This window comes from Suncus etruscus, chromosome 15, assembly GCF_024139225.1.
Source record: "Suncus etruscus isolate mSunEtr1 chromosome 15, mSunEtr1.pri.cur, whole genome shotgun sequence".
NCBI lineage: Eukaryota > Metazoa > Chordata > Mammalia > Eulipotyphla > Soricidae > Suncus > Suncus etruscus.
In genome coordinates, this window is record NC_064862.1 from 72,446,875 (window position 1) to 72,516,826 (window position 69,952).

Consider the following 69,952-nt stretch of genomic DNA (forward strand, 5'->3'; position numbering starts at 1 on the left):
TCCTGGGTAAATGTAGCCTAGATGCAGTCAGAGCTCAACTGGGACTGACTCTGTGCTGCCTCTGTAAGCAGGAGGCTGAGGTTTACCCTTTACCACATTGCCCTGAGCATCATCCCCAACACTGACTCGGATGTTGCCCCCGAGCATCGCCAGGTGTCACCCCCAAGACAAAAATGATGTAGAAAAAAATCAATGAGGGCCAGAGAGATGGGGCTGGAGAGATGAGGTAGTACAGGGATTAAGGCATTTGCCTTGCATTTTAATAGTTTGATTGGGGGGGGGGGCACACCTGTTTGCGCTCAGAATCAAACCTGGTGGTGCTTGGGGGACAAAATGGGATGTCGAGGATCGAACCCAGGTTAGCCGTAAACAAGACAAATATCCCACCCACTGTGCTACCACTATAGCCTCTGGTTTTATTTTTATTTTTGAGTCACACACCTCGAAATGCTCAGGGGTTTTTCCTGGGGACTGGAAAGATAGAACCATTTGTTTTGTTTTGTTTGAGGGCCATACCAGGCAGTGCTCAGGGATTACTCCTGGCTCTGTGCTAAGAAATCACTCTTGACAGGCTCAGGGGACAATAAGGGATGCTGGGACTGAAATATAGGCTGTATGCAGGACAAATGCCCTACCTGGTGAATATATCTCTGGCCTCTGCATACATTTCATTGTTCTAGCAAACCCATCTCTGTTCCTCTGACTAGGTGGGGAGCAGAGACGTCCCATCAGCCCAAGGTAACTCACTCTTTCCCCTGCTGCCAGGCAGGGTAGCTGAGTGCCAGGTCCATACTGGGATAGACTCGGGGTCCTGACCTGAAAGGTTGTCAGGGGGCCTGACCTTTGAATTGGATTTGTCCTTGCTGTGTCACCTGGAAATAGCCCTGGATGTTTCTGGACCTCCAACTTTTGAGTCTAGAAATGGAAGAGAGATTACATTTTGCAGGGCTGTGGTGCTTAGCAACACAAAGGTTTTACCTCATAGCTGAGGCAGGGTAAGAGTTTAGGGACCCTGTCAGCTGAAAAAGTGCAGCTAGGGGAGGGGTCAGAGCTATAGCACAGTGGGGAGGATGTCAACCCAGGTTTGATCCTGGGTATCTCATATGGTCTCTCAAGCTCAGGAGTAACCTGAATGCCTCCAGGTGTGCCCCCCAAATTAAAAAGCACAGCCAGGGGGACACTTGCAGCCCTGGCAGGAGCACCAGTACCAGACCCAGCAGTGCTGTGGTGTTATGGGGTGCTGGGGATCACAGGGGTGTCGGGCCTGCCAAAATGATTTATATCCCTGTCCCTACTCCTCAGGACCCATAGGCAGACTTCTTCTTGCAGCCCAGAAGAGCTCTCAGGACAATTGAGGGGGTGGCTGGAGAGACAGCACAGCAGTAGGGAGCTTGCCTTGCTTGCCACTGATCCTCAGCACCCCATAAGGTCCTCTGAGTCCTACCAGAGTGGTCCCTCAGTGCAGAGGAAAACCCGAACACAACTGGGTCTGACCCCAACAACAACAACAACAACAACAACAACAACAAAATAAAACCAAAAACGTCTGTAAACAGCTAGTGTTGGCAAGGTTGCGATGAGAAAGGAACCCTCATCCATGGCTGGCAAATGTCACGTCAGCCTCTAGGGAAAGCAACGTGGAGATTTCTCAAAAACAGGAACAGAGGCCAGAAAGATAGCACGGAAGATAGGGCCTTTGCCTTACATGTTGCTGACTCAGTCCAATCTGTGGCACCGCATATTGTCTCTCAAGCACTCCAGGAGGGGTTTCTGAGCACAGAACCAGAAATAAGCCCTGAGCACTGCTGGTGACAGCCTCAAAACAAACAACAACAGCAGCAACAACAACAACAATAATAATAAAACAAAAATAAAAACAAAGGAAGAGAACTCCAAAATAAACCAGAGTTAGCATTTCTGGACATCTGCTCCTAAACACAAAAACATGAATTAGAAAGGTGAGAAACTCCTATGCTCATCACTGCATCTAGGACAATAGTCACGATATGGAAAAAGCCCAATGCCCGTGGTCTAGATGCATAGTGGAAAACTGATGCAACCTGCCATGATATGGTTGGAACTAAAGAAGATGATGTTGGGGCCAGAGTGATAGCACAGTAGCAGGGTGGTTTGCCTTGCATGCGGCCAACCTGGAGGGACTTGGTTTTTTTTTTCTTTTCTTTTCTTTTTTTTTTTTTTTTTGGCCAGACCCGGCGGTGCTCAGGGGTTACTCCTGGCTGTCTGCTCAGAAATAGCTCCTGGCAGGCACGGGGGACCATATGGGACACCGGGATTCGAACCAACCACCTTTGGTCCTGGATCGGCTGCTTGCAAGGCAAACGCCGCTGTGCTATCTCTCCGGGCCCAGGGACTTGGGTTTGATCACTGGCATCCTATATGGTCCCCCGAGGCTGCCCGGAGAGATTTCTGAAGGTAGAGCCAGAAGTAACTCCTGAGCACCGCAGGATGTGACACTAAAACAAAACAAACAAAAAAACATTAAAAAAAAAAGTGATGCTGAGTGTAGTCAGAGGAAAGGGACAGACACAGGATGACTGCAAGTTGATTTCAGTCCTACGTGGGACTCAGAGACACATTGATGAACCTAAATGATGCCAAAGGCCTCATAATAGAAGAAGTGAAACACACAACTGAGTTGGTGGGGGGAGAGATAGCATGGAGGTAAGGAATTTGCCTTGCATGCAGAAGGACGGTGGTTCAAATCCCAGCATCCTATATGGTCCCCCAAGCCTGTAGGAGCGATTTTTGAGCTCTGCCAGGAGTAACCCCTGAGCACTACTGGGTGTGACCCCCCAAAAAAACTCCCCAACCCCCCCCCAAAAACAACAACAACAACAACAACAAAACAACTGAATTGGTGGAATGTTGAAAAGAGCATTTGGGGGGCTTTGAGAAGAGATTGATAGCTGGGTGGTGGGTGTGGTGTTGGATTTATGTTCACATGAAGTACTGTCCATCATAGACACTCAATCAGTTAAAGAAATTAGGGGCCGAGCGGTGGCGCTAAAGGTAAGGTGCCTGCCTTGCCTGCGCTAGCCTTGGACGGACCGCGGTTCGATCCCCCGGTGTCCCATATGGTCCCCCAAGCCAGGAGCAACTTCTGAGCACATAGCCAGGAGTAACCCCTGAGCGTTACCAGGTGTGGCCCAAAATCCAAAAAAAAAAAAAAAAAAAAAAAAAAAGAAATTAAAATAAACATGGGGTTGGAGTGATAGTACAATGGTAGGGCATTTGCCTTGCACATGACCTGGGATGGACCCGGGATTGATCTTGGTATCTCATGTGGCCGCTCGAGCCTGCCAGGAGCAATTTATTTTTTTGGGGGGGAGGCCACACCCAGCAGCTCTCAGGGGCTACTCCTGTCTCTATGCTCAGAAATCGCTCCTGGGGCCCAGAGACATAGCACAGCGGCGTTTGCCTTGCAAGCAGCCGATCCAGGACCAAAGGTGGTTGGTTCGAATCCCGGTGTCCCATATGGTCCTTCGTGCCTGCCAGGAGCTATTTCTGAGCAGACAGCCAGGAGTAACCCCTGAGTGCTGCCGGGTGTGGCTCAAAAACCAAAAAAAAAAAAAAAAGAAATTGCTCCTGACAGGCACAGGGGACCACATGGGATGCCAGAATTCGAACCACCGTCCTTCTGCATGCAAGGCAAATGCCTTACCTCCATGCTATCTCTCCGGCCCCAGGACCGATTTTTTTTTTTGTTTTTTGGGCCACACCCATTTGATGCTCAGGGGTTACTCCTGGCTATGCGCTCAGAAATCACCCCTGGCTTGGGGGGGACCATATGGGACGCCAGGGGATCGAACCGTGGTCCGTCCTACGCTAGCGCTTGCAAGGCAGACACCTTACCTCTAGCACCACCTTCCTGGCCCCATCCAGGACCGATTTTTAAGCTCAGAACCAGAAGTAATCCCTGAGCACTTCCGGGTGTGGCCCACCTCCCCAATACCATAATGAAGGGGCCGGAGAGATAGTACAGCAGGGAGGAAGCTTGCGTTGCATGAGGCATCCCATGAGTACCCCTGAGTACCGCCAGGGTGCTTAGAGCCAGAAGTAACCCCTGAACACTGCAGGTGTGGTCCAAAAACAAAATAAAAAAGTAAAAACTTATAGTGGAACTTTTATCCCAATGATTTCCTTTAGTTCTATCCATGTCTAGGAAAACTGCTGTGCTATTTCTCAGGTTCCTGGTTTTGACTTTTTTTAAAAAGAAGCATGCAGGGGCTGGAGTAGTAGCACAGCAGGGAGGACGTTTGCTTTGCATTCTCAGTTGACCTAGGCTCAATCCTTGGCATCTTGATGTAATCGCAGTTGGACTTGGACATGCCCCTTGGATACCCCCACTGTAAGGACAGTTGAACCTAGACAAATCCTCTTGTTATGCTGGGCATAAAAATGAAAACTTGGGGCCCGGAGAGATAGCACAGTGGTGTTTGCCTTGCAAGCAGCCGATCCAGGACCAAAGGTGGTTGGTTCGAATCCCGGTGTCCCATATGGTCCCCGTGCCTGCCAGGAACTATTTCTGAGCAGACAGCCAGGAGTAACCTCTGAGCACCGCTGGGCGTGGCCCAAAAACCAAAAAAAAAAAAAAAAAGAAAACTTGGGGACAGAAGTGATAGCACAGTGGTAGGACATTCGCCTTGCATGGGGCTGACTTGGGCCTAATTCAGGTTAGATCCGAGGCATCCCACATAGTCCCCTGAGACTGCCAGGAGTGATTTCTAAGCACAGAGCCAAGAGTAACCCCTGAGTGTTGCCAGGTGTGGCCCAAAAACCTAAATAAATAAATAAATGTAAAAAAGAGGGGGTGGGGGCCTGGAGAGATAGCACAGTGGTGTTTGCCTTGCAAGCAGCCAATCCAGGACCAAAGGTGGTTGGTTCGAATCCCGGTGTCCCATATGGTCTCCCGTGCCTGCCAGGAGCTATTTCTGAGCAGACAGCCAGGAGTAACCCCTGAGCACCGCTGGGTGTGGCCCCCCCCAAAAAATGTGTCTGCCTTGTGTGCGCTAGCCTAGGACAAACCTTGGTTGGATCCCCCAGCTTCTTTCTCTTTCTCCCTCCCTCCCTCCCTCCTTCCTTTCCTTCCTTCCTTTTCTTCTTTCCTCCCTCCTTCTTTTTGTTTTTTGGGTCACAGCCGGCAGCCCTCAGGGGTTACTCCTGGCTCTACGCTCAGAAATCGCTCCTGGCAGGCTCAGGGGACTATATAGGATGCCGGGATTTGAACCGTTGTCCTTCTGCATGCAAGGCAAATGCCCTACCTCCATGCTATCTCTCTGGTTCCTTCTTTTTTGTACCAGAGTCTCTCCCAGCCACCTGTGGCCAGTGAATTTCCAACTCTTTCCCTCTCTTTCAGAAATCCCCAAGCAGTGGCAACAGGCCTCAGATTTCAGGAGGAATAAAAAGTATTCTTGGTTTCAATTTCTCTCTTCTCTCTGTCCAGTTGAGTCACTACAGGCATCCCATATGGTCCCCCGAGTCTGCCAGGAGTAACCTGACTGCCACTGGGTGTGGCTCCTCCCCCACAAAAAAAGAGGGGTGCACCTTAACAGGTGCCACCCTGAGATACACCCTACTTCTTGGTGAGCTAACGCTTCAATTTCCCCCACTGAAAAACTAATATTTGTTTTCGGGGTGGAGGGGGGGTCACACCCAGAAGTGGTCAGGAGACCAGGTGTGCTGGGGATGGAACCAAGGGCTCCCACAGGCAGAGCCTGTGCTCCAGCCCTTTCAGTTATCATCCCAGCCCCAACATCATTTTCCCAAATAGCCTCCAGCTTGCTTAGAGGCTCCAAAGTGGGGGTGCTGACGTCTGTTTGTCCTCTGCAGGGACACATGGTGGATGGGAGCCCATGCAGTGGGCATTGGCCAAATATCTTCCTCGAGTCTGGACACATCTGGCAGGGTTTTCACGAGCTCCTCACAGCAGTACTCGAAGTTTGCTTCTCTGCCGAAGGAGGCACCTGGCCTGGCCCCGTTCCCTGCTCCTTGTTTGTGTCCCCCCACCCCGAATTATTGCTTGATTACTGTTTTCAGTCAGCTTTAATTCCGGCGTTTCCTATAATCTTCATCTTTTCATTGATAGCAGATTTTTCACACAAAGATTTGTATATCAAATGATTCTGTTCCCACCAGAATACATTCCCCGGCAATTAGATGTTTAAGATGCGACGATGATCATTCCTCATTTATTACTTTTGAAAGTGTTTTGTGTTTGGGTGGTGTTTTTTTTTTTGGGGGGGGGGAGGCGGAGGGTGTGCGAATGTGTTTACAAATGCAACAACAATTCTCATTTAGAGTTGCAAAACACGAAGCCGTTTTGAACCCAGACAGATGGCAGCTAAATGAAGTTTAATTAAAGAATGAGGGCTTTGAATTCAATCACTTTAGGATCACAGCACACTGCGATTTGGGAGAGGCGCGTAAGTAACAGCATCTGGGCGCTGAGGCAGGAAATAGGGCCTGCCAGCGAAACACCCGCCAAGACCTGCCCTGGACACAGGTGGGCCTAGATCTTCAGGGTAGGCGACCTCAGCCCCTCAACGAGTACCCGGCGCCATGTCTGAGCGATAGTTCAGTGCAGAGGGCGCTTGCCTTGGTGACAACTGGGGTTTCATCCCCAGCATCCTACATGGTCCCCCTCCAACACTCCTGGAGTGATTCCCGAGTGTAGAATCAGGAGCAACCCCCCTGAGCATTACCGGGTGTGGCCCCACTCCCTCATCAAAACAAAACAAAAACAAACCAAAGGCAGGCGCCCCCAGACAGGAGAGAAACCAGCCCAGGCTGGAGGTTGGTTCACAAGCTTGGATTTGGGGCGCGCCCAACCTGATTTGCAATGAGGTCAGGCACCCGGGCAGGCTCCAGGCTTGGCGCACAACCCACTTAATTGCATGCCGAGAGTGAATGCAGACGGAGGCGGGGGCGGGGGCCCTTTCCAGATCCAGCAGGGGAGGTTCGCAGGCCCTGGAAGTGCCACCCCTGCTGCTGGTGGAGCCCCAGACGCTGATCCAGAGGCGCCAGGTGGGCTCAAGAACAGCAAGGCCCACCTGCCCGGACCATGTCATAGGCAGGAACCGGCACCCAATACCCTGGGATGGAGAAGTGGAATAAGTTCAGTCTAGGTGGTGCCCAGCTGGGCTAGAGGGCACGGAAGGCCCCTGGGCAGCTGGGCTAGATTTTCTGAGCAGTGCAAGGGGTCAACCTCTACTGACCCCCAGGAAAAAGGGACAGAGCCTGAGGAGTGGACCAGGGTGGGGTGAGAACTCTGGTCACTGGGCTGTGGGAACTGCAGACAGGGGCATGCTTTGCTCCTGTGCCCGGGGTGGGGGGGATACTGTGGGGGTGCCAAGCCAAGCTGGCTTCTTTGGCTTGCCAGGAAGCAGCGTCTGACCTTCTGTGGCTTGGGCACTGGCACACCCAGACAGAGCAACAGAAATGCCTACACAGGACCCAGGGCCAAGCTGTGAACCTGGGAGTATCCTTCAGATTTGGCTCCAGCTCAGTTCCCCCAACCCTAGCCTGCAGCTGGTCCAGTGTCCAACTCCACCAGGCCGGGCTGGCTACAGCCCTGCTGGGCACCGCCATACCTCCAGCAGTGCCAGCTCCTCCAGATGCAACACTGGTGGGGGTCCCCCTGACTATCATTCTCGCACTCCACCACAAAACCGGATTTGTCCAACTGTGCTTAGCTGGGGCATAACCTTGCCGGGAGTACAGGCCCAAGACCATGCCACACTGTGCCAGCCTTAACATCTGCAGATGCTCCAGTATCTGTACCCCAAACCTCCTTTGTTGTGTCATTAAGTTCTGTACAGATGGATGTGCATTTGTACATTTGTCTGTGAAGACTTGGCGCCTGAACTTGCTTGCTGTTGTTCTACTGACTGTGAACCGACCCTTCTGGGCACTTTCACCTTCACCCAAAAGAAATGGGGTGCTGCTGGGACACCTCTCGGCTCATCATAGCCTTCCACTGTGCTCCTCACAGGTCAACCCCATGCTGTTTTTTTTTGGGGGGGGAGGGGAGGCCACAGCAAGTGCCACTCAGAAATCACTTTTGTTTCCTATGGCTCTAGCCCCTATGTCTCCTTGTTTTTGTTTTTGGGCCACTCCCAGCAGCACTCAGTGGTTACTCCTAACTCTGTGCTCTGAAATAGCTCCTGGCCGGACCGGGAGACTATATGGGATGTGGGGGATTGAACCTGGGTCGGCTGCATGAAAGACAAATGCCCTACCCACTGTGCTATCACTCCGGTCCCCTTTTTGAGACCACACTCTGCAGGGCTTGGGAGCTGGGCACTGGCCCACAACCCCAGGGATCTTTTTTAGACTCAATTATGACCAGTCAATTAAGTCCTGGGGTTGTGTCGAAAACTTACCACCAGGGGCTGGAGTGAGTACAGCAGGTAGGACGTTTACCTTGTATGAGACTGACCTGGGATCGATTCCCAGCATCCCATATGTTATGTTCCCCTGAACCTGCCAGGAATAACTTCATTTTTTTTTTTTTTTTTTTTTGTGCATCATTCCTGTAAGTACTGCAATACCAGGTCGATACGTGAAGTGGACGGAGCAAGCTCCAATTCCAACTCCCTGCTCCAAATATCCATTTAATATAATGTCCTTGGATAGAGGACATGCCAGATACTAAACTGATAAGAACAGATCTTATCACTTGATCTTAGCCAAAAGGATGAGAAGCGATGCCAGGAATAATTTTTCAGTGCAGAGCCAGGAGTAATCCCTGAGAACCACCAGGTGTGGTCCAAAAACCAAAAAAAAAAAAAAAAAATCCCACCCATCTCTGCTGGCCCAAACTTCTCTGTTATCTTGTCTCCGGCCCTGAAATTCTGCAGCCACCATCTGGACTCAATACTCAAGGCTTCTGCTTAGTGACTGAGACCAACGCCATCCCCCCAATAATGCACAGCAGTTCCCTGATCCAGGAGATGGCTGGGCTCTGTGTCACTAGAGATCCCATATATGATCACCTGACCACAAGGTCAGAACCCCCACATGCCTCCTGACAAACCCCCCCAAACCCCCAAAGGCCCCCCACTTGACACTGTAGTCAAGACAATGTCTTTTTTTGTTGCTTTTTTTTTTTTTTTTTTTACTTATTTAAAAAGGCCTTGGTGGCAGGAATATAGTGTAAAAATCATTGGAAAAACTAAAAGGCATTGATACATATCCGCATATACACTTTGTACATAAATTACATCTCCTTTAGTCTTTCTGGCCGAGGTGGGACTCAGCTGAGGTCCTAGTAATTCAGGGCTCCCGGGAGCTGCACGTTGAGGCCGGTATAGTCCACCATGTACATGGGCCACTGCTAGAGAGAGGGGACAGACGCCAGTTAGGATGCTAGGGGACAAAGAAGGGCACCGGGACACCTAGTTCTTTTTCCCCAGAGACTGCCTCGGTGCTAGAAGGCCCAGAGAGGGTCAGTGACAGGTCCCAGGACACATAGCATCCTATAGCCAAGTTGGAGCCTTCCCAGCTAGATCCCGAAGTGGAGAAAGAGTGGCAGAGGACAGACGTCAGCTCTCAGACTTTGCCTCCTTCCAAGTCTCATGCCAAAGAACCTGGAACTCCAACTTTTGGGTTCAGCAAGTAATTATTATTTTTTTTTTTTTCTTTTGGTTTTTGGGTCACACCTGGCAGGGCTCAGGGGTTACTCCTGGCTCTGCACTTAGAAATTATTCCTGGCATCACTTCTCAGCCTTTTGGCTAAGATCAAGTGTTTTGTTTGTTTGTTTGCTTTGGTTTTTGGGTCACACCCGGCAGCGCTCAGGGGTTACTCCTGGCTCTATGCTCAGAAATCACTTCTAGGGCCCGGAGAGATAGCACAGTGGCGTTTGCCTTGCAAGCAGCCGATCCAGGACCAAAGATGGTTGGTTTGAATCCCGGTGTCCCCATATGGTCCCCCATGCCTGCCAGGAGCTATTTCTGAGCAGATAGCCAGGAGTAACCCCTGAGCACTGCCGGGAATGGCCCAAAAACCAAAAAAAAAAAAAAAAAAAAAAAAAGAAGAAAAAAAAAAAAGAAATCACTTCTGGCAGGCTTAGGGGACCATATGGGATGCCGGGATTCAAACCACCAACCTTCTGCATGAAAGGCAAATGCCTTACCTCCATGCTATCTCTCTGGCCCCAAGTGATCTATTCTTATAGCTCCTGGCAGGCTCTGGGGACCATATGGGATACTGTGATTCAAACCACCATCCTTCTGCATGCAAGGCAAATGTCCTACCTCCATGCTATCTCTCCAGCCCCTCAGCAAGTAATTAATATGGGCAAGGATTAGAGCAAAGTGGGGAGGGTGCTTGACTTGCACACAGCTAACCCAGGTTCGATTCCTGGCATCCCATATGGTCCCTCGAGCATAGCCAGGAGTGATTCCTAGGCACAGAGCCAGGAGTAACTCCTGAGCACCGCCAGTGTAACCCAAAAATCAACACAAAAATATTTCCAAAAAGTGTGTGTCCAAGGCAAGCAGCCTGCCTGGGTAGGAGGGACAACAAGTCCAAGGACCGAGGAGCAAGCTTTTCACCCCACTAAATTTCAGGGGCCATTGGACTCAGAGCCTATCTACAATACAGATAACTTGCATACCTTTCAGGGCTATGAGGAACAGAGATGGGCCTGTCTAGGCAGGTCCCCTCTTGGGGCTTCGTTGTGACTTGTGCCTAGCACTTGGGGGCACTGAAGATCAGGGCACTGTCCCATGGGTGTCTGCAAACCCCCATCCCCTTGTGTTTTCCAGGACCCCAAAGTCAGGAGCCAGAGGGAAGGGCCTGGGGGTGGGGCAAAGGTCAAAGGGGAGTCATGACGGGGAGCGTTACCACAAGTGACAACTGGTTGGTGGAGGTCGCAGACTCTGGGTTGGAGGAGGATGAGGAAGATGAGGAGGAGGAGGAGGAGGAAGCAGAGTGCCCTTCCGACGCCCGCTTCCGCTTCCGCTTGGGGGCGCTATTGTCTTTGGCTGGGGAGAGAAGAGGTGTTGTCACAGGCTTGAGGGTCCTAATGCCCCCAAGTAGCCTGTGCTTGGGGCATGAAGAGTGTCCCCCTCAGTCTTCCAGGCACAGCCGGGCAGCTCTGGCCCAGACCCCTGGCCTGAACCTCCCCCTGATCCAGATCCCTTAGCCTGCTTGATGGGCTCACAGCAGCTCAGGGCCCCCTGGAAACCCCCCCAGAGTGGCCCTGGGGAAGTTTTCCCTCTATTCAGTTTCAGCTCATAAAGGTGCTGAGGTTGAGATGCAGTACAGGGGGTATGGAATGGCACCTGCCTGGCACACTGTCAAAATCCAGCTTGATCCCAGCATTGTACAGGCTTCCCTGGGCTCTGCCAGGAGTGATCTGGAGCATAGAGCACCACTCGGTGTGGTCCCAAAATAATACACAGTGCTGCCTGATCATGGGGCTTCCTAACCCAGCCCAGGGGTTCAGGTCCCAGCTCCCTATTGGGCAAATGTTAGCAAAGGGCCGGTGCAGGAGTGTGCCCTATGAATAAAGGGGGCTGGGGGACAACATGATCACCCCACTGAATATGGCTCTGCTTTCCCCACCCATGATGCTTCTAAGACCCTATTAAGTTGTTATTTTTGACAGCACTACCCCTGGAGTGCTGGGGCCCTCGGGATGCCAGGTCAAGGCCGGGGCCTCCCACACACTGGCTTTATGCTCTGTCTCACCCTCAGCCTCAGGATCCTATGTGACACGCCCCCTGCCCTGTCTGCAGACCTCTGGGACACTGGGCCTGCATGAGGTTGTGGGTGCAAGAGCGGGTGTAGCCAACTCACCAGGCACCTTGGGGTCGCTGCAGATCTCAGCGAAGGGCCTGCAAGAAGGTCATGGCAGTGAGAAAACTGGCTCTCCTCAGCCTGCACCCCATTCCTAGGAGATGGGAAGATAGCAGGGCCACCCCGGTAGAGATGTGTTCACTGACAGCAGCCACACTGGACCCAGGAAATGGAAACCTCCCCCTCGAGAGTGTGTTATGTGTTTGTATTTGAGTGTACTTGTGTGAATGTCTGTGGTGTGTGCCTGTGAGTGTAGGGCACGTCTGTAAATGTGTGTTTATCTATGTGCAACTGTGATTGTGTGTATATGGTTGAGTATGTCTGTCTGTCTATATATGTTTGTATGTCTGTGTGTCTGGGTACAGCAGAACTGCCCTGGGGTGACTGGCAGCGGAATGTATATCTTTCTAGTGGGGAGGATGTCTCTTTCTTGGGGTGAAGTGGGATATCTTCCTAGGGAGATGAAGTATCTTTATGGGGGTTCAGGTATCTCTTTTGTTTGCTTTTGGGCCATACGCAGCAGTGCTCAGGGGTCATTCCTGGCATGCACTCAGGAATCACTCCTGGCAGGCTTGGGGGACCCTATGGGATGCCAGGGATCGGACCCAGTCAGCCGAGAGTAAGGTAAACACCTTTCCTGGTGTGCTATCACTCTGGCCCCAAGTTGCGGTATCTTTCTAGGGGGATGGGGTATCTTTTCCACCCAGAGCATTCTCTGCATTTCCCAGCATGCTGTGTGGATTGTTTTTGAACCAAAAATAGAGCTGTGGGCCAGAATGTCTGGCTCAGTAGTGGGGGAAGTGCCTCACTGGGGGTTGGGGTGGCTGCGACACACTTGGATGAGACAGGGTGGAGCACAGAGACTCCTGAAAATAGTCAAATAAACTTGTATTTCAAAACAGAGCTGAGATGGCTGTGGTGATGGCGGTCTGGGAATGTGGGAGCTGGTAGTTCTTCAGGGTTTTGTCTATTTTTGTCTAGATTATTCTTCTGTATTTTGGGGCTATACCTGGCGGTACTCAGGGATCACTCCTGGCTGGCTCAGGGAAGCATATGTGGTGTCAGAGATCGAACCTAGGTTGGCCATGTGCAAGATAAATCAATGCCCTTTCCACTGTCCTATCTCTATCCTTCCCCAGTATATTTTTTATTTCTTTAAGGTCACAACTGGTGGGGGGTGGAGTGATAGCACAGTGATAGGGCATCTGCCTTGCATGCAGATGACCCAGGTTCGATCTCCAACATCCTACATGGTCCCCCCCACCCACACCACCCCGAGCCTGCCAAAAGTGATTTCTGAGTGCAGAGCCAGGAGTAAGGCCTGAGCGTGGCTGGGTATGATCCAGAAAAAAAAGAAAGGAAAAAAAGTCACAACTGGTGATGCTCAGGAGTCATTCCTGACAGGCTCAGGGGACTGTATGGGATGCTGGGGATAAAATCCAGGTAGCTAGGGGCTGGAGAGATAGCATGGAGGTAGAGTGTTTGCCTTGCATGCAAAGGTCGGTGGTTCAAATCCCAGCATCCCTTATGGTCCCCGAGCCTGCCAGGAGTGATTTCTGAGCATAGAGCCAGGAGTAACCCCTGAGCGCTGCCGGGTGTGACCCAAAACCCAAAATAAAACAAAAATCCAGGTAGCTAATTGCAAGCCAAATGCCCTCTTCTCCTGAGACTCCAGGACTCTCTCCCCAGTATTTTACTAGGTTAAAGGGGCCAGGAAGATGATTCAGGGGTCAGTGAGACAAGCTCAACTCCTGGTATTTACTGTCTGGTCCCATGAGCACAGCTGGGGAAGCCCCAGCACTTGTGGACCCCTTTAGCACAGTTGGTGCCCCCATCAATAATAGAAATAAGATAAAATGGGAAAAGATCTATGAGATGGCCAGATAAAGTCAAATGTAATTAAAATTAAAATAAAATAGGTAAAAAAAAATAAAGTAGGTATTTGCCTGTAAGAGCCAACCTGGGTTCGATCTCTGACACCAATCGGGTGCCCTGCCAGGAGTGACCCCTGAGCAACACTAGGTGTGGTCCCCAAACCAAAACAGGAGGGCCAGAAGGTGTTTGCCTTCTATGCAGCTGACTTGAGTTCAAGCCCCAACATCCCCTATGGCTCCTGAGCCCCATCAGGAGTGATCCCTAAGCACAGAGCCAGGAGTAAATCTTGGGGTTGCCCCCAAACCAACCAAACAGTAAGAGCCTCAGGAGACAGTCAGTGTTGGAGCAAGGCTTTGGAGGAAGCAGCCCTGCTTTGATCCCAGCACCACAGGGTTCCCCGAGAATTGCTGGGTACTCCGCCACCCCGTAAACCAGGCTGAGGTGGCACCCAGGGTTGGATTTGGGCCATGAGTACTATAACCCCCAAGTCCACCTACCCCCAAATGTGCTGGCGTCCAATGGTGGGACCTGAGCGGTACAGGGGTAGAGGGGATCTGGGTTGGATCAGAGCCCTCAGAGACCCCTACAGCCCCGCACCCCACCCACCATACAGAGACTTATGAGAGCAGTGGCCACCCACAGCAGAATGCTGAGGGGGCCTGATGACATCCGGATACTTCCGTCACTCCACAGTCTGTCCAACCCAACCCAGCAAGTGCACCTGCCCTAGGCAGTGTCCTCAGGGCCATGTACTGGGGCTCCCCTACAGAAGAGCAGTACTGTGTTATGTTGTGCTACTGTGCTGTACTCTGCATGTGTGTTGTGTGTGGTATAGTATATATGTATAGTACATGATCTTGTGTATGTGAATTGTTTATGGCATCATATATGTATATTGTGCAAGTATGTGTTATGGGTATGGATTATATATCTCTGGCTGTGTGTGGTGTGTGTGTACATGTTGTATTTGACTGATGTGACTGTGTCTATAATATAACTGTATTGTATATGGCTGTGTCATGTGTGACTGTTGTTTGCCATGTGTGACTGTGCCATGTAGCATGTTGCATCCTCACTGTAGCTGGTTGACGACCACCATGCGCACGTGCTCCCGGGCCTTCAGGATCTTCTCCAGCCGGTGGATGTCGTAGGTGTTGGGGTTCCGGAAGGGGATGTCGTCAGGTAGCCCCATGACTTCCACAGCGTCTGGGCTGTCCCGGATGAGTTTGTAAGGGACTAGCACAGGTCGGTTGAGGCCCAGGGCCTCACCTAGAGGAACAGAGTGAAGGGAGGAGTGAGGGTAACATACCCCTGGGCCCCACTCGGAGCCAGCAATGCCCAGATAAGTTCCACCATCTACCATATAGAGTCACCTGTCCACCTACCCATGCCACCCATCCATCATTCATTTATCCATCCTTCACCCACCCATCCATTGCCATCTCTGCTATGGCACAAAGCATAGACCACAATCCTAAAGTGAGGTCCGAGGAGCACATGACTCGAAGGTGGGTCTTGCCTGTGCTAGGCCAAGTTCAATCCCTGGCACTGCTTTGTTCTCTGAGCACCCCTGGCTATGGCCCTGCTGGCTCTCAGCACCCCTGGACCCGAGCAGCACCAAGCTGCCAAATGCAAGCACTGAAATGGTCCTCACAGCTGGACCCATTATCCAGGAGTGGTGGTCCACCCCCTGGATGCAACATGATCCCCCCCAAACCTAAACTCTACAAGGAGCAGACATAGGTGTGTGCATGAGGTTGGCATGTGATAATGGAGTATGTGGCAGCTGCGACTACTTCGCTCAGCCCCATCCAAGATTGAGGGCCAGTCTGGCGTCCCTCCTTCATGTGGGGCTCACACTCCCTCCGAACAGGCCCCAGCACTGACCATATTTCTCGTTGAAGAGCTCCTTCACTTGCTCCCGGAGAATCACTTTCTCCCCCAGCCGGTTGGCATCATCTTCATCTATGGAGGCAAGACATGAGTTGAGGGTGGCGCCAGTCCAGGCTGGACTAGCCATTCCCCCTGTGGCTGCCCAGACTGCCAGATGCCCAGCCTGTCTGGCCTTGACTCTAATGTCTATCCATTCTGCCATCTGTCTATCACTCATGGCTATACATCCACTTCCACCTGTCTACCCACCTACCATCTACCCACTTGTCTGTCCATTCACTCACATTCCATTCGTTTATCTGTCTATCTGTCCATCCCCCAGTCTCCCTGTTCAGTGGCCAGGCCTACTGTGTTCTGAACACTCACAACCTGGAAGGGGTGTCTGGTCACAGTCCCCACCCTGAAGCATTAACATAGACACCTCCAAGGACAAGTACCCAAAGCAGGAAGTGGTGCTCACCTCCACTTTGGCTAACCTGGTTGGGGGGGGGGGTGTGTGTCCTGGAAAGGCGGATGCTTTCCCATCAGCTCCTACCCTGGCCCAGTTCTTCTGCCCTCGAAATCGAATGCAGGCTCTGCTCTGGGGAGGGGTCTTCCACATGGGGGGGGGCCGAGGGTTACAATGGCTCCAAGGTAGTGCTTATAATGAAGAGTTTGGGGGGGGGGGCACTCCACAAGGATTGACCTGGGCCCAGCTCCAGAAAGGTCCTGCACCTCTCCAACCCTCTGTGTGTGTGTTCCCCAACCTCAGGTCTGGGTGAGGAGGGGGAGCAGAAGAGAGCCCAGGAACTCACTGCACTGCCTTTATTCCCCCGCACCCCAATTTCACAAAGCTGCCCTGGAGACCTGTCAGTTTCCCTGAACCTGGATTGTGCAGGCAATCCACAGGGGGCTGACCTGCAACATTCCAGAAAATTCTCCATCTAAAAAGGCTAGCGAGGGCTCAATGTGTAATGCACAATCACATACGTGTACGTTTGGGTAAATGAGTGTGTCCAAGTGTGAGTGTGATCTCCCTGTACCCTGTAACACCTAGATGTGTGTGGGGGCCAGCATGGAAAGTCTTCAATGAGGCCATCCTGGCCCCACAAACTACATGAACGTCTGTGAATGCCAGCCTCTCCCTCCTGGGTCTCCCAGCACCTTTACCAGCCCAAGCCCTTCCAGCCTCTCCTGCACCCCAGAGAAAGGCCCAGGCGGATCCCGTCCTGGGTGGTCCCCGCTGGGCAAAAGATTCCAGGAAGGTTTTCTGGTATGCTGAAGAAGAATCTGAACCTCTGCCCCCACCCTCCTGGGGTGCCCCACCTAACACCTGCGAGGAATTGGAGCCTGGGACCAGCCATGAAGTTGGGGGGCAACTCTGGGGGGCCTGGCATCACATCTGGCTGCCTGGCCGGGAAGAAAGGAGGCAGTGAGCCAAGGTGGGGGGGGTGCTGGCAGCACTGCCCACCCTGGGGCCCCCACCCTGCCTCGCAGATGCCAGCGCCGGGGGCCTCGTTCCCAGGAAGCGCAGAGATAATTAGGCGGGGAAGTGTGGCTGGCTGGAAGGGGGCTATCTTTAGAAACCCAGGAAGGAGGTTTTATTTTGGGCTCAAGTGCGGGAGAGCTGGAGGGGGAACTTGTGGGGGGAGCCTTGGCAGGCGGCCCAGCACTGTGACCTTCAGGCCGGAAGGGCCAGTTAACTGGTTATAAGTGTCAGACATGGCCTGACAGGGACCCCCAGAGGGCGAAGATTAAAGAGAGAGTTCTGGAACAAATGGGGGTGTGTGTGCCAGACCCACCTAGGACTAAGACCTGGCTGTGGGTGTCCAGGGGCTGTGGGGGGCCCTCCACATGGCAGCACAGGCTTGGGCCCCTCTTGTTCCTCATGAGGGAAGGTTTGGCTTGGCTGACATGGGCCACTCAGACACAAAAAGAGCAGCCCTATTTGGGACCCTCCGAAGGGGACTGAGGCCCAGGGCCCCCCTGCAACTTGGTTTTGGAATTTCCCTATGGGAAGTTTTGGCAGAGGTCAAGGTAAGGGCTGTCTGTCTTCCCAGGGGTTACATGTCATCTAGCCTAGGGGCCCCTGGTGTGAAGTGGCTGCTCAGGGGTCTCAGGAAGGCAATTCATGACTTTCCAAGCCTTTCAAACAAAACAAAAAAACCCACCGCTATTGGAAAATGGTTCTAGAATGTTCCGCAGTTTCTTGCTCCCTCTGACATCACCCTGAAAGACTGCTCTGCTCTCTTCTGAGGTTTCACAGTTCCTGACTCAGTCCATCTGACAGAGGATCCTTTGCTGCACTCCCAGATACCCCATCTCCCATGCCACTTCTCAGCCCATCCTCAAGCCCTCAAGATCCCCTGGAGGTTGTGGGGGTCCAGGCAGACCCTGCCTTGTGCCCCAAATGTCATTCAGGCCCACAAACCAGCCTTGGGCGTGGGCACCACCACTGCCCTTCTGGAATATTCCACCAGTGGTCACCTCTATAACCACAACTCTCCTGGCACCCACCCCATTTGTCCTAGAAGTCATCATGACAATTGTAACCCCAGGCAAATCCCACCTCCTCCCATTTCCATGATAAGAAAAACCCCAAGATTACAGGACAGGACTTGAGTCACCAGCTTCTTAGCCTTGGCCTCATTTGACAACCCCAGGGCTGGGGTGTAAAAGGTGGATGTTGGGAAACCAAAGAGGTGGGTTCAGTCTCCAATGCTAAGACTGTTTGCTTCCGGGGTCAGGGGTCACTCTTCAAAACCTGCTTTCCCTGGAAAGCAGAGGGGCAGCACTGGGTCTGGCTTCTGGGAGTGGCCTCCACTCTCCCTCCTCACCTCCTGTCATCTGCTGTGTACCCCTAGGATGGTGAGGCCCAGGAAGCTCCACTCCACCCCTTGTCTCTCCAAGGTCACTCCTGTGGCTATTCCATGTGGAGGTTCAAGTAGGCGAGTTTGATTCCACCCAAGACTCCCCTTCTTTTTGGGGAGGGGACACCAGCAGTGCCAGGGTTGACTCCTGGCTCTGCAATCAGGGATTACTTAAGTTTGGCTTGGGGGACCATATGGGGTGCCATGACTGAATCCAGGTTGGCCATGTACAAGGCAAGCAACCTCCCCTATTCTATCTCTACAGTTCCCCAAGCCTCCTCCTCCTCCTCTTTTTTTTTTTTTTGGGTTTTGGGCCACACCCGGCAATGCTCAGGGGTTACTCCTGGCTGTCTGCTCAGAAATACCTCCTGGCAGGCACGGGGACCATATGGGACACCGGGATTCAAACCAACCACCTTTGGTCCTGGATCAGCTGCTTGCAAGGCAAACGCCGCTGTGCTATCTCTCCGGGCCCCAAGCCTCCTCTTGTTTGTGGTGCATGGCTCGAACCCAGACCCTCACACAAGCAGGGCAAGTGCTCTACTATGAGCTACCCCCAATCCTAATCCAAAATGGGGTCACTGGGGCCGGCAAGGTGGCACTAGAGGTAAGGTGTCTGCCTTGCAAGCGCTAGCCAAGGAAGGATGGTGGTTTGATCCCATATGGTCCCCCCAAGCAAGGGGCAATTTCTGAGCGCTTAGTCAGGAGTAACCGCTGAGCATCAAATGAGTGTTTGTCCCCAGGGTACAAGGGAAAGTACTATTTATCATCAATGTCTTTGTTCTTCTTTTGGACCACACCCTACAGCTCTCAGGGATTACTCCTGTAATATAGTGCTGGGGGCACTATAGGGGGTGCCTGGAATAGAACCTGGGTTAACTGCCTGCAAGGCAAGCACCACCCACTGCTGTACCGTCTCTCTAGCCCCTGCCATCAGTGTCTTATTTAGCATATGAGCACTGTGTAGAGAGAGAGATAACAAGTTAGGTCTCTTCTGTGTTCCTGTTTGGCACAGAGCACAAACACAATTAGTGTTTGTTGGAGTCAGGGCTGTGCAGATAGTAAAAGGACTAATCAACATGCCCTGAGGAGTAATGACTAATGCACCAGACCAGAAGAGGGCAGCAAAGAGGCATCTACTGTGGAAGATGGTGAGGGTGGATAGGTTGGCCATTGGAGTTCAGGTCAGGGGTGGGGAGCTGATGGAAGAGCAAACCTTAGGTTCCAATCTAAACACATCATACACATGCTTTGTGACCCTGAACAAGTGCCTTAACCTCTCTGCACCAGCTCTTTGCTGGAAGACTGATCCAAGGGATCAAGCAGTGTTAAGGGAAGGGCCAGTTTCAGAGCTGTGTAGTGACTGAGCACTCCTCTGGGAGTACCTTACTACTGAGTCTTATATTTGGCAGTGCTCAGGGGGTGGTTTTAGTCCTGGCTTTGTGCTTAGGGGTCACTTGGAGGACCCTGTGGTGCTAGGACTGAACCTGGGCAGTGGCAGGCCCTGCATGAGCCTTATGGGAGCCTTCAACAGAAGGCACCCAACAATCCTCACCAGCTGCTGTTCCATGCCTGTCATGACAACCACAGCTTTTGGCTACTCTAAGCATTCCCTGACGGGTTGGTCCCTCCCCTCTTGGGAGTCCTCCTCCTGCTTTCCTCCCTGTCTCCCTGATCCTGGGGTTCTGTCCCAGGCAGGATATCGCTGTCTGGCTGTGGTCCCCATGTGGATAGACATTTTGATTCAAGTATGGCCCCTCCCCTAAGTGCCTGTCTCCGGGGATCATTCCAGAACAGGGAAACCCAAGGGGGCAGAGAACAGTCTTTGTGGCTCCCTCTGGCAGGATAGGCCAATTGGGGGGTGCACAGCATCCTCCCAGCCACTCACCTCCACTACCCATTGCTGCCACCCCTTTCCCCATGGACCTCATCTGTGGCTTATGTTGCCGGCTTTGCAGGTGGGAGCCCTAGATGCCAGCTTGGCTTCAGTGGGTATGAACCCCCCAAACCTTTCCATTCCCATCTTCCAGATGCAATGGAAGCTGTGCCTGGCCCTGGGTATGGGGCATTGTGGAGTGCTTAGGGTCCCCTCATGTGTGACTCAGTCTGTGGGAACAGGGCCAAGGCTGCCAGCACTGCCCCCCATTCAGGAGAAGCCCCCTGGTTGGGTGGCCAATGGTTTGAGTCGGGGAGACAGGGTATCCTTGGATACCAGGATGCCATTTTCAACACCTGGACGGCTCCCCGACCATCCACACAGACTGTGGGTCACCCACTGGATGGCTAAGTCACCCCAAGAAATGGTCTCCTTCAGGTGGACAGCAGTACAGTCCCCTATTTTGTTCCTCCCTGCAGGCTGATGGCTCTGGCCCTGCCTTCTTGATGTCCTGAGCCCCAAAACTGGTGTATGAGGGGGGGGGGAGTTTGGTGAATTTGGTGAGCTGGGCCCCACCACACAGGGATGCCCACAGCCAGCACCTCTTACCAGGTTTGGGGATGAGTCCCTGGAAAGGTCTGGAAGAGAAGCAGAGACAAGAGTCAATGGAGGGTTGAGATGGGGGGTGTGGGAAAACTTTCTCAGTACCTGTGTTTTTGGGTAGGGGTTTGGGGTTACACCCAGCAGTACTCAGGGGTTACTCCTGGCTCTGTGCTCAGGAATCACTCCTGGTGGTGCTTGAGGGACAAAAACTGATGCTGGGGATTGAACCTGGGTCAGGCATATGCAAGGCAAATGCCCTTCCTGCTGTGCTATGGGTCTGGGCCCAGAAGCTACATTGTGACTGGGCAGAGCAGGCCCTGGGACCTCTGTACCAGCACTCAGGGACCTATTATCCTGGGGTCCCTCCCTGTGGGGCTGCGGATACTCCAGATCAGAGGAGCAGCTGTGTGCCTGCTCAGGGACCCTTCCAGCCCTGCTCTTACCCCTGTCTGTCCTCGCACCTGGTGATCGTGAACTTGATCTTGTCAGCCACGGCCAGGATCCGCTCCAGGTTCTGGGAGCCAAAGGTACAGGGTTTCCGGAAGGGGATGCCGGGGGGAAGGCCCTCGATGATCACCGAGCCGGGGTTACTCTTGATGCGCTTGTAGGGTACCTGTACTGGGTACTTGATGCCCAGAGCTTCCCCTGCAGAGGGACGGGGGTATGAGTGTCATAAGGAGCTAAGATGGGCAGACATGGGGCACAGGGGAGGGTCCTAATAGTGTGATGGGCTATATTGGAGATAGTGGGTGCATACAGGAGTTGAGGGAGCCATGGATACAGCTGGAGGCAGGTTGGGCATCTGGGGGACTTGGGGGCCAGGGGGTAAACATCTGCTTCCGGTGGAACTGGATGGGGCCTTTCTTGGGTGCAGTGACCCCTTCCTCCTGGTGACCACTGTCCCCCACTGATCTAGGATTGTACACAGGCCCTGAGAAGCCAGGATGCCCTCAAACACTAACCCTGCTATGTGGGGTATCCTGTTCTACGCTTCTCATACACCCAGTTTCATTTTCCATGTCCATACTCTGACCTGCTGCTGATTAGTCTGTTTTGCAGATACTTAGTGGGTGTTTAGGGGGTTTCTAGCCAGCCTTGCAGCCTGGGTGGCAGGGCGGCAAGGGCAGGCCGTGCTTTATCAGGGCAAGTGTTACAGAAGTACCCAGGAGTATGTGCATCTGTGTGTACTTGTGCATGTGTGTGCGCATGCGTGTGTCGCAGGGCCGGCCTCACTCACCGTATTTCTTGTTGAACAGGTCCTGCACTTGCTCCCTTAGTGTGTTGGCAATGTCAATGCGGGAGAGCCTGGAGTCGTAATTCTCTGCAGAACACATAGAAATGGGAGGGTCAATAGAAAGGCGTCTTTGAAAGGAGATGATTTTCCTAAGGGGGTTGGGGGGGTTCCTCCTCTAGCTCCTTGGAGGGGCCTTTGGAGCTCTCCAGTACCAACCTCTTGGTGGAGTTACAGGTTTGGGGTGAGAGAAACGCCAGCTACAGTGGTGGGGCCTGAGAAGGAACAGGGCTGGTATACAGGGAGGTGGGATGGTAGAGGGGTGGGGACAGTGGGGATAGAGGCAGAGCTGGTAGGGGGAGGCCTGGAGCCTGCTGTGATTTTGTGCTCCCAGGAACCCAGGAAGGGGCAAAGAACAGCTGACCCCACCCCCAGCATTTTTGCAGAACCCCAGGGACTACCCAGGGCTAACTGGGTTCACCCACCAGGGTCTGCCAGGCTCACCCCAGCTGCCCCACACCCACATGGCTGTTCTAGCCGAGGGGTACCTGACTCACCAAGAGGTGGAGAAGAATTGGGGTTAAGGAGCCCCCTCACGGCCTGCCCTTCCTGCCTCCATATCTCACTCATGCCCCCCACCCCCGGCCCAGGCCCTGTCAGAACCTCCTTCCAATTTGTCTGGTGGTTGCTATGGGACCAAACCAGAGCTTCTTAAACCGAGGCAAGGGGCACTGAGGCACTGACAGTGGGGGTGTGAGGAATTAGGTGCAGGTGTGGGAACGCCCCTGCCACATGGGACAACAACCATGGCCCTACCTTGGGCCTGGCTGGGGCTCCCGCCATGGACCCTGGACTCAGCCGAGGAACAGGGTAAAATTTGTTTGGGGGCAAAGGAGTCTCAAACAGAGAAAGGTGAAGTCCAGCTCTGGGTCCCCTGTTGTTGCAGCATCAGGGCTGACTAGGGTCGGCAGGAAGCTGCCCACAAACCAGCAGCTGTACCCACCCCTAAAGTACCCCCTGCTGAAGCCTGGCCTCCAATCCAAGCAGGCCAGTAAGGGTGCTGGCCACATCATACCTTGGAACCCTTGTCTCTTCAGGCTCTCATCCACCATGGAATCGCCCGAATCTCTCTCTAGGAGGAGAAAAGTTGGGGTGAGCAGGTGGCCCTGGGGACACTGAGGGAAGGGGGCAAGGGTAGGACAAAGAAGTAGGAGGGGCAGGGATCACCCAGTACCTAGCACCCCCACCCCACGGCACCTTGGCTGTCCATGACAGGCTCCTTCATTCCGTCCGTCAGCAGCTCAGGCCTGCAAACAACAGCACGGAGTCACCCAGGCCCCGACAGCTTCATATCCGCAGCTATATACACAGGATCTGAAGCCATCTGGGCCTGGCCTTGCATGTGTGTTTGTGTGTAGTTACCGAGACCCTCCCTCTTGGTCCCAGGATCTGAGCAGTGCAGAGATAAATGGCAGGGAAGGGGTAAGGGAAGAAGGGAGCAAGGGAGACTGGTGCCAGGTCCCTCATGGTCCCCCCCCCCCCCCCGCCCAGATTCCCCACTATTTATAGGAGGGAGATATGCCACAAATGAGTAGGCTCCCAGCACCAGGGGGACCAGTACAGTGCTGGGAACCAGCCCTGAGCACCACCAAGGGCCCCCCACCAAAAGGGTCTCCTAGGTTGGAAAGAGGCTGGGCTCTGTTTTTGGTTTTGGGCCAGTCCTTGCAGTACTTGGGGGTTGCTCCTGGCTCTGTGTTCAGGGGGCCATAACAGGGTGCTGAAGATCGAACCCAGGTCAGGCTTGATTGAACCCAGCGCCCTTCCTGTGCCAACCTTTTGATGACAAAGCGGATGTTGTCACTAGCTTCCAGGATCTTGCGGAGTTTGGCGATGCCAAAGCAGTTGGGCCGGCGCAGCGCTATGCCCTCGGGCAGCCCCACCACGAAAAGCTCCTCAGGGTGCATCAGGAACTTGGAATAGGGCACCTTGACAGGCTCCGAGATGCCGATGGCCTTGGCTGTGGGAACAGTACCTGCCGTTAGCCCCAGCCTTGACCAGGGGTCCAGTACAATCCCCAACCCCCCACCCTGCAGCCACGAGACCCTGAGACCCAAAGGGTGGAAACCCAGCACTAGGTGACCTCCAGATCCAGTCTGGTGTGGTGCCTCCTGTCCCCACACAGCCAGAAGGATTCCCAGAAGCCACCCGACATGCAGATACCCCAGGGCCTATGCCCAGGGCACACTCAGGAGCAGGACACAGCTGACTTTGTGATGGGGGAATCTCCCTGCAGGGTTGGGAGTCTCCAAGATCACACCTGCTCAGATGACTAGGCAATGCTGGGGATGGTACCCAGGCCCCAGAGCAACACGGATTTATGGCTTTGGCTTGGTCACCCTCACACCACTCATGTGGACACCTCTTCTTCTGCTATCAAATGAGGCTGTGACGCAGGGGCTGGATCAGTTTTGGGGAGACCCATAACTTTCTATATCCTTCTCCCCATCCTCTGCAGCCTAGTCAGGTAAAGCCATGTGCGAGTGTGATGGAGGTATGGGAGAGCAGAGTACGGGGTGACTATCTGGGCCTGCCTCAGTTTCCCTGGGTGGCATGGCTGAAGGTGGGGAAGGGGCCCCTCTACACGTCATTCCCTTGATACAGATCCCTTTCTGTTCCTTGTCTGCGTGTCATGGGCAACAGGGGACTGGGCTCTAAGTACAAGGACCAGACTGGGGTGGGACCGAATTCGGGTGATTATGCCCCACTCACCATATCTCGTGTTGAACAACAGTTCCACCTGCTTCCGCAGCGGCCGGATCACATCGCCGTGGCTGTCTGCAAGGCCAAGGGCGCCTGCTGAGCCTGTGGGCTGCTCAGGTCCCTCCTCCGGGGCCTGGGGCCTCCCAGACAAGCCTGCAGCACCTGCTTGGGAACCCAGGCTGTGGGGACTGTCTGCCTGGGGTGCAAAGATGGATGATACTGGGGCTTTAGAACCGCCTTTCTATGAGGTCTCCCACTGGGGACCAGCTGGGCAAAGTGGGGGCTAAGCCTGCAATTGAGCAGACTACCATTAGGAGGCAGTGCACTCCATTCATTTTTGGGGTCCAACACTACTGTCTAGGATAGAATGAATGGAATAAGTCATTCCATTCATTCCAGGGGCTGGTGCCCCCAAGATGAAACAGGCCACTACCCCTGATTCCCTATGCTCCTCTAACTGAGCACTGTTCCTGGAAGTGGACATGATTGCTGACTCGGACCTACTTCTATACTTTCTGCCTTACACTAAAAAAAGCGGGGAGATGGGGCTGGAGCGATGTCGCAGCAATAGGGCGTTTGCCTTGCACGAGGCTGACCCAGTACGAACCGTGGTTTGATCTGGTGTCCCATATGGTCCCCCAAACCAGGAGCGATTTCTGAGCGCATAGTCAGGAGTCACCCCTGAGCATCACTGGGTGTAGCCCAAAAACAAAAACAAAAACAAAAACAAAATGGGGGGAAGGTAGGAGAGAGGTTGTGGCTACACCCAGCAAAACTAGGATCTGTTTCTCCCTAAGGATCTTTGGGGGTTCCTATAAGTGTTCAAGGTACCTGTGTTCCAGAGATCAAATTCAGGCTCCAGCAGGCCAAACATTTTACTTAGGCCATCTCCTGGGCCCAGGGTTTCTGGGTCATACCCAGCACTGCTCAAGGACTGCTCCACATTCTGTGCTCAGCAGTGCTCGGGGAAGGGGGGCTGTATGTGGTGCTGGGGATCAAACCCAGGTGGGCTATATTGAAGGCAAGGGCTTGACTCCTGTACTCTCTCTGCAGCCCTCCAGATTCAAATTTTGGGCAGGACAAAGGGGTACTAGGGTAAAGTGGGGGCCCCGTAGTGCTTACCCTCTACAGGTCGCTCCTCTGGTCGCAGGTCCTCACTAGGGCCTTTGTCTGAAAGAGGAGGGTGTTGGGAGTCAGGCTGCTCTTGCAGTGCCCAGCAACTTGGGGTCACAACTAGAGCCCGACTTAGGCGTGACAGTGCAGCGGTGGGGTGCCTTGCATACTGCCGACCTGGGTTCGACCCAGGTGGACCCCCAGTCTCACCTACTAGCACCTCCATCCCATAGCCGGAATCTTCCGAGGGCAAGTGGCCCGCCACCAAGTCCGTCATCTCTTCGGAGGAGGGCGATGGGTCTGGGGACAAACACCCTGATGGCATGAGCGGCCTCAGCCGCAATCCAGAGCAGGCCCCTGAGGTGGGGAGGGCACAGCAGGGCCACGGCAGGGAGCAGGCCAGGCACACACCCGTTTCACAGATTTGGAAACTGAGGCCCAGGAGGGGGCAAATTCACAGCCTATTCCTTCCCCTACCCTGGGGCTTGGCCAATCTGGGGTGAGCCAGGACACAGTACAGGCTGGGCCTCCAAGAATGTGATCCTGGCAGAGGGAAGCTGCCCGCTGCTCTCAGAACCCACAGAGACGTAGCCTGGACACCCTCTGGGCTGGACAGCTGCTGGGACACCCCCCTGCGTGTCCCTCCTTACCTGGTACAGTCACCTGAATGATATCTAGGTCCTCTGGCTCAATTTTGATGGGTCTCAGCATCCCCAGCTCCCCAGAGGGACCTGTGAGAAGGAAACGAGAGATTCCAAAATGTTCTCACCTGTGAGGTCCCCCAGAGTAGGATTGGAAGAGAGGGGTACCTGATAGGGCTCAGGGCTGACTCCTGGCTCTTTGCTCAGAAATCACTCCTGTCAAACTTGGGACTATATGGGATGCCAGGGATGGGACTCCAGTTGGCCATGTGCAAGGCAAATGCCTTCCCCACTTCACTATAGCTCTAGCCTCTCCACCCAAAGTATTATTCTACTTTGGACAGGAATGGCCCTCAGTCTGTGCTCAGGCCCTGTATTCCCATGAACCAGGTCACTGAGGGGCAACAGGACAGAGACAAACTGGGGAGAGGTGTGACCAGAATCTGAACCCCCTGAAGGTCACTGAGGCCTGAAGATGAATGGGACAAAGGTAGACAGGCCCGAGAGTGCTCTGGGCTCCCATGCTGAGCTTGTTCCTCCCAGGACAAGAGGACCCGCCCAGCCCTGATCAGTACATACACATGTGGGGCCCACTCTCACCCCCCCACAAACATATGCACATGGTCATCTGGAGACACATACATGGACACATATAAATTTGCCCTCACTTTGACATGCACACATACATGCACACAGGCCTGCTACCTCCAGAGGTTGTCCCATTTCTTGGACCCTTCCTCCCTTGGTCCCTCCCTTCCCACCCCATTTCCCCTCACCTGGCCCACAGTCCTCAGAGCTCTTGTCTAACCTGCAGGAGGGAATGAGGATGACAAGGTCAGCCAGGGCTAGGATCTCTCCAACACCCACTCCAACCCCAACCCCAACTCAAGAACATGCTTGAGCTTCTGCTCCCAGGTGACTGTCCCCCCCTTAGGAGCCCAAGTGGGTGTGGTCAATCCTGGCTTATGACTAGAGTTGCATGACTAGTGGCCTCAACCTCAAAGTGGCTGGTGGGGAGGGCAGCTGGTCAGGCCTGCAGTGTGGGGTTCAGTCAACATCCCCTTGTGCATAGATCACTGACAGGGCACCTGGATTGTAGGTAGGAGACCAGAAACAGGGATCCCCTTGAACCCAAGTGTGGGGCTGTGAACTCAATGCTGGGTGCAGCAGTACTGGTGGGCTGGACAAGGAAAGTAGGTTCTGCTGTCAGTGTGTTGGGGTTCTGGGGGACAGGGCAAGCCTTACCGAGCAGCCCCGGCCAGGTCCATGCGGGAGAGTTCGCCAGGGGAATCCTCGGGTGGACTGGGAGGCTCCAGCTTTGTGGGGTCTTTGGTAAATTTGTTCCCTGGTGGGAAGTGAAGGAGAGTTGGGGGCTGAAGGGTGAAGATCCTCCAGTATGCTTCCATCAAGGGAGGCTAGGGAGCTCCTGGGACACCCTCCCATGTGAGCTCCACCAGGATTAGGGAGGGTGAGCAAGGGGTCTGGGCCCAGAGGTACTCCCATTTCAGAAGTGAAAAGTGAGGCTTGGGGATGCCAGGCTGCCCAAACAATGGACACAGGCCTGCTGTTGTTGGCCCAAATAGGGCTCTAGGGACCAGAAGAAAAAAACCAGCATTTTGGGCACATGGGAAAGGAAACAGGAAACAGGGGAGGTCTTGGGCCATGGTCACACTGATGGGGCCAGATGGATTGGTCTGTCCACTGTGTACCCCTGTTCAGGGTTCCCCAAGCTGGGAGGGGGCAGTCAGCAGATGGGAGTCCGGGACTACACATTGAGACTCAGGACAATCAAGGCCCACTGTGGCACTGGCCTGCAACTGCACATTTCCTGGAGCCCCCGTGTGAAATTTTCACATACCTGTGAAAATTCGTTCATCAAACATCCTAGGAAGAGAGGAGAGAGAGCATGAGGGGATGCCAGTTTCTTGGTGATGGTCCCAAGGGAAGTCTGGAACCAGGCTGGCCACACACGGCAATAGGGGGGGACATGGCCCCATTGGTCATAGTGCTTTAGACCAGTTTTCCCAACAGGCCGAGGCATTCAGAATATAAACAAATCAATAAAAGTTTAGCTTTGGGGCCACACCCAGTAGTGCTCAGTGCTGACCTCTGGCTACATACTGAAGGATCATTCCTGACAGTGCACAGGGGACCACATGGGATGCCGGGGATGGAACTCAGGTCAGTCATGTTCAAGATAAATACCCTCCTTGATGTACTATCTCTCCGGCCCTGATACTGACCATCTAAAGCCAAATCTCAACATCTTTCTGACTGTGGCTTCTTCCAATTGTGTTCCCAGGGGCCAGAGCAAACCATGGCAAGGAGGGTGTTTGCCTTGCATCTCGCTGATCTAGGTTCCATCACCGGTATCCCATAGGTCTCCTGAGCACTGCCAGGAGTGATGTCTGAGTGCAGAGCTAGGAATAAGCCTTAAGGACCGATGGTGTACCCCCAAAACAAAAACAGAAATTAAAAAAGTCCTGAAGCGGGGCCGGGCGGTGGCGCTAAAGGTAAAGTGCCTGCCTTGCCTGTGCTAGCCTTGGACGGACCGCGGTTCGATCCCCCGTGTCCCATATGGTCCCCCAAGCCAGGAGCAACTTCTGAGCACATAGCCAGGAGTAACCCCTGAGCGTTACCGGGTGTGGCCCAAAAAACAAAAACAAAAACAAAAAAAAAGTCCTGAAGCAAAAATTTCAAACTTGGGTCAGACATTCACTCACCCCTATGTCAGTTTATCCATTCACCCCTATGTCTTCTCTTTCCTGTCCTCTGTTTACTCAGAACACAGGAAGACTAGGATGACCACCACACACACCAGAGGTCAGGTTGGGGTAGGATAGGAATCTCATTGTAACCATGAGGGGAAAGCCAGATAGCAATGTCTGCTGGAGGTAAGTGCCCCATCCCCAAAATCCAAGAAGGCACCTGTACCCCACCCTGCACAGATACCCTGGGGGGTCTGCATAGGTGCTGAGCTCCACTGCCTCCCCTTGACTGCAAATACTCAGATACCCCCAAGGGAGAAAAATCAATCCAACCAACAATTTACCCTATGTCCTTCAGCCAGGGCCCATGCCCTATCCTTCACCCACCCCTGAAAGGCAGCCACTGTCTACCAGTCCCCCCTACTTGAGAAGGCCCAGATGTCCCCCTCACCAGTCACCTCTGCACCCCAACGCCCACCCTGGCCAGGCTAAACCAAGCTGTTACCTCTTGATAATAAAGTGGATGCCGTGTCGCTCCTCCAAAATCCGCTTCAGCTTTGGGACCCCATAAGTGCAGGGCCTCTTGAAGGGGATCTTGTCGGGAATGCCCACGATCTCCACTGCTTCGGGGTCACACGCGATCTTCCGGTATGGCACCGGGACCATGTGGTCCAGGCCCAGAGCTTCCGCTGCAAGACCAGGCCAGGATGAGTGCCCTGATGAGTCACCCCATCCCTCCTCTGTAGCACCAGAGATAGAGGGTCCTGCAAAGACCCCCTCATGTCCACAAACTGTTCTAACAAGTTGCCCACCAAGGGGTGAGGAGAGAGATACATGGGGGAAGGCACTGTCCTGCAGGCAGTTGACCCATCAATCTCAGACTTCACAGTCCCCAAAGCACTGCCAGGAGCAACTACCTTCCATTCTGGACACAGAGCAAGGTGTGGCCAACCCACCTCCACTGCCCACAGGGGCTCGGATGATAGAGCTTGTGACCTAAGTTCGAGTCTGGCAGGGCACCTACCCGCCCACCCATAGAACCACGGGTGATCCCAGGTGAACCTCTGAGTGCTTCACAACCGAGCCTGAACATCACCCAGAGTCACTAGAGACCCTATAAAAAAATGAGAGACCTGGCCAGAGCGATAGCACAGTGGAGAGGGTGTTCGCCTTGCACACGGCCAACGTTGGTTCAATCCCTGGCAACTCATATGGTCCCCCGAGCCTGTCAGGGAGTAATTTCTGAGCGCTGCTGGGTGTGGCCCCAAAACAAAAACAATTCAGATCAACAAAGATCTATTCTCAATGATTGTTCTCTCTCCTGAAGTTCTTGTTTTGTTTTGTTTTTTGTTTTTGGGCCACACCCGTTTGACGCTCAGGGGTTACTTCTGGCTATGCGCTCAGAAATCGCCTCTGGCTTGGGGGGACCATATGGGACGCTGGGGGATTGAACTGTGGTCCGTCCTACGCTAGCGCTTGCAAGGTAGACACCTTACCTCTAGCGCCACCTTCCCGGCCCTCTCCTGAAGTTCTTTTTTTTTTTTTTTTTTGATTTTTGGGCCACACCCGGTAATGCTCAGGGGTTACTCCTGGCTATGTGCTCAGAAGTTGCTCCTGGCTTGGGGGACTATATGGGACACCGGGGGATCGAACCGCGGTCTGTCCAAGGCTAGCGCAGGCAAGGCAGGCACCTTACCTTTAGCGCCACCGCCCGGCCCCTCTCCTGAAGTTCTTAACTTCCAAATCTGAGAATCTCCTGGGCTGTGGTTGGTGCCTATAGAGCTTCTGTGCTATCAGGCTCACTGAGCTTAAGAGATTTCTGTGTAACTTTCCCTTTAGATTTCCTTCTTTGGCCCAGTCCTGTCTGTGTCCCGGTCCTACCTAGACAGAGCCAGTGACCCCCCCCCCCCCCTGCACAGTCCTCCCTCTATGCTGCAGACACAAAGGAAACCATGAATGGCTGCTCACTATAGGAACATGGTTGCTGCTTAGCTCGAAGATATGTGTGTGTGTGCGTGTGTGTACATGGGGCTGGGGACATGGATGGAGGACATGTGACAGCTGCTGCCATTTCCATGTTTCCATTTGTCAAGGAGCAAGATGCAACTTTACAGAGTGGCTGCTTGAGCCGCCAACACAGTCCTGGGGCTGGAGGGTTCCACGGCTAGGCCCATCCTGGTGATGTGCAGTGACAGGGCTGCAGGAGCAATGCTGGGGTGCAGAGGGGCTGTGGTACATCTTGCTGGAGCATCACTCTTGGCCACCATGCACCTTGGAGTAAGTCCTCTACTGGGGCCCCAGGGATGCCTCGGACTGTGACTGACTCAGCCAGACCTCAAGCCTACATTTCCTTTCCTCTTTTTTTTTTTTTTTTTTTTTTTTGAGGGGGTGCTGGACCACACCTAGAGGTGCTTAGGGGTTACTCCTGGCAGGCTCAGGCGACTATATGGGATGCTGGGGATCAAATTGGGTCAGCCACATACAAGGCAAGCACCCTCCCTGTGCTATCACTCAGGCCCCTGATCTGAGTTTTGATCATTCCATTTGCTTTGGTGCTGTCACAAGCAATAGGAGGTAAATTAGTTTATGTCTGCAAGGGGGTAGGGTAGAGTGGTAGGTGGAGAACTGGAGACACTTACTGGTAAAGGGAAGGTCACACTGATGGTGGGGTTGGTGTCTGAACCTCATTTAATGCCTGAAATGACTGTATTATGTATGAATAACTTGGCAAATCAGTGTTATCTTAAAAAATTAAAGACACTAAAAAAAAAAATTAAAGACACTAATCATCATCAGGAAAATGCAAATTAAAACTCCAATGAGGTAACATCTCACACCACAGAGATTGGCACACATCACAAAGAATGAGAACAATCAGTGCTGGAGGGGATGTGGAAAAAAAGGCACTCTTGTTTTTGTTTTTTTTGTTTTATTTTGGGGGGAGGGCACACCTGTTGGATGCACAGGGGCTACTCCTGGCTAAGCGCTCAGAAATCGCCCCTGGCTTGGGGGCACCATATGGGACGCCAGGGGATCGAACCGTGGTCCTTCCTTGGCTAGCGCTTGCAAGGCAGACACCTTACCTCTAGCGCCACCTCACCGGCCCAGAAAAAGGCACTCTTATTCACAGCTGGTGGGATGCTGTCTAGTCCCGTCTTTATGGAAAACAATATGGAGATTCCTCAAATAAAAGGAAATTGAATTCCCATATGATCCAGCTATTCCACTCTTAGGGATATACCCTAGGAACACAAAAATACAATACAAAAATCCCCTCCTCACACCTATATTCATTGTAGTGCTATTTACAATAGCCAGACTCTGGAAACAACCAAGATGCCCTTCAACAGATGAATGGCTACAGAAACTGTGGTACATATACACAGTGGAATATTATGCAGCCACCAGAAGAGATGAAGTCATGAAGTTTTCCTATATATGGATGTATGTGGAATCTATTATGCTGAGTGAAATTAGTCAGAGGGAGAGAGAGACACACACAGAATGGTCTCACTCATTTATGGTTTTTTTTTCATTTATGAGTTTTTTTTGTTTTTTTTTTGGGGGGGGGGGGCCACACCTGGCGATACTCAGGGATTACTCCTGGCTGTCTGCTCAGAAATAGCTCTTGGCAGGCACGGGGGACTATATGGGACACCGGGATTCGAACCAACCACCTTTGGTCCTGGATCGGCTGCTTGCAAGGCAAACGCCGCTGTGCTATCTCTCCGGGCCCTCAGTTATGAGTTTTAAGAAAAATTAAAGACTTTACTGTAATAAAGCCCAGAGACAACAGAGTTAAGGGCTGGAAGGGCCAGCAGGACGGGCTCACAATTTGAAGCTCACCACAAAGAGTGATGAGAGCTGTTAGAGAAATAACTACACTAACAACTAGCATGACTATGTTAAAGAATGAGAGAAGTAGAATGCCTGTCGTGAATACAGGCAGGGGCAGGAGAGGAGGGGGGCATTGGTGGTGGGAATGTTGCACTGGTGAAGGGGGGTATTCTGTTTATGACTGAAACCCAACTACAAACATGCTTGTAATCATGGTGCTTAAATATGTTATATATATATTTTTAATTAAATTAAAAATTAAAAAATAGGGGGCCCGGGCAGTGGCGCTAAAGGTAAGGTGCCTGCCTTGCCTGCGCTAGCCTTGGACGGACCGCGGTTCGATCCCCCAATGTCCCATATGGTCCCCCAAGCCAGGAGCAACTTCTGAGCACATAGCCAGGAGTAACCCCTGAGCGTTACCGGGTGTGGCCCAAAAACCAAAAAAAAAAAAAAAAAAAAAATTAAAAAATAAAAATGGGGGGCCGGGCGGTGGCGCTGGAGGTAAGGTGCCTGCCTTGCCTGCGCTAGCCTAGGACGGACCTTGGTTCGATCCCCCGGCGTCCCATATGGTCCCCCAAGCCAGGAGCGACTTCTGAGCGCATAGCCAGGAGTAACCCCTGAGCGTTACCGGGTGTGGCCCAAAAACCAAAAAAACAAAAATAAAAATAAAAATGGAAAAAGAGATTGCTGAGGGTGCCAATTCCACAGAGACAGCCAGTATGTCCCCCAGACAGAAAAGGCTTTAAGCAGAGGCCCAAGGGAAGGCAGGTGGTGCTTTGTCCAATGTTAGGGAGTCCACAGACATTTTACTAACTCCCTCTCCCAGCCCACAGGGCCTGGCAAGGGACAGGTGAAGCATTGGGGGACAGAGGGGGGTAACAGCACATGGGCCACTCACCGTATCTGCTGTTGAACAGGATCTGCACACACTCGCGAAGCGTGTTGATGTCCTCCGTGTCCTTGATGAAGGCGTCCCACTTCTCTATGGGAACAGGGGTACAGGGACACTGGTGAGGTCATCCGCTCCCCGGACCCCATTTCTCTTATCAGAACAGGGGCACTGGTGAGGCCCACACCTATATCCCCATAGCCCAGCCTCTGGGGGGAGCAGACAGAAGCCTGCTAAACTCCAGTTCAGGGGATGCTGAACCCTCCTCCCTCACCTCTTCCCTGCCCCTTCATGCTGTGGGTGTATATGAGCAGGTTCATTTGGGGGTCAGGGGTGTGAGAACAGCCCGAGGAAAGAGAGATACTCTTGGTGGTTTTGTTTTGGGGTTATACCCAGCAGTACTCAGAACTTACTCCTGGCTCTGTGCTCAGGGAATCAATCTCCTGATGTAGCTCACGGGGCCATATGTGATACCAAGGATCAAACCCAGGCCAGCTGTGTGCAAGGCAAGCACCCTACTCATTGTCCTTTCTCTCCAGCCCAATGTACAACAACCCTTAGGCAAAAAATGAGCTAGTCCGGGCTGGAGAGATAAAACAGCAGTAAGGTGTTTGCCTTGCGTGAAGCCGATGATGGTTCGAATCCCAGCATATGATCGTTTCCCCCCACTCCAGCCTGCCAGGAGTGATTTGTGAGCACAGAGCCAGGAGTAACCCCTGAGCGCCACTGGGTGTGACCCCAAAACCAAAAGAATTAAAATAAAGTAAAATAAAAATCTAGTCCATTTTGCAGATGGGGAAACTGAGGCTGAGTGGTGCTTGAGAATCCCTGACTCATGCCTGGTGGGATCCAATCCAGGCTTCTATCCTCTACCCAGAAGCTACTGCATCTGGGTCCCTTCTCTGCTGAGAACAGGCCTTGTTGCGGGGCTGGTGGGGCCTCTATTCTGGCCCTAAGGACAGTTTCCTCATAAGGGCTCCCTGTTAAGGAGAGGCTGAGAGTCTCCATAGCTCTCAGTGCTGGAAGCTTCCCTTCTGCCTTTCTGGTTCAGAAGAAGCTCAAGGGTTCTGCTCTCAAAGCCTTGTATTTCTAGTGTCTCTTCATGTCCTTCCAGGCCAGGAGGGACTGGCCTCAATGGGCTGAGCCTGGCTTTTCAAGCAAGAAGACTGGTTCAACCACAGGGATTAAATAAATAGTTCCGAGGGCCGGAGAGATAGCATGGAGGTAAGGGTGTTTGTTTGCCTTGCATGCAGAAGGACGGTGGTTCAAATCCCGGCATCCCATATGGTCCCCTGAGCCTGCCAGGAGCGATTTCTGAGCACAGAGCCAAGAGTAACCCCTGAGTGTGCTGGGTGTGACCCAAAAAAATGAAAATAAATAAATAAATAATTCCTTCAGCTCCACCAGAAGTGACTCCTGAGCACTGCTGGGTGTGGCCCAAAATAATACCAAAATAACAGTAACATCTGTCCAAAGGGCCAGGGAGAGGACACAGAGGACTGGAACATATGTGAAGGTCTCGTGTTTAGTCTTCAGTACCACTCACTGGGGGCCTTCAGGACCTCTGGCACCATACCGAGCACCAACCTTCAGAGCTGGCATTGTCAGACCCAGTCTTACCAGGAGTGATCCCTGGTTCCCCAAGCACTGCTTTGGGATGCTCTGAGGGGGACATTTCGAGGGGGACATTCTAGGTGGATGCTGAGGTAGATACTCTGAGGGGGACACTCTGAAGTGGATTCCCAGAACTAGAGTGAGACATGCTGGCTGGTCTCAAGCCATGTTAGGGTCACTGGTCACACAACATCCTCCATACTGCTCTAGAGTGAGCTCAGTTTCCTACACTGCACCACCCCTTTTCTCTCCCAGCTTCCAGTCCCGTCAAGCCCCTTCCCACCCAATGTCCCCGTGCATGGTCCTACCTGACTTATCGTGGACAATAGAGAAGAGAATCCGCTTGGATGCATGGACGTTCTGGATGAGAGGTCCAGCAGGCCCGGGGGGCTTCTGTCCTGGACAAGGGAGAGGAGGGGTGCAGGTTCTGGGAAGTGCCCCGATCTAATGCTCATTGCACCTGCCACAAAGACCCCCAACCCTGAGCCTTGTAATCACACACAGGCAGGCTGAATAGTGGCTGGAGCCCATAGGGAAGAGGAAAGTTAGGGCTGGCAAGGGGATAGTCCCCAGCCCAGTGGCTCTGCTGTCTGAGGTTAGGAGGGGCCCCTTTCTCTTCTTCCTATCTGGACTGATCATGTAGCCCATGACATACCACACTAGAATGTGGAGGTTCTCAGTTCTGACCACACCATAATAATTTGGATACTCGCTCCCCCATTAGTTGCAGCAGGAACTAGAGCCTGGGAATATGCATTCTAAGGACTCAGCAGGAATGGGAACCCTAGGGCGTGGGGCCCACAAGCAGCTCTGTTTGACTTTTGAAGAAACAGGAACTCAGAGAAGTGAATTTCTGCTTCAGGATATGTAGCTGCTAGTCAAGGGAATGAGGACCTGAGCTAGGGTTGTTCCCACACTGGTGTTGGGTGTTTAAGCCTCTAATACTGCCGACCAAGGCTGTGTATGGCAGATCTTTGCTAAGTGTATGGACTGATTAGTCTATATACAACAGGTGCTCGCTAAGTGTATGTAAATCAATCTGCCTATATACAGTAGGTGCTCATTAACTGCATAGGCCAATTAGTCTGTTTTTCTGTTTGTTTTTATTTTGCTTTAGGGCCATTCCCAGCAGCACTCAGGGGTTACTTCTTGCTCTGCGCTCAGAAATTGGCAGGCTTGGGGGACCATATGGGATGCCAGGGATTGAACCCAGGTTGGGCAGTGTGTAAGGCAAACACACCCGACCCGTTGTGCTATTGCTTTGGTCCCTTGACCAATTAGTCTGTATACTGCAGGCACTCACTAAGTGTTTGGATCGAGTCATCTGTATACAGCAGACACTCACTAAGTGTACTACCCTGCATATAGCAGGTACCCACTAAGTGTATGGATCGAGTCATCTGTATACAGCAAATACTCACGAAGTGTACAGACTGAACAGTGTGCATACAGCAGGTGCTTACTAAGTGTATATGTCAATTAGTCTGTACACAGCAGGTGATTCCTAAGTGCACGTACTGTGTAGTGTGCTGACTACTTGCTTTCCTGCTCTGGGATCCACTCAGGACGGCCAAGTGAGTGCACTAGCCTGGAGGGCAGGAACCAGACACCTAACTTTACCTGGCTCCTGCAGCCCAGAGGGCCTGAGCTTCCTTCCTGGCCTGGAGGGGAACCCCAAAGGAGCAACCTCGGCCCCTTGCCCCATCTGGGCTGTGCACAGCTGCTTACCACAGCAGTCAGAGAAGTCCTGGGTGCCAGGAGCCTTGGACTCGGGTCCAGAGCGGCACAGGTCCAGATCTCCAGGGGTGAGGGGGCCGGGGGTGGCCTCCTGCTTCAGCTCTCTGACGGGGTGGCCGGGGAGCGCTGTGCTGTACAGGAAGCTGGTCACCGAGGATGAGGCGCTGGGGGGCAGCTCCTGGGGGCGGCCCTTGGGTCCTTGGCCATGCAGGCCGCAGTCCCGGGAGCCCCTGGTGACCAGCGAGACCCCGTTCAGTTCCACCAGCGCTCTTGAGTCTCGCCCGCCCTCCTCGGGCGGCCTGGAAGGAGGAGAGGCAGCAAGGGTCAGGTGTAGTTAGCACGGCATACATGTCAGGGCTCCCCATCCCATCGGGGTGTAGGCCGGGCCCCTCTGCATCTTCACATACAACTACCCACACGGCCCTGGGTGCCACGTCCTTATGATCCACGATTCGTGTCCCACCTCATCCCGCCTGTTATAATATGGTCTTGGGCCACCCCAGGGACATACAGTGGCCACCTGCTTACCTCTTAAGACGGAAGCGGATGCGGTGGCTATGCTCCAGGATGGCCATGAGGGCCTTGGGGTCGTATTCGGCCGGCCGGCGGAAGGCCAAGCCCTCGGGCAGCCCCTGCACAGCCAGCAGTCCTGGCTCCCGGAGCAACCGCTCATAGGGCAGCGGCACCACACTGGCCCGGCCCAGAGCCTCACCTGAAGGGACAATGGCCACATGGTGAGGGCTGGTGGCAAAGCACACACATGTGACCCCTGTTCTGGGATGCTGAGCCCTTTGACCTCAAATGGAAGGATGTGGGTCAGATGCAGCAGGTAGAGAAAAGACACAGGTTGGGTGCAGAGAGGCGGGTTAGCTTAAAGGCCATGTGAGAAATATGCACATGGCGGTTAGGGCCTTGGAAATAAAGTTGGATATTTCCTGAAATTTGAAAATTATTTGAAAAAATAAAAAAATGGAGGGATGTGGATAAGGCTCCACTGTGTACCACCAGGGGGCCTGGCTTCCGCCGTTCTTACTTCCCCTCTTGGCAGCTGGGGAGGAAAAGTACAGGTGGGGGCTTTGGGCAGGAAATGGGGGTGGTGACAGGTGACAGGGAAATAGTTCCAGGGAGGTGAGGATAAGGGAGGCAAGTGAGGAGTGAACAGGGGGAATGGGAGGGATGAGGTCAGGGCATCTGGTGCTGTCCATATGCTATAGCACTGCCCCCCAGCAAGAATATGGCCCCTTTACTGACTAGAGCAGAGAGGGATGCAAGAGGGTGGCTCAAGCAACCAACATGCCTGGCAAGGGGTCGGTGCAACCCCTCAGTCTTGGTTCCCCCATTCCTCTAGGCCTCCTATACTGATGTAGAGAACAGGAGAGCCTGAAGGACTGAAGCTGGTCAGAAATAATGACCATGGTCACTGTGAGACCCAGGAGCCAGGCCACCATGGTCATCACTCAGTTATTCAACAAACAAACACTGCAGGCCGTGGGCAGGCCATAGTGGTGCCCAGAGGGACATTAGTTCATGGTATCAGGGGACCCTTAGACAATAATGCAGTATCCCTCTAGACAAAGGAAGGAGGCTGGCCCAAGAGTGAGGAGGGAGAGATGAAGTTGGGGTATGCTGAGGACAGTAGGTGGACATGGCTGGACAAGTAGAAGTCAGGGGATGGGAATCTCCCACATCAGGGACACTAGGGATCCCCCAAGACCCAGGAGAGAAGAGCTGTAGCCAGACTGAGCTCCACAAGATAGTCCAGGTCACACAGGCCAGTGAGGACAAGGGGCTTGGCCTGGGGATAGGAGTCTGGACCATGGGGTAGTGCCCTAACCTAAGAGCTGGTCCAAGAGACAGGACCAGAATGGGTTACACCCTGGGGATAATGGGGCATCCTGGGCTGGGCTTTCCCCCTGGGGCCCTGAATGGAACGAGGAAGGATCTTACTATAGAGAACGTCAAACACCTCCTCTACCATCTTCCTCAGGAGGTACACATCTGAGCCGTGCTCCAGTGGGCACCGTGGCAGGGTCCGGCTGCCACTCTCAGCTCGCAAAGCCTTCTTGGGGTGCTCTGTCTCCGGCTCCTTCCAGGGGGGCCCTCCTGTGGGACACAGAGCACATGGGGCACAGAGTACCTACGTAACAGGCAGTCTCGGTGGGGAGGTGACGGACAGCGACCCAGTACGCTGGGGCCCAAAACCAGAGAGTGAATGAACAAAGGACCGACAGACAATCAAGAAAACACAGAGGAGCTGAACTGGTCATCTAGGGCCCTGCAGAGCTTGGGGCTCAGCTGAGTCTCCTCTAACTTGTTTGTTGGGCACGTGGACAAGCCCCTTTCCTTCCTGAGAATTAATTCTCATGGTGACTGCCAGTGGGTGTAATATGTGGGGGTCTCTCAGTTTGCAGTTTTGCGCAAGAAATCAGACAGAGGGGCCGGAGAGATAGCATGAAGGTAAGGCGTTTGCCTTTCATGCAGAAGGTCATCGGTTTGAATCCCGGCATCCCATATGGTCCCCCGTGCCTGCCAGGAGTAATTTCTGAGCATGGAGCCAGGAGTAACCCCTGAGCACGGCGGGGTGTGACCCGAAAAAAAAAAAAAAAAAAAGAAATCAGAGAGAGAAAAGGGGAGATGGTTCATTTCAGCCAGGGGTTGTCGAGCAGCTTCTTGGCTCTCACTGAGCCAGCCAAGTTTCTTTCTCGGCTGCTTTCCCTGCCACTTTTATTAGCCAGAGCTTAAAACAGAAATCACCTGAGGGTCAAGGTTGATGTAATTAAGGGTACTTCTGCTAATTAACGTAAAAAAGGTGAAAGGAAAACGTAAAGTGATTTTACAGATATATGACAACAAAGTGGGGCTCAGTGCACATCCCCACACCACCACCCTACTTTCAGGGTGCTGACTCAAATGGTCTTTTTTTGGTGTTTTAGGCCACACCCAGTTATGCCCAAAACTTATGCCTGGCTCTGCTCTCAAGCAGGGGTCCTCAAACTTTTTAAACAGGGGGCCAGTTCACTGTCCCTCAGACCATTGGAGGGTCTGACTATAGTAAAAACAAAACTTATGAACGAACGAATTCTTTTTTTTTTTTTGGTTTTTGGGCCACACCCGGCAGTGCTCAGGGGTTACTCCTGGCTGTCTGCTCAGAAATAGCTCCTGGCAGGCACGGGGGACCATATGGGACACCGGGATTCGAACAACCACCTTAGGTCCTGGATCAGCTGCTTGCTAGGCAAATGCCACTGTGCTATCTCTCCGGGCCCATGAACGAATTCTTATGCACACTGCATATATCTTATTTTGCAATGAAGAAACAAAACAGATACAAATACAATATGTGGCCCTCGGGCCATAGTTTGAGGACCACTGCTCAAGGATGACTCCTGGAGGGGCTCAGGGGTGCTAAGGAGCAAAGTGAACCTGGGTGAGCCATGCAAGGCAAGTTCTCACTGTCCTTCTGGTCCCCAAATGTTCTGCCTTAGCTCACCAAGCACTCGAGTTTCAACTGCCAAATAGAGATGTGGGGACCCTCCCCAGGAGGCCAAAGAGCTGCAAGGAGGGAGATTCATTCAGACTGGAGGAGGGACTGGGGGTGGCCTGAGGCTCCTGAGGAGACACACTAAAAAATAGAAAGGGCCCTGAAAGGAGGCCAGGAAGGGCCCAGGGGCCTCCACGCCCAGAGGCTGCTGCCTGCAACAAAACCAGCCCAGCTCCCTGAGCTAAAAATAGTGACTGAGTCGGGCTGGGCAAGGCTGAGTGCACCTTACCCAGTCCTGCTAAGGGGCTCCCAACATCCACCCCCCACCCTAACTCCAACCTGTGATGGGGGCTGAGGGAGGAGAGGGCTGGCTGGGGAAGCAGCTGGCACAGGAGGGTGCAAAAACCACTGTGTTTCCTGAAAACCAAGTGCTGGTGGCCCTGAGCCCAGGATGCTGCTGGGATTCAGGTTTAGGGTCTGCACCCTAACTTGCTGGGTGGGACAGGTGTCATGTCTCCTAGCAGAGCTCAGGAGTTCTGGAGAGAGGGGCAGGATTCAGGCTTGGCACAGTCTCAAGCTTCAGTGCTCTGGGCAGGTCATATCATAGGGTTTAGCCGCTGCTGATGGGGACAGAACTCTAGGCCCCACTTGTCCTAGGTAGGACAAGCTGTATAGCACCGAGCCAGCTCTGGCCCCTGGCCTACATTTTCAGGTCAGAGCAGAGAGCCCTGGGCTTGTAGCTGAGTGTGGGGCCAGGGGCTGACCTGGAAGGAGGGTCTCAGCCACTATCTGACTCACAGGCAAGCTGGGATTTAGGGAGGCCAAGCCCCAATCCCATAGTCACTCCCACCACTGATACTGACGTCCCAAGAGCAAGAACTAGGTGAGCAAGTTCCTCCAGCCATGGCAGGGATCAGAGATGCTGGGAATCAGGGCACAGCATCATGGGCGTCAATGAACTGGAAAGGATGGCCTGATCTGCCCCCTGGGGTTCAGTCCATCAGTCTCTATCTCAGTCTCCTCCCATCCTGCCCCGGCAACACCGCCCACCTGCTGGCCCCACACTCACGGCAGAACCTGAGGAAATCGGACTGCAGCTCCTTGCGTGCGCTCAGGAACAACCTCCCTTTCTCTGTGCCCACCACGAAGGCGCTCTCGTCGTGCACCGCCACGCAGGCCACTTCTGCGTTCAGCTTGGCCAGCGCCGAGCACTGTGGGTGGAGCAGGGCTGTGAGCCAAGGAATGTCCCTCCCTGGGCCTGGTGGGTCTGAGGCAACTCTAGGGGTGGGAAGTGTGTTCTCCTAGCATCTGTTTGGTCTAGGGATCTGTGGTAGGGATGAGTGATGACCCCTGTCCCCCGTAGAGTAAAAGAAAAGGTTCTAGGCAGCAGGAGGCAGATGTGGGTAGGTATCCATAATGCCCCTGTCCCAGACCAGGAGGTAGAAGGAGCCTCCAGAGAAGCAGAGCCAGGAGAGATCTGGGCTCACACCCCCAGTGGCCTTCCCTTTTTTTTTTTTCCATTTGTTTTTGGGCCACACCCAGCAGTGCTCAGGGCTTACTCCTGGCTCTGCATTTAGGAATCACTCCTGGTGGTGCTCAGGGGACCATATGGGAGGCCAGAAATCAAACTCGGGTTGGCTTCATGCAAGGCAAGTGGCCTCCCCACTGTACTGTTGTTCTGGTCTTTTGTTTTGCTTTGCTTTGGGGCCACACCCAGCGGCACTCAGGGATTACTCCTGACTCTGCACTCAGAAACCACTCTTGGCAGGGGTGTACAAAGCAAATGTCCTACCGATGTGCTATTACTGAGCCCCTGGCCCTTTTTGTCTGTTTGTTTGTTTGTGGTCACACCTAGTGATGTTCAGGGCTTACTGTGGGTTCTGTGCTCAGGAATTACTCCTGGCAGTACTTAAGGGATGATGTGGGATGCTAGAAATTGAACCTAGGTTAGCTGCATGCAAGGCTGTACCCACCCCACCCCACTGTCCTATGGCTCCAACCCTCCGCAGGCTCTTCCTATAGGGCCCGCAGCCTCTCTGGGCTCAGATCCCATCTATAAAATAGGGCAAGCAGCCAGTGTCACGGTTCACAGCCTTGGTGGAAGCCAACAGGGCTGGTGGGTGGCCAGGCCAAGAGGTGTAGCTGGCAGGCCCACAGCGGGGGTCTCTACACCAGGATCCAGGGCTTCTGACCCACCAGCCTGGCCAGAAGGCCATGTGAGCCTGCCTGAGAACTGCTGCCTTTGAAATATGGCCCAGGCATGGGCCAGGTGTCCCAGAAGTCTGGCTGCTGAGCCAATGTTGCTGAGCAACCAGAGTTGCAACCAGAATTGGTGAAGGGGACTGTTTGGGGCTATGGGAAGTGTTCAGTTGCTGCACCCTAAGATTTCAACTAACCCCTACTGCTCACTCCTGTGAAACTCCAGCCAACATTTCCATCAGATGAATGATTGCAGTCATTTATCTAAACTACAGTAGAAATAAAAACAAGGCCCGGAGAGATAGCACAGTATTAGGGCATTTGCCTTGCATGCAGCCAATCCAGGACGGATGGTGGTTCAAATCCCAGCAACCCATATGGTTCCCTAGGCCAGCCAGGCGTGATTTCTGAGCACAGAGCTAGGAGTAACCCCTGAGCGCTGCTGGGTGTGACACCCCCCCCCAAAAAAGAAAGAAAGAACAAGCAAAAAAAAATAAAAAAATAAAAAGAGAGAAAAAAAAAAAAAAAAAACAAAACTCCAAACCCCCATGTTTGGGACAAATTTGGTCATTTCCCACTCAGAGTGACTTCTCAGCTCAAAACAGAGCTGTAGGCAAAAGTGACTTCCCAAAGAAAAGAGCAAAATGGGGCTGGGGTCCTAAGGGACACAGCTCAATACCACACACCCCACAGATCCCAGGATCCCCATCCAGAGCCAGGGGAGGCCCAATAGCCCTCAATCAAGAGCCTGATACCCCCTAAAAGTCCCGAAGGGCTGGAAAGTCTTGCTCCTGTCCGGTGCAGCTCCCAGAGGCCCTGAGACACCCACTGGCCTAGTATGGATAGAATGTTCTATGTGAGAGAAGTGTCCTCTTTAGCACCACCAGGTCTGTGTGCCTGAGTCGTGTCCAGCCATGAGAAAGGACTCAGAAAGAGACCAACACAGGACAAACCACTTAGAGCTGATTATTTTAACTCATTATGTCAGTGTGAGGGATCATGTGTGCCAGGCCAGAGGGCCTGGGAGCCCCCCCAGAACTTGCTCCGCATGAAGCATCCTGCTGAGTGGAACTGAAGAGGGGCCTGAGTCCTGCCAGGGGTGGCCCCCAAAACACAGGAGAAACCAAAATAAACTTCAAAGGCTGGAGCGAGAGCACGGTGGGGAAGGCCCTGGCCTTGCACGTGGCTGACCCGGTTTCAATCCCCATGTGGTCCCTTGAACACTGCCAGGAGTGATCCCTGAGCACAGAGCCCAGAAGAAACCCTGAGCATTGCTGGATATGGCCCCCCCAAACAATGACAACCAAAAAAACCTTCCAAAAATGCAGAGTAGGTCAAGTTAGGTAGATCTTGAAGGCATAAAGCTACAGTTCAGTTCCATACTTTAACCCTGAACACCTCTGAAAGCAACCCCTAAGTATCACCCTGGGGGTACCTCAAAAAGCAACCCCCCCCAGAAAACAACCCATATGTGCAACATGGGGAAAAAATAACAAAAGCCAAAGTCAGCCACGTGGGCTGAACAAAGCCCAGGGCCAGCAATGGCTGCACACATGACGCCCCAGGTTCCAGCCCCAGGATTAAAGTCAAACAACACCCTAAAATGCAGGGGCTGGAGATGCGGCTCAGAGGTCAAGCACTTGACTAGTGTGTGTGTGTGTGTGTGTGTGTGTGGGAATGAACTGGGTTTGATTCCTGGCACCATACATGGAAGGAGAAAACAGCATTAGTGTCTCTCAGGGGGCTGCTGAGGGCCAGGCAGGAAGTGATGGAGGTTCTCCTCCCCAGGACAGGCGGAGACCTGCTTCCAGCTCCTGAATGTTCTGTCCCCCACTACCCTCCAGGTGACCTGGGGAGCCCAAGTCCTTCCCTGGTGGGGTGCAGCTGACTTTGTCTCTGAGCCCTTTACGTCGGTGGTCGGGGTCACTCACCATGGAGTCCAGGGCCGACACGAGGCTAGTGATGATCTCGTCTTTGCGGGCAAAAGTGGGGTTCCAGCGGTCGGGCCCGCAGCCGTTGGCGGGGACGGGGCCCTCACAGCGATTCATGGTCACCTACGGGGAGTGGTGGGCTCAGGCTGGGGCACCTTCCCAGCATACCTGACACCATGGAGGGCCAGAGCCTCAGCAGGAACCCAGACTGGAAGGGCTGAGCTTCACTCCCACACCTTCTATATCCCCACCACGTGGCCCTGCCCACAGCCCCCCACTACCCTACAGTCCCTCTTTGCTGTACTTTGGTCCCTGGCCCCTCTCATCCCATTTTTCGGTACCCCAAGTGCACTCCTAGCCCCTGCCTGCCCACTCTGCTGCTCAGGTCGCTCTGTGAGTTCAGAGGCACACTGTTGTCCCCACTGCACCCCCCACCTGCACCCCAGCAAAATGCGGCTGCTTCCTGGCCATGGGCTCAGCCTCAGGGATGAGAGGCTGCTAGAATGGGGTGCCTGTGCAGGACTTTGATCCATGTCATGGGGCCCCTGGGGCACAGGCAGGGGAACCTGTCCCCTACAGGGAACAGGCTGAAACTACTAAAAAGGCACCTGCTCAGGTCAAAGGTTAGACTCTGGGGGTCTCACTCCCTCACCCCTCCTTTCCTGAGGGGGTCTGCTCCCCTCATCCCCTCTTTCCTGGCCCCAAAATCAGGTGAGGGAGCCACCCCTTCCTCAAGCCAAGCCAAGGAGAGGCTGAGATCTCTCTGCCCCCCAGAAAGGGGATCCTGCCCCCAGGTCTGCCACTTTGTGTCATGTCTCAGGGTGAGAACAGAAATAGGCCGTGAAGCCATCAAGGGTTCCTGGGGCCAGCTCAGATGACAAGCGACATCAAAGACAGCAAGTGACTGTAAGAAGCTACTGAGAGGGCCCAGAGATAGCATGAAGGTAGGGCATTTGTCTTGCATGCAGAAGGACGGTGGTTCAAAACCCAGCATCCTATATGGAGCCATTTCTAAGCATAGAGCCAGGAGTAACCCCTGAGCACTGCCAGGTGTGACCAAAAAAAAAAAAAAAAAAAAAAGCTACTGGGAGATGGGGTGAAGGGTGAAGGGTGAAGGGCGAAGGAGTTGGGCTGGGCCAGTGTGCCCAGAAAAGTCACATCAGCCTGGGAGATGGGGAAGGGGAAGAGAGGGCCAACTACTCAATCAGCACAGGGTTAGTGCAATTAGTTCAGGAAGCACCAATGGGAAGCATTTGGGGCCCAGGACACACCCCATTGCCCCCTTACCAAGGCTTAAGTTTAGGTTAGCAGAAAGTGCCCCCCCTCAAGGAACCCATCAGGGACCTCCCCATGATAGCCTGGGGCTGATACCCTGCCTTGGGGCGATACTGAGTCCCTGTCCCCAGTCTGAGTCATGCCCAGAAGGATTTGGTCGGCCTGAGGCTGCCAGACCCAAATCGAATCAGGGCCAGGCTGGAGGCATCAGAGCAGGCTCCTTCCGGCAGGGACCTAATCCAATTAGGAAGAGCCGAACACTGGGGTGCGGGGTGGGGGTTGGATATTCTGTCGGCTGCTCAGGGCCATCTGGGCTCCAGAGACCCTCAGGCCCTGGGGAGGGGGAGAGGTATCTTGGGTGTGTTGCAAAAAAGAGTGGGGAAGAAGTAGGCAGGCCAGTCAGTGGCGCCCCAAGATTCCTCACTGGAGCCAGTTCTACACTGACCTTGGTTGGGGGGGGTCACCCAAAACCTGAACAAAGCTGGGACCAAACCCAGGTCGGTCACATAAGGCCAACATAAAGCCTTTTCTTTGGGGTCTACCCGCCTTTCTGCCTGGCTTCTCCACCCATTTCCCCACCTCACTGGGAGCCTGAGTGCCCAGTGGGGGGCTTGCACCCAACATACTTGGAGGGACAGTCAGTGATGCTGACTGTTATGAGAATGTCTGAAATATTCTCCTGCTGGGAGTTCTAAGAGAGGCAGTATTGGGGCCTTGGGATTGTACAGCAGGAAGGGCACTTGTTCTGCACATGGCTGACCCAAGTTCTATTCCTGGTATCCTATCTGGCCCCTCGAGCCCACCAGGAGTGATCCCAGTGCACAGAGCAAGAATAAGCTCTGAGCACTGCTGGATGTTGTCCCAAAACAAAAAGAAAACCAGGGGTAGGAGAGATAGATAGCACAGCAGTCAGGCATTTGCCTTGCATATGGCTGATCTGGGACAGACTCAGGTTCGTTCCCCAACATTCCATATGGTCCCCTGAGCCTGCAAGGAGCGATTTCTGAGCGTAACAACCCCTGAGCGCCACCAGGTATGGCCCCAAAACAAACAAAAAATAAAAATCAGTAACAAACAGGACTCAGGGGCACGGGCTTGGCAGGTACAGAGCAAGAGCAGGAAGTCCAACCCCCAGAATCACAGCCTGAGCGCCACCTAGGCAGTCTGGCCAAGGGGGGACTCAGGCCCTGAACCTGCCTGATCCCTGGCACTCTGCAGTCTGCCTGGTGACGGGGGCAAACCAGGACACAAAGTCAGCCATGACATGTGTCATGTCTCATCACATACGCCCAGGGGCAGGCCTGCGATGGGGTCCAATGAAGTCAGGGGCTCCCCCACACTGGCCAAGGCCCACTGGGACAGAACTGGGTGCCCCCGTGACCCTCAGACAGCAATTCTGAGGCTTTCCTGGCCCAAGCAGAAAGGATTAGCTTCTCCTGGTGGCCCTGGCCAGAGTGTCCCTGAGAACCGCAGGTCAGGGATTTAGTGGGGGTACAGCTGGCATAGTCAAGTGCTTGAGAGGTGCAGGAGCTCCCCCACCCATTTTATTGAAACACTCAGCTTATTTAACAATTGTTGTTTGGGGCTACACACAGCAGTGCTCAGGGAGTTACTCCTGGCTGTGTAATCAGGGATCACTCCTGGAGGGCTCAGGAAACCATATAAGGTGTTGGGGATTGAATATGGCTCAGCCACATGCAAGGTAAGTGCTCTCCTCAGTGTCCTATCGCTCTAGCCTGCTTATTTATTGGCTTTGGGGCTGGTGACAAGACTGACAGGAATTTTGAAGAGTGTAGAGGAGTTTTTGGGAGCATGTTTGCGGAGCAGGAGGGCAGAGCCTGGCTCTGAACCGCATGAGCCTCATTCCCTGCTGTGGCAGGGGCTGGCACTCAGTGTCCTCTCAGAGCGGCTGTCTGAGGCCAGGTTGGACGCCAGGCTGAGCCCAGTGGAGACGTGCAAGTGTCTCTTAGCAGGTGCTGCATGCCAATGGCGATGACCCATGTGGGGCCTGGACCGGAGCCGGCAGGGACTCGTGCCAGGGTGCCTGGGCCCCAGTGTCCACCAGGCTAGCATCCCAGTTTGTCCCAAGGGTGTCACTGCAAATTCTCAAACACAGGGGTCTGAGTGACAGCACAGCAGGGAGGGCACTGGCCTTGCATGTGGCCGACCTGAATTTGATTCCCGGCATCCCATATGGTCCTCTGAGCACTGCCAGGAGTAATTCCTGAGCACAGAGCCAGAAATAAACCCTGAGCACAGTTGGGTGTTCCCCCAAAAAAGCAGAGGCCAGGGTGATAGCACAGCAGGAAGGGCATCTGCCTTGCACATGGCGGACCCAGGTTTGATCCCTGGAATCCCATATAGTCCCCAGAGCTTGCCAGGAGTAATTTCTTTTTTTTTTCTTTTTTTTTTTTTTTGGTTTTTGGGCCACACCCGGCGTTGCTCAGGGGTTACTCCTGGCTGTCTGCTCAGAAATAGCTCCTGGCAGGCACGGGGGACCATATGGGACACCGGGATTCGAACCAACCACCTTTGGTCCTGGATCGGCTGCTTGCAAGGCAAACGCCGCTGTGCTATCTCTCCGGGCCCGCCAGGAGTAATTTCTGAGTGCAGAACCAGGAGTAACCTCTGACCACTGCCGGATATGACCCAAAAAGAACAAAAACACAAAAAGCTCAATGTGGGGGAGGGAGGAGGGTACCCTCACCCTGTCTCAGTGAAGGGCCTGGAGTGACATTTCTGCCAGCCATGGGCCCCCCAGACCCCTCTCAGCTCCCCTGGGGCGGAAGCTAAGAGTAGAGGGGCTCAGTAGCCTCCAACAGTGGAACCCAGAGAAAGCAGCTCTTGGTGCTAACCTGGCCCAGCAGCTTCTGTCTACAGTGGAGGGGAGGAGGGACGAGTAGAGCAAAATAGGCAGGCACAGGGTTGGGGGGCGGAGGCCAAGGTCAGGGCTAAAAAACGTGAGGGAAACTGACACCCTACAATGACGCCTGGGCAGCTGGGAGGGTGGAAGGAGCTGCTCTGGTGTGAGGTATAAGTAAAAGTAGAGCTGAGATGGAAAGAGGGGGGCAGCCAGCTGGCAGGACCCCACCGCACCTCTCTTCCTGGCCAGCATATATGCAGAAGCAGCTGTCCTGAAGGGCCACTTAGGCAAACCGGGAGCTGTCTGCAGCCCTGCCATGAAAGTCAAGTGCAGGTGTGAGTCAGGAGTTCAGAGTTTGGAGCTGGAGTGATAGCACAGCACAGGGGGGGGGGGGGAAGCATGGGGGAGACATATTCCTTGCATGTTGCCAACCCAGGTTTATACTTGGCAGCCCATATGGTTTCCCTGAGCACCAGGAGGAGTGGTTCCTGAGTGCAGATCCAGGTGCATATGGCCAGGTTTGGCCCCAAAACTAGCAAAAGAGGTAGACTCCAGTGGACACAGGCCTGTGCTCTGGCAGATATAGTCTCACGACCATGTTTAGAGCAACCCCCCCCAAATGAGCCAGGACCCCCTTCACCTCCCACCTGCAGATTTCCCCCCCCCACAACTCTGCCCACAAGTTCCCTGGCAGGGTGGGAAGAGCCGCCTCTTCCAAGGTGGGAGTGCCTCTGCCTGGTCCCTGATGTCGTGGAAGCCTCTGCCGGGTCTCACGGCCTCACTACCAGCTGGGCACCAGAGCTGGGCAGGAAACCACACTCAGCCACGCAAAAGGCAAAGGCAAGTAAGTGCCGCCACCCAAACACGCCCCCACGCCAGCCGCGCCATCTGCCTGTGTTCCTGGAGGAGAAGATTGAGAACAAACAGAAACGCCTGCGTCCCGCAGCCCGGCCTGGATTTCTGTCTGTGGGGTCCCGGCACACCCGTGCCCTGGCCCCACTTCTGCCCACGGGCTCCCCCAAGGGGTGATGCTGACCTGACCCTGTCCACCGGTCCACAGTGACTCACAGCAGCTGCGAAGTGGGGACCCCAATAGGACACCCCAAGGACTGGAGCAATAGCACAGCGGGGAGAACGTTAGCCTTGCACATTGCAAACCTGGGTTCAATCTCCGGCATTCCATAGGGTTCCCTGAGCCTGCTAGGAGTCATCTCTGAGCAGAGTCAAGAGTGGCCTCTGAGCACCGTGGCCGCTAAAGAAAAACAGGACATCCCCACTGAGTGTGCCCCCATAGTGCCTAAGGGAAGGCCAGCAGGATGAGGGGGGCAGCGGGCAGCAGACCACAGGGATTCTGTGCATTCACCACCTTCCCAGCCAGGGGTGCCCCAGGTCGCCTTTCTCACTCTTGGCCTGCCCCAAGGACTAAGAACAGACTTTGTACATGTGAGTGGACTGGGTGTGTCCCCAAACACAAACAAAGACTAAAGCCCGGGCCCCCTCCTGCAGCATGTCAGGGGGTGCCCCAACAGCAGGAAGCCCAGGAGAGGGGAGGTGCATTATGGGGAGGTCAGAGAGGATGCAAGGTGGAGTCTTTCTAGACTCCAGACAGTGAACTGTAGGTCCCTCCCTGACACTTGAAGCTCCTTGGTTGGTCAAGGCAGCTGCTACAACCCACCCCTTCGGGGCCACTGGCCCCATGCAGCATCCAGCCTGGGATGCCCCAATTCTGTGGCCCTCGGGGACACCTTTGATCCCCTAGTCCAGACTCTCAGCGGCCCCTGGCAAAGCGGGACACAGGCCCCGTCCCCCAGCAGCTGCCAGTGAGCTCTGGGCCCGGGAAGACTCCATGCCCCTTTTTGCTTGGAGACGACACAGCGGAACACACTTTTATTATTTATTTACTCTTATTTATTTGGGGGGATGTCAGGGACCACTCCAGCTCAGCTTAGGGGTGCTTGGGGCCTATAGGTTGTACCAGGGAACGAACCTGGGTTGGCCATGTTCAAGGCAAGTGCCTTCCCCACTGCCCAATCTCCAGCCCCCTGAAATCTCACTTAGAAATAAAGCAGCTAACTGAGACAGGAAGGGGCCCAGGCTGGGAGAGTGGGAACTTCAGATGGAATCTCAGACTGGTCCCTGAGAACAAGGGGTCTCCTGATTCTTTGGAGCTGCAGGTCTGTGGGCCCGGCCCTGGGTCCCCCGAGCTTCAGGATCCCTAATGGGCTCCCCAAAGTCCAGCTTGCCAATGACAGCTGACCGCCGGGCCTGGCCTGTGGGTACTGGGTGGACCAGGCCAAACTAGAACGTGGGAGAAGGGGGAGTGGAGACTGACCTCAGAGGTTGGGGTGGGGAGAGACCTTGGGGGTAAGCGGGGAGTATTGAGGGGGTGTGGAGTTCCGGAGGTGCGAGGTGCCTCTAGGGGGCAGCACTATAAGCAGGTATGGGGGTCTCAGCTAAGAGCAATGAGATGTGGCAACCAGTATGTGAAACTGGGATTTCTATCTTAAATTCTGGGCCCCAGCTCAGCCAGGAGGGGCTGAGCCTGGGGACCTGAGGGCCCCTGAACTGAAGGAACAGATCAGAGATGGGGGACATAGAAAGGGGAGCAGGTTCTAGAAAAAAAATTGGAGACAGGGATAAGGGGGTCAGGGGTTAATGGGCAAGGCCCTGAGGTCAGAGGTCAAGCACCTCAGAGTAACACTAGGAAAAGGGTGATGAGACAGAGACCAAGGGAAAAGAAGGGGTGGGTGGGTGGTGGTGTCACAGGGTTCGGGGAGGGTGGGGAAGTAACACCCCATTTTCTGGTGGACCCTAGGGCCTCAGCCAGGCCCTAGAACCACTGAGGTCAGTCACCTAGGTGGTGAGGTGGGAGGGCAGGGTCTCTGCAACAGGTAGATGTGGGGCCTGGGGAGTGTCTGGGGCACAGATGGCCCCAGAACCACAGGTTCCTGCTTCCTGTGGGGGTGACCAGGAAGTCAGAACTACCAGTGGGGTGAGGGGAGCAGAAAAAGAATAGCCCCCCATCTCAGTGTCCCTCTCAGCCACTCCCATGCCTCAGTTTCCCTGCCACTGCTGCCCCAAGTCCATGCCCGCCTGTGCACATTCTGGCCGCTCAGGCAGAGAAGGAGCATGTGGTCCCAGAGCCTCCCAGAAGGCACCAACCCCTTTTGTGGGGAGAGGGGTGACTCCGGCCCCCAATTCTCATGACCAGAACTAGGCTAAGGGGGCCTCCACCTTCGGGTCTGGAGCAAAATCCTCTCTGGGGGCAATGTCGAGTCCTGCAGGACTGAGGCTGATTTATACTCAGGACCCCAAGGTGAGGGCCTCTCCAACCTTTAGATGATCTCGCCCCCATATTCACAGGTGTGGGATCTGCCCCTGCCCAAAACACACCCCATCTGCCTCAGGGCCCAGCTGAAGCTCATGTCCCCATTTACAGCCATCACATCAGCATCCCGGGCCTGGATACGGCTGAGAGGTCTGGCACTCCGCAGGACACATGGTAGACAGGCTGCAGTCCCATAGCCCTGCAGGGAGAATCTCCCACACTTCTTCCCTGCCTGGGCCTAGGACATGCCCCATGAACATGTTCCGTGGGAGAACTGGACTGCAGCGCCCAGACGGACACAGTCCATAGGAGCACTGGGCTTGGAGCCCATAACAGAGCCCATAATGCAGCTGAAGCTCTAGAGCTATGTGGCACCTGTGTTAGCCCAGAGCCCTAAACCCCCAAGTCATGGGCTCCAATGTTTGTTTCGGGGGCCCCACTCCCAGGGCTCTCTGGTCCCAGAATAGGAGCCACCACTGTCTGAAGCCTGGGCTGACAGTCCTCTGCTCCCCAGCCTGACCCCCCAAAGGCACGAGCCTATTTGGGGGGTTTCCTGACCCACCTCCATCCAGCATCTCTGCTGCTTTCCTCCAATCCTACCTCACTGCTGGCCTGAAAGGGCTCAGGCAGCCCCTGAAATGTACCCTGAGCCCCCTGAGTCCCTCCTCTGTGTGTCAAATTGGGTCTGGTCCTACAGGAGTCTGGAGGAGCCACCCATGACCAAGTGGGAGACTCAGGACATTCAGCAGGGGCAGGGGGACCCCAACCTCCCTCCCTCAGTCTGGTACCTGGGCAGGGATGGTGGAATTGGGTGAAAAGTGGGTGCTTGGGGGCTGGAGCAATATCACAGTGGGCAGGACGTTTGCCTTGCACACTGCCAACCAAGGTTCAATCCCCAGCATCCCATCTGGTTCCCCAAACCTGCTAGAAATGACCCGAGTGCCACCAGGTATAGCCCAAAGACAAAAACATAAAAAGTGGGTGCTTAGGACAGAGTGGTGGAGCATAGCCAAGAGTAACCCCTGAGCGTCACTGAGTGTGGTCCAAAAAACAAAAAAAAAAAAGTGGATACTTGACTTAAAACTCTTCCCAGACCCATTGTGGTTTGAGGTGACCCCAGCAATGCTCAGGGGACCATGGGGGGGGGGGTGGCTCAAAATTGCGTGAGCTGTAAGCAGGGCAGCAGCAGGGTGGGGGAACCTTTACCTTGTCCCACCTTCCCAACCCTGGATTAATAAAATACAACCAGCATGCCAGGGGGATGGGAGGATATGATGAAATATTTTCTAGAACAAAATGCTGGTCCTGGGCAGGAGTGCTATAGTGCACAGCAGTAGGGCATTTGCCTTGCACTCTGCTGACCTGGGACAGACCTGGGTTCAATCCCCGGCATACCATATGATCCCCTGAGCCTGCTAGAAGTGATTTCTGAGCGCAGAGTCAGGAATAACCTCTGAGTACTGCCAAGTGTGACCCCCCAAAAAACAAACAAACAAAAAAAAAATGCTGGTCCTAATGGCAGAGGCTGCCGAGATACAAAAAAAAAAAAAAAAAAAAAAAAAACCAGTGATTCAAATACCCTCCCCAACAGTGAACATTCTGATGCCATTTAGAGCCAAATGAAATGTTTCCCCAAATTGCTGCGCCAACTAGTACCTGGACCAGCCCAACCTGGCTAGCTCCAAAGGGTCTGGGACTCTTCTGAACAGGAGCATGTGCAAAGGACCTAGGGCAGGCAGCATGGGGCAAGCCCTGGCTTCGGTCTCTCGGACCGAACAAGAAAATCATTCAAAGGAGCTGTAGGGTAACTGCCTAGGGGTCCCAAGGCAGGAATACAGAAGACAGGAAATCAAGCGCCCTGCAATGTTGGCATCTCTGGGGTGGGCTCAGGACTCCGGGAAGCCGGAACATACCCCAGCAGGGGCCCCGGGGTGGGGGATACCCAGAGCAGCCGGTTACCTCTAGGCCTCAGGACGCACAGTCCCTGCAGACCCGTGGCCTGGAGGAGGCGGGACGCTGGGATTAACTGTGCTGGGAGCACCTGTGCTTTCACATGCCAGCTGCCCAGCAGGACGGGACCCCAACCAGGCAGCATTCATCCCCAACCCTGCAGTCCTGGAGAGCCTAAGTAAGTTTCTATGGCTAGGGTCAGGGAAAGAGTACAGAAGCCCCCCAACCTGCCAAGACCCCCCCATAATGTCTCAATCACTTCCAGGATGCCCTCAGTGCCAGACAGGGGAATGGCAGGGGTACCAGGGACAAGCTAAGACAGGGCAGCTGGACTCCTCGCCAGAGTCCTGCTGGGAGAGCTCAAAGTTAAATTCCTTAGCAGCAGTTCGAGGGAGCATCCAGGAAGGCTTCCAGGAAGAAATGGCACCCAAACAGATTTGTCAGTCAGCTGTGGCCAAAGAAAGGGCTGTTGGAGGCGGAGCTCAGGCAGGCTGGAGCACATTCAGGAATACCCTGGTTTGTCTGATCACTGCCAGCACCACTGGGTCCCCCAAACCACAGGTTATGGTCCCAAACCCAAACCATCTGCTCTGGGGATAAGCGAAGCCAGGAGCACTGGAGGAAGGAGAGCAGCTCTATGTGGCAGGCACAGGGCACAGCACACCCAGGACCCCGGTGGTGCTCTGGGACAACTGAGCCATATGTACCCCAATATCCCGGGACCCTCACCCATATGTGGGCAACTTGGTCCCCTCTCTGACCGGGGACAAAAACCACCAACTTCCAGGACAGGGAACAGGAAATGGGGTGTGGCCAGGACTGGAACCCTGTTCCAGCTGCTTCAAAGTGCCACGGGGTGCCTCCCCTTCTGCCCCCAACAGAGGAGCCTCAACCTCCAGTGGGGGCAGCCACAAACATGCATTGCTTGCCCTTGACTTGCGAGAACAGAGTGGGGGTGTGCAGCCTGAGGGGACCTGGTGGGGGACAGGATGCAGAAACCCCCCCCCCCCCCCCCGGGCCCCTTCCTCCCCTGCCTGGCCCAGGCAGCCTCCACACCTGAAAAACCAGCTGGTCTGCCTGCCCAACCACCTGAAACCAGGGGTTGCAGTCCTGAGAGTAGTAACTTCTCAGCATCTGGAGACCACTGTCCCCCCAAACCTGAGACCCACCAGGCCACTATCCCCCAAAACTTGACCCCCAACAGGCCGCTGTCTCCCAAACCCTATCCCCACTACCTCCCAAACACGGGAGCCGGTCCTGACAGCACAGCTTGGAGGACCAACAGGTTCCTGGGGTTCCTGGTGCTCAGCCACTGCCCCCCACTTTCTGGATGGTCAGACTGAGGCTCGATTGGGGTCTACCAATGAGGATGGACTCCTCCCCACAGGCCCTGCTGGATGGGGCAGCTGCCATTCACAGCCACAGGCTACTTCTCAAAAGAACAACACAGGGCAGGACCAGCTGGAAGCCCGCACAGCCCCCCAAAGCCTCCCCAAAGTGGACAACAAGGGGCCCGGGTCACCCGCAATGGGCAATGAACCAGGCGCTGAGCTCCTGTTCAGGACTGATCAAGCTAAGTACCGAGACACAGAGACAATGGCCTGAGGTCACACAGCGGCATCTCCCAGCCACAAGTGGGGGCACCAGTAAAGGGTCAAGGGGGCCTAAGGCCTAGGAGGGCCCCAGACTCGGCGGACACAGGCTGGTGCTAGATTGTTCCAGGCTCCCACCTGCAGGTGTAATTTCATCAGGGGCTGGGCTGACTCACCAGGAGGATGAAATTCCAGCTCAGCGGACAGGGGTGTGGGGTGCCAGGGAGGGGCGCAAGCGGCACCCCTTCAAAAAAAATCACAGACTCCTCCCTGGGGTGGTCTGAATTGGGCACAGGGACAGGCCAGCAGGGTGCTGGGTCTTGACTCCGAAGGGCAAGGGCACCCACCTGTGTGGCTCGAAGGGAAAGTGTGGCACAGCCCAAGTGGGGACAGACACACTGGCAAGGGACCCCAGACTCACGGGCATCCTCAATCTCTGGTCATCCCATCCCAGGGGCCCACCCTGAAGAGACTCCCCACCTGCTAACTAGCAACAGAGAGGAATGGGGGGGCATAGGGCTGGCCAAGGCACAAGGTGATGGGACTTTCCACGTCTGCCTGATCCCACACATGCCCCAGGTACCTCAGTGCGTCCAGCAGGAAGGGCCCTGCATTGAATGTGGCTGACCCCGATTCCATCACCTACACCCACACAGCCCCTTATGTCCTGTTAGGGGTGACCATTAGCACCGAACCATGAGTAAGTCCCAAATCCAAAAGGTAAAGAGGGGCTGGATCGACAACTGAGTAGAGAAGACGTTTGTTTGCCTTGCAAGTGGATGACCAGGGTTCGATCTCCAGCATCCCATATGGTCCTCTGAGCACTGCCAGGAGCAATTCCTGAATGCAGCAAGGAGTAACCCCTGAGCACTGCTGGGTGGGCCAAAAAAAAAAGGAAAAAATGCACCCCAACACTACACACAACCCCACCTGCTACTGCGTGTGCTGGAGTGGATGGAAGGATGGACAGAGGGGCAGCCGCACATGCACCTTACTGTGGCTATTCAGGGAACCTGAAAAACAGGCCGAGACCCCCCCAGACCCCATAAGCAACGGGCAGGCCCCCCTCACTTGATCCCCCAGACAGCTCAGTCATAAGAGGAACTCACTTCCCTTCCCTCCACTCATGCACTGGGACCCCCACACGCAAGTTCAGCCCCCCCCCAAATCTCAGCACCCTCAAGGAAGAGGCAGACTGGAGATCCTCATGTTTTTATAGGACGTGGGGGAGGCCGCAAATCCCTCTGGCTACAGGCCCCACCCAGGGCTAGGGGCATAGCAAGTGGCAATCTTCGGGTGGGGATCAGCAGCAGCCCCCCAGAACAGCCCCGCATCTGAGCCTAGCCCCTATGGATCATGAGACAGAGTCCAGTTTAGTCTTTGCACCTTTAACTATGTGTTCTGAGTTGGGGGTAAGGTTGCCCCAGAAGTGTCTTCTCCCCACCATCTCTGGACTCTGAGCTTGTTCACCATGGCACAAACCCTGGGACCCTAACTTCCCAAACTGGAGTGCCAGAGCTCTGGTCACGGGCCCCAGATAAGCAAGAACTCGTCCAGCTGTCAATGACTCACTCTCGGGGGCCCTGACCCCAACTCTGGGCCAGCCGCGATCTGCACCCCTTCAGCCACACCCAGGGGCCGTGAGGCCAGAGAGCCAGAAATGGCAGGTCCTGAATCAGTCTGAACCTCAAGTAATGGGGGAGTGGGCCCAGAGAGATAGCACAGTGGTGTTTGCTTTGCAAGCAGCCGATCCAGGACCAAAGGTGGTTGGTTCGAATCCCGGTGTCCCATATGGTCCCCCGTGCCTGCCAGGAGCTATTTCTGAGCAGACAGCCAGGAGTAACCCCTGAGCATCGCCGGGTGTGGCCCAAAAAAAAAAAAAAAAAAAGTAATGGGGGAGTTTCCTGAGTCCTGTGTAGGTGGCTCCTGCCTGAACCCCTTAACCCAACAGGATGCCCCAAATCTTGTCAGCTTCAGAGTAAATGCTTCTGATGGAGGACTTGAAGGAGACCCCAAGCCCAGCTGGAGCTCAGGAAACGGGGATTTGGGAGACACCTCCACTATGTAGCAGCCCTAACAGCCCAGAGAACAAGTACCTAGCCCCTCACAGCCTCCAGCAGAGGTGCCAGCAAGACCTCTCCGTGGACCCCAAAACCTCCCACTACACTGACTTACAGGTCCTGCTAAGAGTGACCTCCCAGGTACCCACAGTCCCGAGTCTCTGGCCCTGACTGGGGGTCTGCTTCCCACTTCCCTCTGGGGGACCCTGGGAGAGTGCCTTGTCCCCATGGCATTGGAGGCACCTGCAGACCAAGGAACGAGGGGCCAAGTCCAGGCTGGGTTTGAGAGAGAACAACAAAGGTAAACGATGTTCAGAGGACCCCAATTACTGGACACTTCATTCATTCACCCACAGGTCACTCAGCAGGTCTCCAGGGAGCAGGAAGTGAAGGGGATGGGGGGCAAGAGGAGGCGGGGACAGCAGACTGTAGCTGTAGCTGTCCTCCCCAGGATCCTGACAGGAAACCCCCAACCCTCTCAACACAGGGTGGAAGAACTGGGGTGACAGTGTTGGATGTGGGGGTCAAGAGCCGGACAGGGAAAGGCACATCTGGGGGCCAGCGTGAGGCTCTACATGAGGAGCTCTGGCTCGGTCCCTGCAGCTCCAAGATGATGCCAGGTGTATCCCGCCCACACCCCAACAAGGAGCCAGGACGCAGGAATCAGGAGGCCTATTGGGGACCAAGGACTCACCCTAACACCAGAGCTCAGACCCCCAAAGGATGCCACTCCAACAGATCACAGAACACCCCTCAGGTGTCCCCACCTACAACTCGACATCCCCATCAGACAACACGACACCCCCGATGACCCTACACTCCCTAGCATAAGACTTGACACCCCAGATGACTCCAGAGCCCCAGATAACCCCACACTCCCCAACAGAAAGCCTGAGTCCCTACAATCCAAGTCGTCATTATCTTCCCAACTCCCAGACCCTCCTAAGAAGCCTCCTAAGAAGACCCCCCTGGAGCCCAGAAGTAGGAAGGCCCTGCTCTCCTGAGGAACCCCCATACCCCAGCTCTCCCTTCCCCTCCAGTCTGCCGGGGCCTTCTGGGACCCTCCTCGGAGCCGCCACTTTCTAGGTCACCAGAGCGGGCTGTGGAATGGGGTGTGGCACAGATGGGCACAGGCAGGTGGGACGCCCTGACCTCCTGTCACCTCGGCGGCCCCAGAGCGGCGAGTCCCCGTGGCAGACAGTGCCCCCTCGGCCGCCTCCGCCACCCTTTGCTCCCCACAGCCGCTGCCTCTCCCTGCTGGGCATGACGGTGCTGAAACAGCGGGCTCCCCCACCTGCCTGCCCCAGGCCCTGCTCCGTTCTGCCGGAGCACGCAGGGGCGCCCCCAAACATGCCGGGTAGCTCAAGGACCTCACCTCCTCACCGGGCTCCAGGCAGCCGCAGCCCCAGGACACAGCCCCCCGGACTCTCTCCAAGGTCGGGGTTCCCTTTGCCCAGCTAGGAGACCCATTAACCCAGCACCCCGACTTCTGTGGGGGCTCTCAGTCCTGGAATGGGCTGTCTGGGGGCAGTGTCCAGATGGACAGAGCTGCCCGCAGGTACCCCGATCTCTTTCCGGGGGGGGCATCCCAATTCTCCAGGCCTGTGGGGGAACCAGGAGATGTCAGGACATCACTTCCAAGAACTCCGGAAGGGGCTGCCCCCCACCCCTGGACGCTGCCCAGCCTAGCTGAAGAAGCAAGCGGAGCCCATCGCAGGGCACCCCAACACGGGCTCAAGGGGGGCTCTGTGCCCCCCGCAGTCATCCCGGGGACTCCCCGCACCGGGACGCAGCCCCTGGACACGCACCGCGGTGTTGGGGCGACGCAGATGGGGGTCGGGACACAGCCCGGCCAAAGACGCAGGCAAAGTGGGGGGGTCTTTGGGGGCGGAGGCCGCGGCCCGACAGCCCCCCCATAGGCTCCCCCAGCCGCACCGCCACGACGGCCGGCGAGCCTGACCTCATTCTCCAAGTGCCACGGCCGGCAGGGCGCCCGAGTGGGCCGGGCGCGACAGGGGGACCCCCCAATCCATCCCGACAGGTGGGGGGGTCAGCAGGGCCCTCCCCTCCCCCCCAGATTATAATCCCAGTCACGTGCCCCTCTCTCTCCCATGCACAACCCCTCCCCCGCGCCGGCCCCAGATTCGGTGGCACCTGGGGGGGAGGCTTGGGGGCTTGGGGCCGCCCCCCGCAAAAGTTTCTCCTTACCTTGGAGGATCCCCAAGCGCTCCTGCCAGCGGCGCCCCGGCCCCGGCCCGCGGCCAGGACTCAGCCTCCAGCCGCCGCCGCCGCCTCGATTAATTAATTAATCCGGGAGCTCGGGGGGCGCGCGGGCTTGGCGGGGCGCGGGGGGCTGCGGCTCGGCCCCCACCCACCCCCGGCGCGGGCTGCGGCGGAGGGCGGGGCGCGGCGGGGCGCGGGGCGCGGCGGGCGCGGGCGCGGGCGCGAGGGAGGCTCTTTGTTCTGTAATCCCAGTAAGATTGCCAGCCATTCGCCCCGGCCCTAATCCCAGCCCCGCGCAACACCACCCTCCATTGGCTGCCATTTACATACGGGATTAGCCCGCCCCGCGCGCCCCGCGCCCCGCGCGCCCCGGCCTGGGCACCGCAAAGGGAGCGCCAGCCCGCGCCAACCCGCCCCGCCCCGGGCCCGGGATTACGGGAGGGAGCGGCGGGCGCGCGGGCCAAGGTCACGCGGAGGAAACCCCGGGGGGCGCCCCCAGCCCCGGCCCGCGGGACCCCCCTGTGCGCCCCCGGGCTGCCCAGCTCTGTAGTGACCGGCCCAGGATCTATCCAGACCCCAGCGGGGCACTTAGGGGACAGGGGATGGGGAGTCTTCTTCGGTGGTCGCGCCCTAACCTGGGCCCAGACACCAACCAAACGTCCCAAAGCCCAGCCTGGATGGAGAGGGCCCCCCCTCCCACCCTCTCCATCAGACTGGTGTGCCTAGCAAGAGGCCAGATTCACTCACCCCATTTTGGGGACTCACAACCCCCGCCCCACTGCAGGGCACTCCGTAAGAGCCCCCAGTATCTGCCCCCCACCCAGGCCCGCTCCTGTTGGCGAGTGTGGACACGTGTCCACTTTCCCTGCCTGTCCCTCTTCTCCCCCTTAGGGGTGCCTCCTCATTTCCCTTCTGTCCAAGTTGCTTAGGGGACACCCTAGGTAGTACGCTATATAGGGTCCCCCACTCCCCAGACAGCGCTACTCCCTATGGCAGCACCGGGTTTTGGAGCCCCACTGGGCCCTCTGTCCAGTCCTGGCTCTTTTGTGGGCCACTTGGAGCCCTACACTGGCACTTCCCAGCCTCCATTTCCCCTCCACCTCCAGACTCACTCATGTAGCCCCCATTAAGTGCAAATGACATCAGGAATCAGGAGGACACCTATATGATATGGGCATAGATGCCCTGGTTTTGGGGAACAGAGAGCAAGTGGCCGATTTCTGAAGAAACTGGAAGGGAAGGAGGGAAGATGGGCGTGAGTGGAGGGCCAGGGAGGCAGAAGTGCTGTTGGCATCTGATTAATGGGGGGGGAGCAGTTCATCACCAGGATCTGAGGACATGGAGGGGGACGCCGGGAGGAGGAGACTCTTCCGTATCCCCTAAATTATCTGGCATCACACCTATGACATACCACATGACGACCCCTTTTCCCTGGGCCATGTCCCCCCATCTTGTCCTGCGGCCTCTGTCTGTCCCTTAGGCCCTTGTGGTAGGACTGGGGTTCCCCATTGGTCTCATGTTGAATGAGGCGAGGCGGAACCCCTGGGGACGGACTCAGCCGCTGACCTCTGGGGGAGACGTCTGGGTCCCAGGCAGGGAAGGAAGCTCCCGACTCCTGCCTGGGGCACCGTGCCAGGCGTCTCTGCAGCCCAGGACCAGCAGCTGTGCTCACTGCTGTCCTCTGCAGGTCAGTCTGGGTAACGGGGTGCTGCGGGGGGCAGGGAACAAGCACAGACCGGGGACCTTGGGGACAGCAGATGGACGGGCACGTCCCAGCCCTGCTTACCTGTGAGTGTCTGGTCCTGGGCATCTGACCCCCGGGGATGGGCATAGCCCCCACCCCCAACCTCTGGCCTTGTTCCTTTCCCCACATTCCAGGAAGGCTGGTTGTGCTTCAGTCAGGCTCTGTGGAGTCGGGTTGGGGAGTATCATGTGCCCCAGGTAACCCTGCTCTGGGCCTGGGCAAGCCTGGAGGGAGCCTGGATGCTGTCCCAGCTATGACCCCAATTTGACCCCTAAGTCTCTGGTGAGTGGGCTGTGATGCTGAGAGGAAAGAATGGTGCAGCATTTTGAGGGACCCCATCACCACTCTGTCTTCATCCCATCTCCAATGGCCCCTAAATGTTTGTTTATTGTTTGTTTGTTTTGTTTTTTGGGTCACACCCAGCGACGCTCAGAGGTTACTCTTGGCTATGCATTCAGAAATCGTTCCTGGCAGGCTTGGGGGACCCTATGGGATGCCGGGATTCGAACCACTCGTCTCCTAGAGATGAGCTGTGTGCAAGGCAAATGCCCTACCGCTGTGCTATCTCTCCAGCCTTTCTTGTTTTGTTTGTTTGTTTGTTTTGTTCGGAGTCACACACAGCTGTGCTCAGGGATCACTACTGATAGTGCTCAGGAGATGCCAGGGATCAAACTAAATCAGCCATGTGCAAGGTGAATGCCCTCCCTGCTGTGCTATGTATGTAGGGGACTTAGACCCTGCATGTCGGGGATTTGGCCTCTCCCTCACCCCTGACGCTGGTTTCCAACTCCCCCAGATCTTCTCTTCTCAGAGCACCTGACCTTCTGCAGGATCCCCAAAGTAGTGATATAAATCGGGGCTACAGGTTCCCTAGCATGCTTGATCCTAGCCCTTGGTTGGCCTTGGTAAGTAGAATCTAGGTATGATGCTCTTATTTCTGTTTCTGGAGTTTTGTTTGTTTGTTTGTTTTTGCCACACTGGATAGGTAAAATATGCCCTGCCTGCTCTACTCTCTCTAGCCTAGAGGATAGAGCTTCTATTTTTTTTTTTTTTTTTTTTTGGTTTTTGGTTTTTGGTTTTTGGGCCACACCCGGCTTTATTCAGGGGTTACTCCTGGCTGTCTACTCAGAAATAGCTCCTGGCAGGCACGGGGGACCATATGGGACACCGGGATTCGAACCAACCATCTTTGGTCCTGGATCAGCTGCTTGCAAGTCAAACTCCGCTGTGTTATCTCTCCCAGCCGGGATTGAGCTTCTTAAACTGAGGGGTCATGACAAGGGCTGATGGGGTTAAATATGGGAGTTGCAACAAACATAGCAATGGTATAAGGTTTCTGAATGGGTAAAAAAACAAAAATGAATTCAAATCAAGTGTTGCAAATCTTGGGACTCAAGTAACAGTATAGCAAGGAGGGCATTTGCCTTACACTTTGGAGGGTCCAGGTTCAATTTCCTGCACCACATATGCTCTCTGGAGCCCCACCAGGAGTAATCTCTGAGTGCAGAGCCCGGAATAAATCCTGAGCATCAAAGAGTATGGCCCAAAAAAAACAAATCCAGGACCTGAGCGATAGCTCAAGGGTAGGGCATTTGCCTTGTGTGTGGCTGACCTGGGATGAACCTGGGTTCGATTCCCGGCATCCTATATGCTCCCCGAGTTTGCCAGGAGCAATTATTTTTTGGGGGGTCACACCCGGCAGCACTCAGGGGTTACTCCTGGCTCTACACTCAGAAATTACTCCCAGTAGGCTGAGGGGACCATATGGAATGCTGGGATTCAAACCACCCTGTCCTGCTTCTAAGGCAAATGCCCTACCACTGTGCTATCTCTCCAGTCCCCAGGAGCGATTTTTGAGCACAAAGCCAAGAGAAACCCCTGAGTGCCGCAGGGTTTGGCCCAAAACAAACAAACAAAAAACAAAAATCCAAAACAGTGGGGCCGGAGAGATAGCATGGAGATAAGGTCATCGTTGGAATCCCGGAGTCCCATATGGTCCCCCGTGCCTGCCAGGCGCAATTTCTGAGCATGGAGCCAGGAGTAACCCCTGAGCACTGCCGGGTGTGACCCAAAAACCACACACACAAAAAATCCAAAACAGTGAAATGAATCTCATATTGTCATTTAACCTAACATTCCAAATATGTTCATTTGGAGGCTGCTCCCAGAGGGCATTTGTCTTGCATGCATCCAGGTTTGATCCCCGGTTTCTCATATCTTTCCCTGATCCTACCAGGAGTAATCTCTGAGCACAGAGGCTGGAGTAAGCTCTGAGCACCACCAGGCATGCCCTCCCCACAAAAAAATGTATCTACTGGGCCCAGAGAGATAGCACAGCAGCGTTTGCCTTGCAAGCAGCCGATCCAGGACCAAAGGTGGTTGGTTCGAATACCGGTCTCCCATATGGTTCCCCGTGCCTGCCAGGAGCTATTTCTGAGCAGACAGCCAGGAGTAAGGTGTGGCCAAAAACCAAAAAAAAAAAAAAAAAGTATCTACCAGGTGTAGTATAGGAAGAGTCAAAAAGAGTCAAATATATTCACTTTGGGGCACAGCGGGAAGGGTACTTACTGCCTTGTACCCTGCCAACTTGTTTTTGATCACAGCATCTCATATGGTCCCGTAAACCTTACCAGGAGTAATTTCTGATTACAGAATCAGAAACTGAGCATTGCCAGTTGTGGTCTCTCTGGGAGAAAAAAGTTAATTTGGGGGCCAGAGCTATAGCACAACAGGTAGTGCATTTGCTGATCTGGGTTCAATCCCTGGCCCCGCATGTGGTCCCCTGAGCCTGCCAGGAGCAACCCCAGAGCATCGAGCTCAAAAACAAATAAACAAAAATAAATATTATGTCTTTCTTTTTCTTTTTTTTTTTTTTTTAAATACCATGTCTTTCAATGGAGATGCTTACATTCCTTTCCTGGTACTGAGTCTAAAAGTGAGTCTTTCTCCTAATGCTGGTTTGAAACTAGGCCTCAAGGGGCCGGAGAGATAGAATGGAGATAAGGCATTTGCCTTTCGTACAGAAGGTCATCAGTTTGCATCCCATATGGTCTCCCGAGCCTGCCAGGAGCGATTTCTGAGCGTGAAGCCAGGAGTAACCCCTGAGCACTGCCCTGTGTGACCCAAAAATAAAAAAAAAAACAAACTAGGCCTCAAGCTTGTGCAGCCTCTGTTCTATCCCCTGAGATTCCCCTGAGGTCCAGCCCTCACCCCCAGGCTGTTGTCATTTGAATTTGCATATTTATTTGCATATGGAGCTCTTGGCTACGCATTGGACTGCTTAGATCTGGATGACCTTCTGCATGAAAGGCAAACAACTTACCTCCATGCTATCTCTCCAGCCCTGATTAAATTTACTCTTTTTTTGTTTTGTTTTCTTTTTGGGCCACACCCGGCAGTGCTCAGGGGTCACTCCTGGCTGTCTGCTCAGAAATAGCTCCTGGCAGGCACGGGGGACCATATGGGAGACCCGGGATTCGAACCAATCACCTTTGGTCCTGGATCAGCTGCTTGCAAGGCAAATGCTGCTGTTCCGGGGCCCCCGATTAGATTAAATTTATTCTTGAGAGCCTTGAGAACCTAACCCTAACTGCAGGAAGGGATCAGGGAGCCTCCTCTCCCTGGAGCCTCTCAAACTCCCAGCTCCCAGGCAAGATTCTAGCAATAGCCACTGCTCAAACTAAGCCAAGCCTGTGCCCTCCTGGCCTACCACAGCTCTGTGATAGAAGAGGCTTTTATCCCTGCCATGAAGTAGGGTGCCAGGACCCCAAAGGGAGAAGCTGGGAGAAATGATGCAGTCAGTGCCCAGCCCCCCACTTCCCAGGTGCTGTTCCAGCTTTGGGTCCAGCCATGACACCCCAGCCAATGGCCACAGTCCTAATAATGGTGAGACCTGCAGGCTAGATGTCCAGCCAGGGCCTGGCAGCTGCTGTGCTGAGCAAATTTTGTTAGAAATTAGCAAATTAGGTGGAGCTAGAGGTAAGGTATCTGCCTTGCAAGGGCTAGCCAAGGAAAGATCACGACCTCCAAACGGGTGTGGCCCGAAAAAAAATGTTAAAAAAAAAAAAAAGAAATTAGCAACAGGGGCCGGAGAGATAGCATGGAGGTAGGGCATTTGCCTTGCATGCAGAAGGACAGTGGTTCAAATCCCGGCATCCCATATGGTCCCTGAACCTGCCAGGAGTGATTTCTGAGTGTAGAGCCAGGAGTAACCTAGCGCTGCCCGGTATGACCCCCAAAACAAAACAAAACAATAACAAAAAAAGAAATTAGCAACTGTTACAAAGGTGTGCAATTAAATCCTTTGTTGGATGTTTGTGAAGCTCCAAATAGTTCCCAGAATGAGAAATTGATTCCCATCCCCTTGTCTCCTTTTGGGGGGGAGATTTTGGTAATATTTATCCGCAGCAAATAATCCACACAGACAAGAAGGGGTCAAAGGTTGGGTGAAAAGAGTCCTTTGTAAGCCTGCTACCAGCTCTGGCAAAAGATCCCGCATGCCTCCCCCTAAAGCTATTTATTCAACCCTCAACAGCGCCCCCACCTGGAAGGTCGAGGTAGGGCAACAGGCAAAGAATAATCTTACGGAAACATTTTCATATACAACCATTCAAACAATAATCTTATGAAAATATTTTTATATACAACAACAACAATTGAGAAGAACCTTAGCAAGAGAAAAGGGAAAGCAGGGGAAGGTGCCTTTAAGCATCTTCTCCAGAAATTATGCTGTCAGAGGACAGAGGGCTCCTGTGTGGGTCCCCCCATGCAGGGCTAGAGTGGGGGACCTTCCCAGCACAAAGCTGAGCAGTTGCAGGACAGAGTCAGGCAGCTCTTCCAAGCCTCAGAGTTCACATCTGTAGACCGAGCTGGAGCCACAGCACAGCAGGGAGGGTGCCTGCCTGGCACCAACTGGCCCGGGTTCAATCCCCGGCACCCCATAAGGTCACCTGAGCACCATCAAGAGTGATCCCTAAGCACAGAGTCAGGAAGGAGTAAGCCCTGAGTACCACTGGGTGTGTGTGGCCCCAAAATAAAATATAAAAGGGCAAGTGATCAGCACAGGGGCTAGGACCAGACCAGGTAGTTGAGGAGCAGAAACTGGAAATCTTGTAGGAGCTCCTTCCCTCTCTGCTCAGCTCCTTTCTAGGTACAAGCTCCAGGCCTCAGTTTCCTCATTACTCCTAGCACTATCACCCCCTCTGGGAGATGTGATGGTGCATAGACAAGGTGAGCACAGGTAGGGATATTAGGAAAGAGGGTGGGGGCTTGGCATTCTATTGTATTTGGGGCATCACTCTAGTGGTGCTGAGGGTGAACCCCAGTGCTCCTGCATGTAGAACATGTAATCCCGGGGGCTGGAGGTGTGGCCCTCAGACTGCAAGAACCATGTGCGACTCCCTGGCAATCTGAGGTGCTTTATCGCCCTTGGCTTCCTCCTAGTCCCTGGCTTTCCCTGATGTACTTTTATTTATTATCACTTTTTGTTTCTGTTTATGGGTCACATAACCTCTCAGGGGTTCCTCCTGGCTCTACGCTCAGAAATCGCTCCTGGCAGGCTTGGGGGACCATATGGGATGCCAGGATTCAAACCAACATCCTTTTGCATGAAAGGCAAATATCCTACCTTCATGCTATCTCTCCGGATGAGACCTGTCGTTTTGAGTCACACCCAGTAATGCTCAGACTTTATTCCTGTCTCTGTGCTCCAGGATCACTCCTGGTAGTGCTCAGAGAACCCTAGGAGATGCCAGGATCATATGAGGTTGGCTGTGGGCAAGGCCTGCCCCCTCCCCGCTGCTCTGCCTCTCTGGCCCTCTGCCCTGTGCCGACCCTCAATGCAGGCAGCTCCCCACCAGCTGGTTGTGCCCCTGCTGAGTCTGGAGGACAGTGAGACCAGCTGTCTGAGGGCTCAGCCTCCATGTGGCAGGAGTCCCTGTAAGGGGCCTAGGGCAAGCAGACACCCCTTCAACCTGAGAAGGGCCAGGGGATGCCGAGGTCAGATCCCTGACTCTCTGCCCAAGGCAGGGCTAAAGTAGGTGTCTCCCACTCTTGATTTTCTGGGTGTCCCCAGAGAAGACGCCCCATAGCTTCCCTGCCATAGCCCCAAGTGTCCCTACCTCATACCCCCTTCCAACCACCCCTTCCTCCAGGGGCCCCATCAGCATTTGCCTAGCTGGGCTAGTCCAGTCTGTCTGCTTCACCCTGTTAGCTGTGCACACAGGAGAGTGAGGGCCTGTCCTTCTATGCTTCAGTATTCTCAGTGCCCTAAGCACCCATAAACATTTGAATAAACGAGTGGACAAGTGAAACAAGTGAGTGAATGTAAAATGAAGTGAAACAAGTGAGTGAATGAACGAGTGAATAAATGAGTGAATGAGTGAATGAATATAGGTGAATGAACAGGTAAATGAATGAATGAATGGATGAGTGAATAAGTGAATAAATGGGTAAATGAATAAATGGATGAGTGAACAAGTAAATAAATGAGTAAATTGTGAATGAATGAGTGAACAAATGAGTGGAAGGAAGTGGTCTTGTCCGCAGGCCTCTCTCATCCCTGTGCTCCTTAGATGTACTCAGCTCTCTCCTGTCTTGGTTGTGGCCTGTCTGTCCTTCCTCTGTGGTTTCCTCTGCCCATCTGTCCCCAGGTTCTGTCTCTACCCCCCCCCCAAATCAGTTTCCTTTTTCTGCCTTTGAGTCATCTCTCACCAGTCTCAGTGTCTCTGCTGTCCTGTCTCTGTGTCTCTGCATCTGTCTCCCATCTCTGCGTCTGTCTTCCATCGCTGCATCTCTGCTTGCCTGCTGTCTCTGTATCTCTGCTTCTCCTGTCTCTGTGTCTCCTGTCCTGTATCCTGCTGTCTCCTGTCTCTGTGTCTCTGCATCTCTGCCTCCTGTCTCTGCATCTCTGCCTCTCTGTATCTCTGCCTCTGTGTCTCTGTCTCTGCATCTCTGCCTGTCTCCTGTCTCTGCATCTCTGCATCTCTGCCTGGCTCTCTCTCTGTGTCTCTGCATCTTTGCCTCTGTCTCCTATCTCTGCATTTCTGCTTGTCTCCTGTCTCTGTGTCTCTGCCTCTGTCTTCTGTCTCCACATCTCTGCATCTCTGCCTCTGTCTCCTGTTTCTTCATCTCCAAAGTCTCTGGAGCCCTTGTGTCTCCCCACTCTGTGCCGTCCACTCTGGAATCTTCCAGGAACAGAGCAGGCGTGTAATCGAGCCGGGCTGTCGCCATGGCTGCCGCTGAGCCGTGAGTAACCCGAGGATCAATTTGGAACGACAGCCTGGTAATAATTGCGCCGTAATCGTTTCTGGGAGGCAGAGGAAGGCTTGGCACGGGGGGGGGGGGGGGGCGCGCGCTGAGCCTGCCCGGGACATGGTGAGCAGGCCCCTCTCCTCAGCTCCCAGCACCCCTGATGCAGGCTCTGTAGGGGATGTTTGGCTGGGGTCCGAGTCGGGGGAGAAGGGGCCTGGAGAGAGACCAGACTCCCCCTGCGTCCTCCCAGGGGTGGCCTTGCCTCCCTGCTGGGCCCTCTCCTGTTTATAATTTATGCTCATGATCAGAATTATCAGAAATAATGATAACATGATTATAATTGCCTAGCAGCCTGGCTCATTGCGGCGCTGTTGGTAAATATTGAGATGAGAAGTTTGTGCGGGTCACAGAGCTGCAGGCACCAGACCGGCAGGCAAGGACTAGAGGCTCAGGGCCAAGCCCACCCCCAAAGAAGCATCCTGTGTTGGTCCCCTATATGCAGAAATTGGCTCTGTGCTCCTAAACCATTCCTACGCCTGCCCAGCCCCAGCCCTCCGACAAGGGGTATTCTCACGTAGCACCAGACCCAGCTGGGCGAAAAGGGG

At 54.3% G+C, this 69,952-nt stretch overlaps 1 protein-coding gene and 1 non-coding gene across 2 annotated transcripts; both read right to left on the reverse strand.

Annotated features, from left to right (window-relative positions):
* Window positions 1-8,536: 8,536 nt before the first annotated feature.
* LOC126031489 (U2 spliceosomal RNA) lies at window positions 8,537-8,728 on the reverse strand. Its single transcript, XR_007503348.1, has one exon. It is a non-coding gene; the product is annotated as a U2 spliceosomal RNA (small nuclear RNA).
* A 379-nt stretch (window positions 8,729-9,107) lies between these two features.
* Window positions 9,108-60,357, reverse strand: GTF2IRD1 (GTF2I repeat domain containing 1). The gene is made up of 27 exons (XM_049789506.1): window positions 60,338-60,357; window positions 45,062-45,184; window positions 42,001-42,142; window positions 39,398-39,553; window positions 37,979-38,162; window positions 37,442-37,749; window positions 36,022-36,111; window positions 34,109-34,192; window positions 29,879-30,062; window positions 28,524-28,549; window positions 27,911-28,010; window positions 27,442-27,473; window positions 26,675-26,755; window positions 26,235-26,324; window positions 26,034-26,081; window positions 24,921-24,986; window positions 23,985-24,168; window positions 23,409-23,458; window positions 23,227-23,283; window positions 22,158-22,241; window positions 21,382-21,565; window positions 20,927-20,955; window positions 15,587-15,664; window positions 14,776-14,968; window positions 11,825-11,862; window positions 10,868-11,007; window positions 9,108-9,355 (listed from the first exon to the last, which is right to left on the reverse strand). The coding sequence occupies exons 2-27, from the start codon at window positions 45,176-45,178 to the stop codon at window positions 9,287-9,289; spliced, it is 2,814 nt and encodes a 937-aa protein (XP_049645463.1). The 5' UTR covers window positions 45,179-45,184; window positions 60,338-60,357; the 3' UTR covers window positions 9,108-9,286.
* Between the last annotated feature and the right edge of the window lie 9,595 nt (window positions 60,358-69,952).

Excerpts from the sequence above, each read along its gene's own strand:
- GTF2IRD1 (XM_049789506.1), bottom strand. The coding sequence starts at position 45,178 with ATGAATCGCTGTGAGGGCCCCGTCCCCGCCAACGGCTGCGGGCCCGAC. Across the intron at positions 37,750-37,978 it reads ATCCGCTTCCGTCTTAAGAG|GCCGCCCGAGGAGGGCGGGC; the intron begins GTAAGCAGGTGG and ends TCCTCCTTCCAG. Across the intron at positions 26,325-26,674 it reads CATTCAGGTGACTGTACCAG|ACCCATCGCCCTCCTCCGAA; the intron begins GTAAGGAGGGAC and ends GTTTGTCCCCAG.